The 67,593-nt window shown below is 50.5% G+C and overlaps 2 protein-coding genes across 3 annotated transcripts; one reads left to right on the plus strand and one right to left on the minus strand.

Annotated features, from left to right (window-relative positions):
- Positions 12,466-27,966, plus strand: ABCD4 (ATP binding cassette subfamily D member 4). 2 transcript variants are annotated; one of them, XM_005686074.3, is made up of 19 exons: positions 12,466-12,596; positions 13,806-13,924; positions 14,060-14,187; positions 15,433-15,572; positions 16,829-16,945; positions 17,299-17,424; positions 18,062-18,112; positions 20,353-20,447; positions 20,685-20,806; positions 20,915-21,006; positions 21,189-21,278; positions 23,129-23,337; positions 23,515-23,606; positions 24,290-24,326; positions 24,693-24,742; positions 25,189-25,241; positions 25,559-25,635; positions 26,478-26,593; positions 26,753-27,966. In XM_005686074.3, exons 1-19 carry the CDS (start codon positions 12,559-12,561, stop codon positions 26,819-26,821), a joined length of 1,821 nt encoding a protein of 606 aa, XP_005686131.1. In that variant the 5' UTR covers positions 12,466-12,558; the 3' UTR covers positions 26,822-27,966. The 2 variants fall into 2 exon arrangements, with proteins under 2 accessions (XP_005686131.1, XP_017909465.1); XM_018053976.1 differs by having other exon boundaries at positions 23,213-23,337.
- On the minus strand, positions 41,339-60,558 carry VSX2 (visual system homeobox 2). The gene is made up of 5 exons (XM_018053796.1): positions 60,132-60,558; positions 58,729-58,813; positions 54,741-54,864; positions 42,386-42,566; positions 41,339-41,664 (listed from the first exon to the last, which is right to left on the minus strand). The coding sequence occupies exons 1-5, from the start codon at positions 60,499-60,501 to the stop codon at positions 41,339-41,341; spliced, it is 1,086 nt and encodes a 361-aa protein (XP_017909285.1). The 5' UTR covers positions 60,502-60,558.

The following is a 67,593-nucleotide window of genomic DNA, read 5'->3' on the forward strand; positions in this document are numbered from 1 at the left end:
GCAAAAACAGAGGCAGGCCTGAGTCTCCACAGGGCCTTGCACAGAAGTGAGAAATAACTCTCCTTTGTCCTGGCCTGCCCTACCAAACTACTGTCTGAAACAAAATGTGGGCTTCTGTACCGGCCACCTTGGAGGGCAAGGGGAGCCCAGTGGGGCCCGTCCTGAGGATCAGGAAAGATCAGAAGGATGTCTTGGCCGACTTCAGAGCCAGCTGTGAAAGTTGCTCAGTCGTTGCCGACTCTTTGCAACCCCATGGACTATAGTCCATGGAGTTCTCCAGGCCAGAATACTGGAGTGGGTAGCCTTTCCCTTCGCCAGCTGGTTAACAGGTAAACAGCAGGGATGGGGGGATTGTATAAGAGAGTCGGAGGAAGGAATTGCCCGATTGGTCCTCAGACTCACAGTCAAGGTGAGGGGTGTGAGTTCACATCCGGGCACTACTGCTGACTGTTGGTTGGCAGCTGACCGAGGCCTGGGATGAGCCTGTCCTCTCTGAGAACCTCTTTCCTCATCTGGAAAATAGAGTCCACACTTCTTTCATCTTGAGTTGTTGTGAGAATTAAATGAAGGAACAGAGGCAAAGGCACTTAGCACTATCCCTGGCACATTGTAGATGCTCAATAAATAATAGCTGCATTATCAGTGGATTAGGGAGTCATGCAGGAAAGATAGGGACCAGTATCCTACAGGGAAGTCACCTTGTGGGGCCTGGAATCAGGCTTGCAAGGCCCAGGGAAGCAAATTCCAGCCGCTGCTACTGGGCGGAGGGGATAAACTGTCCGGAGCAAAGGGCTGCACCTTCAGCCCAGGATTCTAGGATGTGGGCCCAGCATGGAGCCCCATCTGTATTTCTGTGGCCCTGGCTGTGTGTTTCACGGGCCAATGCCCTCAACCTCCAGGGAACTGTGAGGAGACCCCTGGGGCCTGGGGGACCCGCGGCCCTGGCCGTGGCCCTGAGGGAGCAGGGGCTGGGGGCTAGGAGGGAGGCTGTAAAAAATGTAAATGGTGTGATGAGGAGTGGCTCCAGCCGTCTGGCACTCCCCGGAGCTGGCAAGGGCCCGGAGAAGGAGCCCCAGGCCCCGGGCGCCTTTTGTCCCAGGGCTTGGCTATGTAAAAGCTGGGGGAAGGGGCAAGAATTCAGGGAACTTGTCCATTCACGGAGCCTCCCTGCCAGCAGGTGCGAGATGGGGGAGGGAGTCGCGGACTCCAGCGGCCTGGAAGGTTTAGAAATGAGAATTTACAACTCAGCATGCAGTGGACGGCAAACAGATTCCTTGGGTTCCAGTCTCTGAGGCTGTGAAACTTCAGGCCAGCCAGACTCCATCCTGCTTAAAATTGAGGCCAGCCACTGGTTCCCTGCCCCCCAGCCGGCCCTTCCAACCTCAAACTCCCAACTCATTCTTTCCCCAAAACCCCACTTTCCAATCTGCTTCACCAGCCCTACTTACAAGGCTGTTAGATTTTCTCAGGTTTTCTGTTTGTTTTTACTTTTCCATTCTTCTCTGGTTGCTTGGGGTTCAGTTTCCCCAAAGCACCGTATTCAAGCATGAGATAGCGCCTGGACCGAAGTCCTAGAAAAACCAGTGTCGGGAGAGGAAGGAAGCCTGGGTCTGAGCCCTGCTCTGCCCTTAGGAGCTGAGTGAACTCCAGGCAAGTTACTAGCCTTTCTGAGCTGCTGTTTTCTATAGTAAAAAGGAATACTGTTTATTTCTGCTTCTCAAGGTTTCTGTACAAATTAAGTGCAGAGTTAATGTTTAGGGAGCTATCAGCACAACGCCTGGCACAGAAAAGGGATTCAATGAATATTAGGCTATTCCCCTTAATAACCGTAGACAAGTAAGGCCAAAACTCCCTGCAATATTGTTTCAATTCATATTCCCTGTTACTAGAGAGATTAATCTTCTTTTTATACATTTATTGACTATTTGCATTTCCTATGTGGATTGTCTGTTATCCATTTTTCTTTTTTGTTGTTGCTGTTTTTGATTTAACAGTTGATGGGAGATCTGTAACAGTTTGATTTAACAGTTGATGGGCATCACTGACTTGATGGACATGAGTTTGAGCAAGCTCCAAGAGTAGTGATGGACAGGGAAGCCTGGCGTGCTGCAGTCCATGGGGTTGCCAAGAGTCGGACACGACTGAGCCACTGAACTGAACTGGGAGATCTTTATGCATTCTGGAATTCTTTGTTATACAATTTGCAATTTTTTTCCTTTTGTCTGTCACCTGCTTTTGGCTTTTAGGTGTCTTTCAACATACAAACTCTTTTTCTACACAGGGTAGAAATCTGCTCTGAGAGGCTGGTTCTCTATAGACTGATTTACTTGGTTTGGGGGCCTCACTAATGCCCTTTGGCCAGTATCCTCCCCAGGGCTTTCTCAGGCCCTCCATTGTCCTCTAAATGGAACGTGAAAACCTGCTTCTTGTGCTGTTTAGGGATCCTGCTGGATCACAGTTCTATCCCAAAATGTGACACTCCGCCTCCTACCGGTTTCTAGAAGAATCACATCTTTCTTTTACTGGTGTGATGATTTGGGGGAACTCCAAATTCTGATAAATCAGTGGCAGGATGAGAATTTGGATCCTCCATTAACCCTCTCTGGGGCCCAGGACTGAATCTAGAAGTCTCCATCCCTCACCATCCCAGCCAGCTGCCCAAATTCACGTTAAGTGACCACTTAACTGATACATTTCTGAGAAGCTGGGCATAAACCTAATTTGATGGATTAGATTTTAATGCACTAAAAGAGAAGGAAATTAATGTTGTGAAGTCAACTAGCTCATATATTGGGCATTTACTATGCGCCATTTGCTGTGTTAAGTACTCTACTCGAAGACCCTATTTAATTTTCTTGACAATAAAGAAAGCTCAGATTTCTCCATTTTATAGATACTGAGACAGCTCAAGAGATTTTTATGCAGCTTGGCCAAGGTCACCAGCTGGAAGGCTGCCAGACTGATGAAATAAACATAGGAGCCTAGTTAAAGTTTAATTTCATATAATTATTTATTTAGAATATTTTTTTTAGTATAGCAAATATCAAATATTTCATGCAATATTTTGTCTGCCAATCCTATCCAGATGGTAAGGGGGCGGGGAATGTGGACTGGAATCCAAGTTGCCTTATTCTCTGGCCTTCCAACTGTAAGACCCCAGAATTCTTCGGAAAGGGAAGAAACCTCCTGTACTGACACTCGGACTCCATCTCAACACGCTACTAGTATGGAAATGGGGGAAGTAAGTCGATCAGTCGTGTCCGACTCTTTGCGACCCCACAGACTATACAGTTCATGGAATTCCCCAGGCCAGAATACCAGGGTGAGTAGCCTTTCCTTTCTCCAGTGGATCTTCCCGACCCAGGAATCGAACGGAAGTCTCCTGCATTGCAGGCAAATTCTTTACCAACTGAGCCACAAGGGAAGCCCCGTATGGAAGAGCAGCCTTCTTAAAAAAGCATCCTCACCCTCAAACCCCCACTCCTCTGACTTTTGAGAAAACTTGTGTACATATCCAGCTTGTAAATTTAGATGCCCACATTCAAATGTCTTATAGCTTCCAATATTCTTAGTAAGTTTTACATTCATTCAGTCAACATCCAATACACCCATTTAACTCCCTGACAAATATTTATTGTTTGGGGGCTTGTCATGCCAACCAGGACGAGAAAAATGAATTAGACAAATTGGACTTAGGCCCTGTCCTTGAGGAGCTCCTGTTTCACTGCAGGAGACTGATAAGTAGACACGATAGGGTGTGATGGTTGGGGTGGGCTATGATAGACTGAGAGTTGCTCCAGAAGCAGAGGGGCTTAGGGGTGCGAACAGCCAGATGCAAAACCCAGGAGATCAGCTTCAGGGTGGATAGTTCTGTTTTCCTCTGGAGGAGGAAACAAAAGATAATAAACTTTAGCCAGTGGTTAAAATCTGCAGCAAAAGATGAATTCAGATGAAGAAGAACATGAGAACTCGGGCTCCAGAGCCAGACATCCTCGTTACATTCAAGTTCTCTGGCTTACTAGCCATGTGAGCATGACCATGTAACCAAACCATCCTCTCCTTGCCCAAGTTTTGACTTCTCTGAAATGGGGGAAACAACATGGTCTATCTCATTGGTTTGATGCACAGGTTAAATTAAATAATCCATATAAAATGCCTAATGCAGCTCCTGAAATGTAGTGAGTATGCAAATGAAGTTAACATCAAGTGTTTTCCCCTTCCACTAGATCTTCCCTTAAGCCTACGAACAAGTTATAATATCTTACTTTGACTCCATATTTTCCTCTAACTACTGGTGTATTATCTGTTCCTTTTTTAGGGCATCACTCTTTGAAAGAATTGCTTGTAACCCCTGCTTCTGTTTTTATTACCTCCTTCTCTTTCCTGAACCCGCTTCATGGAGCCTGTTTTTGTTAAGGTCACTGACAAGCTCCACAATGCAAGCCCAGTGGGCAATTCTCATCTCACTTGCATCCCTTCAGCAGTATTCAATGCAGCTGGTCCAGCCATGCTTCTGGAAGGGCTTGCTTTCCTTGGCTTCCAGGACCCCAGGCTCACCTGGTTCTACCTCCCTCCTGCTCCTTCTCCAACTCAGTGGCTGGCTCTCCCTCTCCCTCTCCAGGTTCCTCAACTGAATGTGGGATTCCCGTCGAGCTCAGTCCTCTGACCTCTTCTCCTTTCAATCTACATTCACTCCTTAGGTGATCTCTTGCAATCTGCTGACTTAAAATCCTGCCTTTCTTCTGATGACCAAACATCTAGAGCTTCCAGTTCAGACATCTTCCCTGAGCTCCAGACTCAAACAGCCGATTGCATAAATAACATAACCATTGAGGACTTCCCTGGGGGGCGCAGTGGATAAGAACCCACCTGCCAATGCAAGAGACCTGAGTTCGATCCCTGGTCTAGGAAGATTCCACCTGCTGCAGGCAGCTAAAGCCCACGTGCCCCAACTACTGAGCCCGAGTGCTACAACTATGGAAGTCCACGCGCCTAGAGCCTGTGACTCCACAACAAGAGACGCCTCCACAGTGAGAAGCCCGAACACCACAACGAAGAGTAGCCCCTGCTCACTGCAACTGAGCCCACGCGTAACAGCGAAGACCCAATACAACCAAAAATAAATAACTTTAACAAATAAAAAATTAAAATATTTTTCTAAAAAATCACCATTGAGTATTCAACAGGCATCTCAGATTTAACCTGTTGATACACAAACTCTTGAATTAACCGCCTGCTCCCCACCCAGAATCTGTTCTTCCCAGAGTTCCCCATCTCAGTAAATGCTACCATCGTTCATTCTGATGAATCACTCAATTCCTCTTTCTCTCATTCCCTACATCCACATTCCCTGTTGGCTTTACTCTCAAAATACATCCGCAATTCAATAGTTGTCACTTTCTCTAAAGAAAGATTTCTCAGCTTCGGCACTGTGGACCTTTTTTTTTCTAAGCATTTATTGATTTATTTGCGCTGAGTCTCAGACGCAGCACTTGGGATCTTTAGTTGTGGTCTTTAGTTGCCTGCGTGTGAACTCTCAGTTGAGGCATGTGGGATCCAGTTCCCCGACCAAGGAATGAGCCCAGGCCCCCCTTCATTGGGAGTGTGGAGTCCTAACCCCTGGACCACCAGGGAAGTCCCACTTTGGACATTTTGGAGCGGGTAATTCTTTGTTGTAGGGAGCTGTCCTGTGCATTATTGTAGGATGCTTACCAACATCCGTAGTGTCCACCCAGTAGAGGCCAGTAGCATCCCCCTGGTAGTGACAACCAAAAATGTCTTGAAATACCAGATTTGCCTCCCAGCTGGCTCCCTACTTCCATTCCATTTCCCTCAGAATCCTCATGGCTCCTTCCCTCATTTCACTCAGGATTGCTCTTTAAACCTGCCAGAGAGGGACTTCCCCGGTGGTCTGGTGAAGACTCCGCATTCCCAAAGCAGGGGTGTGGGTTCAAACCCTGGCTGGGGAACTAACGCAGCATGACCGAGAAAGAAAGAAAGAACCCGCCAGAGAGGGCTTCCTTGACCACTCTTTCCCAAGCAGCACTGCCACCCCAGTCCCTCTCTGTCCTCCCACACTCTGTGTGATGGTCACAGAGACTTGCAGCCCCGAGTTCCTTCCTTAAGGAAGGACTATAACCCCAGCTGCTCTGAGTAGAGTCATCAGACAGCCTTGAGCTATCTATCAGTCCCTTCAAGAATCGGCTCAGCCACAGAGTGGGCTCGCCCAAGGTCGTGACCTTCCCTAGGTAGCCCACATCCAGGAAAGGAATGGGCCCAAGTGGAAAGGAGGTGACACAGATGGGCCCTTTTAGCTCTGGAGCTCCCCGCAGAGTCTGCTGAGCCTGGCATTGGGGCTGCTTCTCAGCTTGATTTCCACCTCTGCCCAATCTTGCTCCCTTCCACTCACTTGCTCAGAGATGATTCTAGAACATTGAGGTGCTAAACATCTCAAGGTGTGCGTCCCAAAGGATTCAACCTGTGACACCTGCTAGAGTTTTCTTAACACTCTGGCATATCTAACATCATTTTTCTTTTCTTTTTTGGTTTATTATATGCATCTGTTTCAGGTCTTCAAGACAGGGGCTTTGAAACGGCTGTATCTCTAGCACGTGAAACAATGCCTGGCACATACAGAGTAGGTGCTCAGTAAATATTCATTGAATGCTGAATGAATTATCATTTTTGTCAGTCTCAGCTCCTCACTCCTTTAAGACTACTCTACACTCAGAGAGTCCTTGAGCGATTTCTAATATGAAAGCTTCGACTTTCTAACAGATGTACAGCTCAGGGGATAAATCTTTCTGAAATGATTTCCTTCTGGAGCGGAGACAGGCCCAGATGGTTTTGGATCTGAAAGATCTACTGCAGGGCTCTGCTTGCTAACAGCTTTATCCCTCCTGCTTTGTCCTCCTTTTGTCTGGGAATACATTTAACAGGCTGGCTCGGGGGGAAGCTGCCATGAGCCTTTGAACCAGCTACACTGAGGGCTGTTTTGACCTGCTCAGCCCATAGGACAAATTACAGATTGAGAGGCTATTTTTGAGTATTTTTACACTGTTTCATCTTTTTCAAGAGTGCCCACATTGCTCAGTAATTTCCCAGGATGGCCATGAGTCCACTTTTCCATCCTAATTTTATATACAGACAAACTGGGGTCTGAAGAGTCACTTCATTCATTCCAGAACTGTTTACTGAACACCCCTGTTCCACGCACTGGGCTGGGTGTTACAGGACATGAAGATGAACAGGCAGGCTGGCAGGGAGACAGGAAGGAAGAACTCTGTTACTGAGTTGTGAACCAGGAACTGGCAGGGTCAGAAGATGAAAGAAGTAGTTTTTTCTGTATTGAGAGACAACCTCTGGGGAGGTTTTACTGTGCCAGTCACATTTTTTAAAAAAAGAACCCACTTTAAACACGCAGGCTCTTTAGTTCAAACTGTCTTTTGTGCTCGTCATTTCTAATATTCCTAATTCCTACAGATTCTAATAATTTTAAATAGGTGTATGCTCATGCACACACAAATATGCTTTTTTTCAAACAAAATATGAAATATGCCATCTTTTAAAATTACTAATATTTTGGCTATATCCAAGAATATTCATTGCAACATTCTATGTAATAGCAAATATCCAGCAATAGGAAATTGGATAAATAATTTCTCTATATAGTGGAATATTATGCAGTGGGAAGAAATGACGGGGGGGGTCTGTGTGGTATGGAAGCATCTCCAAGATATACTGTGAAACCTAAAAAGCAAGCTTCAAAAGGAAAATGTAGGTGTGTGTGTGTGTGTGTGAAAAATAATCACACATATAAGTTTGCCTATGCATGAAACATTTTTGTAAAGATTCCTAGGAAGGTGTGAACAGTCATTTCCTCTGGAGCAGGAAAAGTAAACATATTATTTTTCACAATATGCCCTATCCTGTGTGGACATTTTTTATCATGTGTGTTTTAAATTTTTCAATTAAACCAGAATTAAAAATGAATGAGACAATATAACATGGGCATTTCTCCCACATGGCTATGTAATATAGCATTTAGCTCTGATCACTACCAGGTCCTGTTTAGATACTTGCCCAGAGGTCTCTGATGTCAGAATGGTTATCAGTCCACTTCACAGAGAAGAAAACTGAGGCCACTTGCCCAAGGTCACACAGATAGTAAGTGGTAGAGCAGGGATTTGAAGCCACGTAATCTGGCTCAGAAGTCCGTGTTCTGAACCACTGTGGCCCTGTAGTCTCTCTCATCCTTGTTAAGGGCTGCAAAGTGTATTCCACAAAGTGACTGCGTCATACTTCTTACACCCTTTCCTTCTCTGGGGGGAATTCTGTTTGTTTCTAGGGTTTTGCTGTCACCTTACCACACCGAGGAAACATCTTCCAGACTAACCCTTTGTGCTCCCGTATCCATAGGAGAAGTCCTGGGAGTGAAACCACGTCATCATCTGAGGCTTCGTACTTATTACCAAATTAATTACCTTTTTTTCCCCTTTAACCAATTTGTCTCCCTTTGTCTTTGTATGAGAGAGAAAGCAGCCCCGAGACTGGCAGTCGTCCTAGTAAACAGTGTGAGACAGTGGCCCATGCGCCTTGTGAGGTCAGGGACTGTCTTGCTCAACTTTGTTCAACAAAGATTTACAGTGTCCTTACAGAGTGCTCCTGGACAATGGTGAATGCAGTGGACGTGGTCCCTGTCCTCCTGAAGCTGACAGTCTGTGGAGAGAGGCATTAATGAAGTAAACACACAAAATGAAAATATAATACCAAGCTTCAGTAAGTGCCTTAAGGAGAAAATATGGGTTGTTATGGGAAGGAATAAGAGTCCTTCTTAGAGAAGGCAGTTGGAGAGGACTTTTCTGAGAAGAGACGTTACAGCGGAGACAGAAGGAAGAGAAATTAACAGGAGGGGGACAAGGTTGTCTCTTGGTGCCTTAAAAGTTTGGAGTGGATAGCGAAGCCAGGGGACTAGAGACTTTAGAACCATTGAAGGTTTTTTTTAAATATAAATTTATTTATTTTAATTGGAGGTTAATTACTTTACAATATTGTATTGGTTTATAGATCAATGGAACAAAATAGAAAGCCCAGAGATAAATCCACGCACGTATGGACACCACTGAAGGGTTTTAAGCAAGGTGTTGATCTGTTTTTGGCAGTCTCCCCTGGCTGTCATGTAGGAGCTGGATTAGAACAGCAGCAAGAATTCAACTGGAAAAACCAGTTAGACGTTTCTGCAAACAGGAGAGAGATAAATGTGGTTAGTTTAAGGTGATGGAGGAGATCAGGAGTTTTAGAAGACATATCGATTGACGACAATGTGTGGACCTTATTTGGGTCTTCATTTAAAAAAAAAACAGTAAAAAAAAAAAAGGAAATGTCACAGTTACAATGGGAAATTTTAACAGAGGTATCTGATATTAAAAAATTATTTGTTTCAATTTTAGTTGTTTCATTAGGTTTCCACTACCCTACTTGAATTTAAAGTGCTGGAAATTATTTAAAAGATAATTTTGAAATATAAATAGAAATATTAATGAATGCTGTGATGTTCACAGCATTCTGTAAAGTTTAAAGTAATAAACAGTGTTAAGGGGCCCTGGGACAAACACCAAACCAGAATACTTTTGAGGGTGAAAGGCGACGAGAGCTGTAAACAGGGGTTTTCCTAGTAGGTTGAGGTTGTTTGCCTTGATACTTTGGTTGCCTTATTAATTTTTCAGAAACTATCTCCTGACATGTTTTATTTTCGGAGTAACAAAGACATACTTAGGAAATCACACTTGAGACTAAGTCATGCTCTTGCCACGTCTAGGAATCACTTGGTTTTCTTCTCTCCCCTTTTCTCCATCATGAGTCAGATGGCCCTCTCTATGGCTCTGAGACATTGGTTTTCAGTGCTGGGGGTAGGGGGGTGAGACAAGGCTAGGGTTTTGCTCCTCTCCACCCCCACCGTTCAAGGGACATTTGGCAATGTCTGGAGACAGTCTTGGTTGGCACAACTGGATCTGGGGTAGTGCTGCTGGAATCTAGTGAGTAGAAGTCAGAGATACGGCTCAGCATCCTACCATACACAGGACAGTCTCTCTACTCCGCCAAGAAAGAACTACCAGGCCCCAAAAGTCAATAATGCCAAAGCTGAGAAAACTTGCTGTATGGTTCCTTTGTCACAGCACTTCACAAAGACAGGTGATACTGTCAGCTGGTTGACCTCCCCATCTAGACTGTCAACTCCAAGAAGACAGGTGATACATGTATCTTGTTGAGTGTTTGGAATATAGTTGACACTTAAGGACTGAAGGAAGAGGGGAGGGTACATCTAGATTCAAACTTAGGGCCCTGGGAGATCATGCTGCTCATCACCAGCCAGTTGACAAGCATTTCATTCATTCGACATTTAACAAATATTTATTAAGCACTTACCTCAGCAGTGTTTGAGGTACTGGGAATACATCAATGAGCAAGACAGAGTTCCTGCTCAATGAAATGTATTCTTCTAAAGGAAGACAAACAATAGAGCAAAGAAACAAGATGATTTCAGACAGGGATAACTGTCATGAAGACAATAAAAGTATATTGTAATAGTGAATGTCAGGGCAAGGACAGCATAGAGTGAGCAGCTGACATCCTATTGGACTAATGATGAGAATGAGCCAGTCATGGAAAGCTTTAGGCTAGGGAGAAGAATGATCCAGGCAAAAACCCTGAGACCAAAATTAAGTGGCCAATAAAAAAGACCAAGGTGAGAAGACCTGATCACTTGTGCCATAGAAACATTTGGATTTTATTCTAACTGAAATTGTTAAAAGATGTTGTTAAAAGATAATTCTAGGCAATTCCCTGAAAATCCAGTGGTTAGCGTTCCACACTGTCACTGTGTGAGCACAGGTTCAATTCCTGGTGGAAGAACTAAGATCCCTGAAGTCCTCACTGCACAGCACGGTCAAAAAAAAAAAAGTCATTCTGGTGTCTTTGGGAGAATGTATGAAACACGTATTAAGTGAAGCAAAAGTCACTCAGTCATGTCCGACCCTTTGCAACCCCATGGACTATACAGTCCATGGAATTTTCCAGGCCAGAATACTGGAGAGGCTAGCCTTTCCCCTCTCCAGTGAAACATGTATGACTTCAGTTCAGTCTCTCAGTCGTGTCCAGCTCTTTGAGACCCCATGGACTGTAGCACACCAGGCTTCTCTGTCCATCACCAACTCTGGGAGCTTATTCAGACTCACATCCATTGAGTCGGTGATGCCATCCAACCATCTCATCTTCTGTCATCCCTTTCTCTTCCTGCTTTCAGTCTTTCCCAGCATCAGGGTCTTTTCCAATGAGTCAGTTCTTCATATCAGGTGGCCAAAGTATTGGAGTTTCAGCTTCAGCATCAGTCCTTCCAATGAACATTCAGGACTGATTTCCCTTAGCATTAACTGGTTGGATCTCCTTCTTGGACTCTCAAGAGTCTTCTCCAACACCACAGTTCAAAAGCATCAATTCTTCCATGCTCAGCTTTCTTTACAGTCCAACTCACATCCATACATGACTACCAGAAAAACCATAGCTTTGACTAGACAGACATTGTTGGTAATGTCTCTGCTTTTTAATACGCTAAGTTGGTTATAACTTTTCTTCCAAGGAGCAAGCATCTTTTAATTTCATGGCTGCAGTCACCATCTGGAGTAATTTTGGAGCCCCCCAAAATAAAGTCTGTCACTGTTTCCACTGTTTCCCCATCTATTTGCCATGAAGTGATGGGACCAGATGTCATGATCTTAGTTTTCTGAATGTTGAGTTTTAAGCCAGCTTTTTCACTCTCGTCTTTCACTTTCATCAAGAGGCTTTTTAGGGTGGTATCGCCTTTATATCTGAGGTTATTGATATTTTTCCCGGCAATCTTGATTCTAGCTTGTGCTTCATCCAGCCCAACGTTTCTCATGATGTACTCTGTATATAAGTTAAATAAGCAGGGTGACAATAAACAGCCTTGACCCACTCCTTTCCCGATTTGAAACCAGTCTGTTGTTCCATGTACAGTTCTACCTGTTGCTTCTTGACCTGCATACAGATTTCTCAGGAGGCCGGTCAGGTGGTCTGGTATTTCCATCTCTTGAAGAATTTTCCAGTTTGTGATTCACACAAAGGCTTTGGCGTAATCAATAAAGCAGAAGTAAATGTTTTTCTGGAACTCTTCCTTTTCCGATGATCCAACGGATGTTGACAATTTGATCTCTGGTTCCTGTATAATTCGAGTTAAAAATACTTCGGTCACATTCTCCGCGGCTTCTTGCCTAAGGGGAAACTGTCCATATCCAGGAGAGGGCGCTCTAGGCGCCGGGTCAACAGACAGCGCTCTGGTTCTTTTAGAGAAGTCTGTCGCTTCCGGCAGAGGCTGCGTCGCCCGGCGCCTTCCTCTCTATCCGCCCATCTCTGTGGTAGCCGGGGTCCAGGCCCCGCCCCCAACTGGGGCCCCGCCCCCTTCGGCTGGCAGCGCGCTCTTCGGACTCGGCCCGGAGCTGACCCCGGGGCTGCCCGGCTCCCGCGTCGGTCAGATTCCTGTTCATGGCGATCCCGGGGCCCGCACCCCGGCCTGGCGGCAGGTTAGCAGGGCGGCTGGGGAAGAGGGCCGGGCCTTGGGACGTCTTACTCGGGGCTGTTTGGGGAAAAGGTACAGCTGCTTTCCAACTGCATAACATGCTGTGATTTTTAAAAAACTTTTTATTCAACATTGTGTTTTTGAGATCATGCATGCTATAGTAATCTAGTTTTCACTTCTGAGTGCTAGGTGGTGCTTCGGTCTTGAGACCGCAGTTTACTTATACATTCTCCTAGTGATGGACACTTAGATTGCTTAGATTTTTCTTTGGATTGTTCACCCCAGGGTAGGATGCTTGGTCACACTTAATCCTGCTAAATTTGTTTTCCGGAGTGACCGCACCCAGTGTCCCAACACCACTGCCTAAGGTTCCTGTTTCCCCTCAGCCATCGACCCCCACCCATCCAGGGTTTGGTATTGTTTGGGTTTTCTAATGTGTATCAACTTAATCAGTGTAAGGCGGTATTCCATTGTGTTAACTTTACGCTTTTAAGTATTTGCATTTCCCCTTTTCTTTATGTCCTTTTCCCACTTTTCTGCGGATTTCCTGTCTTCCTAACACAGGAATTTCTTCTATGCATAGATTTTATTACCTTGTTTATTTTCCAGTCTGCAAATTTTATTATCTTATTTTCCGCTCTCCAAGTCTTTGAATCTATGGCACAATGTTGAACAAAAATACTTAATTCTAAGTTAAAGTTGTGAGTTTTCCTGCTTTTTAGTTTTTGATTTGGACCTCTTATTTGAGAATGGATGTAGCGGGTTTCCTTGTCTTGTGGCTAAAATTTCTTTATTAATTTAGCTATAGGTTTTTGGTAAATAACCTTTCATAGTGAAAGTGAAAGTGAAGTCTCTCAGTCGTGTCCAACTCTTTGGGACTCCATGGCCTGTAGCCTACCAGGCTTCTCCATCCATGGGATTTTCTAGGCAAGAATACTGCAGTGGGTTACCATGAACCCGGGTCTCCCGCATTGTAGGCAGACACTTTACCGTTTGAGCCACCAGGGAAGTCCTAACCTTTCATAGCATTTGTCAGTTTAAAGAAATTCCTTTTTAATCCCCTGGTCTGTTCCCAGCCTACCGACTTCAGCATTTGTAAAACATTCTTTTTGTGTGGCCTCAGCCCCAACCCACAACAGGTGTAGATAAGTTTAGTCACTGCTCTCTAAGGCTCCGTTGTCCTCTTAGGTTTCTCTCTGCTTCTCTTCTTCAGACCCAGGTTGGATTTGCAATTTCTCCAGCGGTTCTTGCAGATACAGAAGGTTTTGTTTCCCTCTTGGTCATCACAGAATGCCTTGATGTTCCTGACCCTTTTGTGTGTGGCCCTACTGGGTGAGTGAATGAGCCCAAGCTCGTGGGGTCCTTTTCCTTCTGCGGGGTGTTGATTACACGAAGATACAAGAAGAAGTCTTCTCTGACTTTTCTCCCCCCTCCTTACTGATTCCTGACTCCTCACCCTCCCGCCAGAGCAACTGGTGATCTACCGGGTTGGCTTGATCCCCAGTCAATACTTTGGAGTCCTAGGAAGCAAAGACTTAAATGGATTTAAGACGCTGACGTTCCTGTCTGTTGTGCTCATCGTCCTCAACTCCGTGGTAAGGTCTTCTCCCCACATCTCTCTTCTCCTCCAGCCTAGTATGATGTCTGTCCAGTGCCCGGTGGGACTTAGCCATCAGGAAGCAGAAACCAAGCTGTGCGTGTGTGTTCCCTCTCTCTTCTGGGAACGTGGGGTCAGAACTCTAGGCAGGGCATTGATCTCGCCTGTTGGCCCACCTGAGACCAATGCCACAATTGTTTCAAGCTCTTGGGGCTCGGCCACAGGGTTCTGGTTTAATTCAACATTTAACAGAAAAGATCATTGTCGCTTCTGTTCCCAGAAGTCTTGCCTCAGGGAGCTCAGACCCCCTGAAAACCGGGCCCAGCATCCAGAGCCGCTGCTGTCCTCACGCACTGAGGCTGTGACTGAGCCTGGCACTTGTCACATCACCCAGCCTATGCACCTGCTGCTTCCTCACAGAACGGCCTCCTCTCCCCACCCCTCATTCACTTGCTTAATGCCTGCTGACTTTTCAGGATTCTTCTGCTATCACCTCCCTCAGAACATCCTCAACTTTTCTTTCCTGTTTCCTCCGCCCAACTCCACCCCTTTGAATTACTAATCTTTTTTTTTTTTTTTTTTTGCTGCACCATGAAGCATGTGAGATCTTAGTTCCCTGACCAGGGATCGAACCTGGGGACCCCTGCTTTGGGAACTTAGAGTCTTAGCCATTGGCCCACCAGGGAAGTCCTGTTAATCCTTTTGAGTTTACCTCTGCTCTAACACCCCTGACACCCTTTGGACTGTTTTTTCACTAGACTGTGAACTCACTGTTACCTCCCTCGTGCTTAGCATACAGAGACTCTGTAAATGATGAGAGTCAAGGTTCTGCTAGGACTCAAGCCTAATGCTGTCAGGCTTCACTACCTGTTTTCTTGGGGAAGGCACTTCTCATCACACTTTGGCACTTCTGTTGGGTCTTCTGTAAGTAAGCACCTATGTATATAGAACCCTGTTCCAGGTTTGGGGGGACAGAAAAATAAGAACATAAATGGAAGAGAAAATACTGTCCCCAATCTCCAGAAGCGCGTGGGGGCTGGTCCTTGGTGAAGGATTGAACACATGAGTGAATGAGGAAGGGAGGAATCCCATGACTTGAGGCTTTAAGAGGCCCTAGTGCTGAGTGGACAGCCTTTGGGCTGGGACTGGTTGGCAGAAGCTTTCTGCCAGCCTGAGCTGGGAGCTGACGGTTGCAGGAAGAATTATACATCTCTCCCTTCCCCGTGTCTCCCCCACTGCTCAGCTCAAGAGCTTTGACCAGTTCACCTGCAACCTGCTGTATGTGAGCTGGAGGAAGGACCTCACGGAGCACCTCCACCGCCTCTACTTCCGCGGCCGCGTGTACTACACCCTCAACGTGCTGCGTGATGACGTCGATAACCCGTAGGCGCCCCCTGTCAGTCTTGGCCATCCTCTATGGGGTTCATCCATCTGGGCTGACTCAGCCCAGGAGAGGCCCTGCTGGGACCCCCATGAGGTCATCTGCAGTTATCTGCAAATGTCGTTGCCCGGAGCCATAGGGGGCGGGTGCTCTGCACACCTGAGGACGGAAAGGTGAAAGAAGAGGCCAAGAGCAGCTCCCTTTTGTCCATTTCATATTCTGGGCCTCCAAACAAGGCACTCTCTGAAGACCGAGATAAAAGTCCTTGCTAGAAAAAAGCAAGAAAACCGACGCTCTGATTTTTACCAGTAAAAGACTGCTGCAGTCTAGGACTCAGTCTGGGATGCCAGTCCCCATTCTATCACCTCTCTTAGGTTCACTGAGTCCCAGGTTCCCTTACAGGTGAGGGAACTGAGGCCCAGAGAATGCAAGGGCTTTGCCCAAGCTCATGCCTCTCTGGGAGTTTGGAGTCATTGTGGCCTTGGTGTTGGGATGAGACGTATGGAGTCTCTCTTCACACTCATTTCCTCCGCACTCACCACCCTTCCAAGCTCTTCGTTGCCTGAGGTAACCTTTCCTCAGCTTATGCAGAGCTTTGCAGCAAAGGCTCTTGGAAGGCCCTGATGCTGCTTCTTTATTTATTTATTTATTTGACTCCGTGGGGTCTTAGTTGAGGCATGCGAGCTTAGTCACCCTGTGGTATGTGGGGTTTCAGTTCCCTGACTGCAGATGGAACCAGAGAAACTGGTGGATTCTCAACCACTGGAGCACCAGAGAAGTCCCACCGTGATGCTTCTTGACTTTCTCTTCTAGGCATCATCTCCATGGCTGAACCCATACAGAGCTTCCACAGCCACATAGCTAAAATGGGGGCGGGCTCCGGCTCATGAGGGAGAGGTTGGGAGGAGTGAGATAAGCCGGATAGCTTTCCTGATCATCCAGAAACTTGGGTCACCCACCCTCAAGTTCTTCTTTGGCTCTGCTCGGAGCCAGCTCAGGCCACTCGGGTGCTGGACCTTTCAGTTGCCATTTTTTTTCTGAGGGGTAGACTGAAGTGCCTTAAGAAGCCACTTTCCACAACCCTGTTTGAAGATCCTAAGGGTCTCATTGCGTTTAGGAGACCAGCCCTTGTCTGGGTCCCTCTTCCCATGGAGTCGTTGCAAGGCAAGGTCAGAATAAGAGGTAACCTGGAACTGCCTTAGCTCTCACCCCAGAGCCCAGCTCCCTGGGTCCAGTCACTGTGTGTCATTGGTTCCAGGGACCAGCGTATCAGCCAGGACGTGGAGCGGTTCTGTCGGCAACTCAGCAGCATGGCCAGCAAGCTGATCATCTCTCCCTTCACCCTCGTCTACTACACGTACCAGTGCTTCCGGAGGTGAAGCCTCTCCTCTTGCCGGCATGCCCCCCAGCCTCCCCTGCTTGCTGGTTCCCCAGAGTCCAGCACTCACATGCCAGAGGGGAGTCTGCTCTCCCGGGTCAGGGTCCAGAGAGGTCTTCCCTCCTTCCCACCTGCACCCCAGGAAGTCTACTCATCTTGTGTGTTCGGACCCTGGCCCTCCCTTTGGCCCTGTAGTGTGTCACTGTCCAGGTATACGGTGCCCCCACGTAGGAGCAGAGGCCCCACGGGGCTCTGAGATGGGACGGGCTGCCCAGAACTGGGGCAGGAGTCAGGGCCAAGTCCTGCGGGTATATGTCCCTCTCCACACCCTCCCTCTCTCCGCCTTTCAGCACCAGCTGGCTAGGGCCTGTGAGCATCTTCGGGTATTTCATCCTGGGAACCGTGGTGAACAGAGTGTTGATGAGTCCCATTGTGGCAAAGCTGGTGCAGCAGGAGAAGCTGGAGGGGGATTTCAGGTATGTCTCCCTTGCTCGGGGGTTTCTGGGCTGAGCATAAGGCATAAGGAATGGGATCTGGAAAAAGGCTGCCTGAGTTTAAATCCCAGTTATGCCAGTCACTAGCCGTGCTCTTGGGGGAGGTCTTTAACCTCTAAACTTCCATCTTCTCATCTCTAAAATGGAGATGGTACTGTCCCCGATGGAGAGAATTATAAGGGGAATTAATGAGATGATACATGAGCAGCAGTGAGAACGATGACTGGTTGGCCCTCGTCACCGTCATCCCTTGGCCTTCTCACACGCTTCTGTTCCAGACGCCCTCATTCAAGTCAGCCCGTGGATCTGTGCCCTGCTCTGTGCTTCCTGGCCGCCTCCTTCAGACCCGGCCCTGGGAGAAGGAGGGGCGGTGGCAGTCATGCACCTGTCCTCTCTGGAGCAAGGCGAGGGGCTGCCCTGTCCACTGGGCTCCTGCCACCCCACCCAGGCCTGGGATTTCCCACCCTGTGACAATTCAGGGAAGGGTTGGGCTGAAGCAGCCAGTGTTGAAGGGGACCCGTGTTCCTCTTTGCCTGGAGGTCCTGTTGATCCAGGACTCTGAAAGGAGAGAGCCCAGTCCTGCCCACCGTCAGCACACATTTACCTCTGGTCTGCCCAGGTTCAAGCACATGCAGATCCGGGTGAATGCTGAGCCTGCTGCTTTTTTCAGGTGAGTCCTGGAGATAGTTGCCCATCTGCCTCATCAGAACTGATCGGGGAGATAGATGGCAGAGAAGGCAAGGTGAATCATACCACCCTCCCACCATCGCCAAGGCCAGGGGCCAGGCATCCTCACACTTGGCCGTGACCCTCTCCCCGTGTCTCACGTCTGTCCTCGTCTGCCTCATCCTTCTGTCCGTGGCTTTGCTTCTGGAACAAGTCCTTCCTCCTCGTGGTGTAGCATGGGGCAGAATTTGTTTTAGAGTGAAATGAGTGCCTGCTTCATCCTCTTGCTGATGACTATAAGGCATTGCCTCTGCTTTTCTGTCTGTAAAAAAGTGGCTTTCCACCAGTGCCCGAAGCCCATTGACGTCCACAGCTCATCTTGCATCTCTGTAGCATGGGAGGGAGTGGAGCCTCTCAGATTAGAAGACTCTCTCCCCACAGACTCTGTCCCAACAGCTGTGTTGTGAAATCCCATTCCTTCCCCTGTGGCCACGGCAGGTCCCTGAACTCTGCCTCCTGTAAGGACTCTGGACTTTTGTTTGGATTGATAGTAAGGGCCCAGAGGTTTGTGTTTAAGGAATGGAAGTTTGTCCTTGGATCACATGGATCTAATAGCCCCAGGACTTTGCTCTTATGTCCATCTCTGCTGCAGTTTGTAGCTGCCACCACTTCGGGGGCACCAAGAGTTTCAGGAATCTATGAGAGAGGTTGAGGGGCTTCCCAGGTGATGCTAGTGGTAAAGAGCCCACCTTTCAGTGCAAGAGATGCAAGAGATGTGGGTTCGATCCCTGGGTCGGGAGGATCCCCTGGAGGAGGGCATGGCAACCCACTCCAGTATTCTTGCCTGTAGAATTCCGTGGGCAGGGGAGCCTGGCAGGCTACAGTCCATAGGGTCGCAAAGAGTCGGACACAACTGAAGCAACTTAGCATGCATTCAGCATGCCTAAAAGAGGTTTGTTGTGGGGAGCAGATATAGCTGTAGTTAGTTCAGTCTCTCAGTCATGTCCGACTCCCTGCAACCCCATGAATCGCAGCACACCAGGCCTCCCTGTCCATCACCAACTCCCAGAGTTCACTCAAACTCATGTCCATCGAGTCGATGCTGCCATCCAGCTGTCTCATCCTCTCTCGTCCCCTTCTCCTCCTGCCCCCAATCTCTCCCAGCATCAGAGTCTTTTCCAATGAGTCAACTCTTCGCATGAGGTGGCCAAAGTACTGGAGTTTCAGCTTTAGCATCATTCCTTCCAAAGAACACCCAGGACTGATCTCCTTTAGAATGGACTGGTTGGATTTCCTTGCAGCCTAAGGGACTCTCGAGAGTCTTTTCCAACACCACAGTTCAAAAGCATCAATTCTTCGGCGCTCAGCTTTCTTCACAGTCCAACTCACATCCACATATGACTACTGGAAAAACCATAGCCTTGACTAGACGGACCTTTGTTGGCAAAGGTATAGCTGGGCCTGTGCTAAATTGTTTCTGGATTCTGCAACCTCTGCTCATGAAGCTTTGGGCCCTAGGGCAAGCAGGTTGGTTCTTAGGGCTCTGAGTTTGTCGTCCTGCAGCCTCTCTGTGCTTGATGCTAAATCTGAAACTCCTTCTCTGTCCTCCCCTAACCTTTCTGCTTGGAGAATTTCTGCCCATCCTTGAAGCGTGAAGTCACCGTCTCCTGGGCGCCTTCCCAGACTCCCTTGGTGATCAGGCCTGTTTACTTCCATAGTCCTGCAGACACACGGCTTACGTAACACTTTCCATATGTTCCAGGTGAAGAAGGCATGTATTTGCCTGCCGGGCTGTTTTATCCACCTCTGTCTGGCTGACTAGCACCAAGCCTGCCACCTAGTGTCTGCTCAGTGTATATTTGTTTAATAACAGTTTTTTATCAGGAGCCACTCATATGTCTGGCACCTTAAATTCAGAAATTTTCACATTAGTCTATTACATAGGTATTATAAGCTCCATCTCTTAGATGAGTAAACTGAGACTCAGAGGCTTAATAACCTGTCAGTGTTACCCAGCTAGTCACTGGCCAGAGCCAGAATTTGAACCAGGTCTGCCCACGCTATAGAGTTCCTGTTCTTGGCACAGGCAATACCAGGTTGAATGAATGCAGCAATGGCTGACTGCTAGTGGCCAAAAGGGTCTGCAGGAAAGATCACTTGGGTGGGCCTGGTCCCGAAAGGGGAGTGTGAGGAGTCTGGCAGAGGCTCTCTAGACCCGGTGGACATCCTGGCCTTTCTCATCAGGGCTGGTCACGTGGAGCACATGAGGACAGACCGCAGGCTGCAGCGACTCCTTCAGACCCAGCGGGACCTGATGTCCAAGGAGCTCTGGCTGTGCAGTAGGTGCAGGGAGTCCGGAGGCAGGAACCACGGGGTGGGGATAGTCTATGGCCCCCCCCGCACACAAGCCGCTCCTCCCTCTCTGCACTGATCAGTTTGCCTTTGCTGTGAGTGTCCTCAGGAAAGTGAGAATCCGGGAAATCACTTGAGATGCCACTTGGCCTCCTGTTCCCCTTGGAGCACACACGCTCAATGCCCGGGCCTCTCACCCTGGGTTTCTCTTGTGTCTTCTGCAGTCGGCATCAACATGTTTGACTATCTGGGCAGCATCCTGAGCTACATCGTGATCGCAATCCCCATTTTCAGTGGCGTCTACGGAGACCTGAGCCCCGCAGAGCTCAGCAGCCTAGTCAGCAAGGTGAGCCTCCCTCCTGGGAACGCCCCCCCCAATCCCCGGTCACACTTGCTCCCCTGCCCTTCGGCCTTGGAGTCAAGGCCTGGGCTTTTTGCCCTCTCTCCTACCCAGAACGCCTTTGTGTGCTTGTATCTCATCAACTGCTTCAGCCAGCTCATCGAACTCTCCACCACGCTCTCCGACGTGGCGGGCTACACACACAGGTGAGGCTGCCTCTGGCCCCGCCGGGTCCTGAGCAAGGTGTGTGCCGTTGGGAGAAGTAGCCAAGGGGAAAATAAAAGAGCAGAAAAAACCTCACCAAACACTCGTGGGCATGAGAGGAAGAAAGGAGGAAGGCCTTTACCAGGACCCCTAGACCCTCCTCAGGCTTTCCCTTCTTGCCCAGGATCGGGGAGCTTCAGGAGACCCTGCTGGACATGAACCCAAAGTCACAGGATGGGGAGTTTCTGGATGAGAGCCAGTGGGACTTGGCCAGGTAAGCCCTGGGCCAGCAGCACGGTGATGGACCATGTGGGCCACGGAACCGCCCCGGAGCCTGGCCCTTTCCCAGCTGGGCAGGAGAGTCCGGCGGAGCAAATGAAAGAAACCCGTGTTGTGTGCAGGCACATTGTAAATGTTCACCATCTGTGCTGCTGTTGCAGCATCTGTGTTCATTTACACCATCTTCCCACCCGATGGAAGCAAAGTGCACAAGCCGCCTGGGCCTGAGCTAATGAAACTCCAAATAGAATCCCTCCTCTTCCTTTCCTTCCCCTTCCTCCTACGGAGCCCTGCTGCACCCACCCCTTTCCTTGGGGCCTGTCTGTTCTTTGTCTCTGCACAGGCCCAGAGGTGTCTTCATTCATGTATCCTTGAAGGCTCTGGGATGTTTCTGACCTTTCTGGGCATCGAGGATTTGTCTCGCATCCTCACTTTTCTTGAGCAGATTACCTAACCGCTCTCAGTATCTTCATATCCATAAGGAACATGTTCATGGAACCTTTGTTTTAGGGTTGCTGTGGGGATTGGGTCCCCTAGTTCATAGGAGGTGGTTTGGATGGAGGCCGCAGAGTAAGCTTTGAAAAATGGAAACAAGCTGAATTTCAAGAACTATGCTCAACTCTCTTCTTAGGAGCTAACACCTGAACTGTTGCCTCTGTTAAGGATGAAAACTTTATGCATCTCTGAACCCAGGGACCAGGGTGGGCTACTGGGGCAGGGACTGTAGGAAACTGGAGTTGCTGTTCTGTGGGGAAGATGGGCGTCAACGGAGAGCCAGAAACTCCAGAACGGGTTAGTATTTCCATTCCCCTTCTGACCTTCAATCGCACTGTGATGTTGTGAAAACCTCTTGACATTAGAACTGGACAGATGCAGCTCTGTGCCCCTGAGGCAGTTACTTAGCCACCAGACTCAGTTTCCTTATCTGCCAAGAGGGGATAACTGCTATGGTGCCTGGCTGGTAAGACTGATTAAGATCAGTCAAGGGCAGGACTAGGCCCAGCCTGCCACGGAGCATGTGCCCAGACCACCTCTCTCAGTTTGCCAGGGCTACCATAGGACACCGATAGCTACCCACTGGGTAGCTTAAAGAGTAGAAGTTTATTTCCTCATAGTTCTGGAGGCTGGAAGTCCAAGGTCAAGGTGGCGGCAGCACTGGTTTCTCCCCAGGCCTTGCTCCTTCACTTGCAGGCGGCTGCTTTCTCATGGCGTCCTTCCATGGTGTTTTCTCTGCTGTTCACCCCCTGGTGTGTCTCTCCCTCTTAAAAGGACAGCAGTCCTGCGGGATTAGGGCCCTACCCTCGCAGCCTCATTTGAATGTACTCACCTCTTAGAGCTCAGTTGGTAAAGAATCCGCCTGCAATGCAGGAGACCCTGGTTCAGTTCTTGGGTCAGGAAGATCCACTGGAGGAGGGATAGGCTGCCCACTCCAGTATTCTTGGGCTTCCCTTGTGGCTCAGCTGGTAAAGAATCCGCCTGCAATGCGGAAAACTGAGGTCCGATCCCTGGGTTGGGAAGATCCCCTGGAGAAGGGAAAGGCTACCCACTCCAGTATTCTGGCCTGGAGAATTCCATGGACTGTGTAGTCCATGGGGGTCACAGAGTCGGACACAACTGAGCGACTTTCGCTTTCACCCCTTTCAAGACCCTGTATCCAAATGCAGTCACCTTCTGAGGTACAAGGGTTGGAACTTCAGCATGTGATTTCTGAGGTCACAATGGAGCCCATGGCAGCCCCTGCCCCAGTCCAGAGGTGATTCGCCCCCGAGGAGAAGGGGCTCCCCTACTCCCAGCAGCACTGACAGTACTTATCTTCCCCTCATCGCCTCCCTTCTCGGACCCCAGGGGCCTGGGAGCGCCAGCAACAGAGCCAGCAGATGCAGCTTTCCTCGTCGAGCGGGTCTGCATCTACGCCCCCTCCTCTCACAGACCCTTAATCAAGGACCTGAGTCTGAAGATCTCTGAGGGGCAGAGCCTGCTCATCACAGGCGACACGGGCGCCGGCAAGACCTCCTTGCTCCGGGTTCTGGGCGGCCTCTGGGCCAGCGCACGGGGTGAGGACCAGCCTGCCCCGTCTCTGAGCCAGCCTCGGCCTGGGGGGTTGGGGTGCATGTGTGTGCGTGTGGGTATGTGTGTGCATCTGTCTGTGAGGATCAAGCCTCTTGGAGGAGAGTGAGGAGCAGTTTACCTTTTGGAAGATGCCCAAACAAAGGTTTCTGTGGGCCCTGCAGGCTCAGTGCAGATGCTGGCGGACTTTGGACCCCAAGGGGTGCTGTTCCTGCCCCAAAAGCCTTTCTTCACTGATGGGACCCTTCGGGAGCAGGTCAGCCCGGGGCCCACTCCTCCCACCCCGCCCCCCCAACATGGCCCTGGTAGGGTGACAGGTCTCAGCACTAGAGAGCTGGTACAGCAGGCAGGACATAAATGAACCATGCCCAACATGTGAGGGCAAGGACCCCTAGGTCCAAGCCCACCTGGTAGCATCAACCACAGTTGCTGGCCCAGTGGGGCCGGTCCTGCTGTCCCTGGCCAGGGATTGGAGGTCTGAGCCTGGGGCGAGGCAGGGGGTTGGGGTGGGCATATAAATCAGCAGTGGGAGCTGTTGGCCAGGTATGGGGAACAAGCAGCGTTCACTCTGTAGCAACTTTTAAAACAATGATAACACTACATCAGGTTGCTTTTTCTGGTCCCCACACTCCAGCAGGTCTAAATGGTAGCTGACAGACTGCTCCTGTTTCATATTCACATCTGAGGGTCAGGGCAGCTTCCGGGGGCAGGCTAACCTGTGGGGGCCATAAGCCAAATATCACATGTATTTGTTGAGCCCCTTGGATTCTGGGGCCCTCCCTGCTGTCTGTAAGCCCAGCTCCTCAGCTAGAACGCTTCTTCCTCTCCTCGGGTGAAGAGGAGCCTGGTCTCTGGTGGTTCCTGTTTCCAAGCAAGGGTGGGCTGTGTGCCGTCCCACCTCTCCTTGGCCCTTACCCCAGGCCCCTGTGGTTTTATCAGGTGATATATCCCCTGAAGGAGATCTACCCAGACTCAGGTGAGCTGGGCCCCCTTGGGACATGTCCCCCATCCCACTGTTCCTTCTCTGCCTGTTGGGGGAGGCCCCCCACCAGGCTGCTGGTTTCTGGTTGGGTCTCCTCTATCACCTCCTCTGACTGGTTACTGTTTTAGGGTCTGTACCCTGACCTCATCTTGTTCTGTCTCCCCCCTGCAGAGGAGAGACACCCATGGGAGGGAAGGGATGGATCACATCCTTCCTTGGCCCTTCCCTAGTGTATTAAGTGCTGTAACCTGTCGTTCAGACTCCTGGCCCCATTCTGGTGCCCCACCTCTGCTCGCCCCCTGTCGTGATGCACTCCATCCATTCTGGCGACCCAGAGGCACTGACTTCTGTGTCTTGCAGGTTCTACTGATGATGAGAGGATCATGAGGTTCTTGGAGCTGGCAGGCCTGGTAAGTGAGGGCATGGACCCTGAGGTCCAAGCCCACCTGGTAGCACCGACCACACAGGTGCCAGCCCAGTGAGGCCAGCCCTGCTGTCCTGGCCAGGGTCTGGAGGTCTGAGCCTGGGGCAAGGGAGGGGAGTAGGGGTGGGCATATAAATCAGCAGTGGGAGCTGTTGGCCAGGTATGGGGAACAAGCAGCGTTCACTCTGTAGCAACTTTTAAAACAATGATAACACCATGTCAGGTTGCTTTTTCTGGTCCCCACGCTCCAGCAAGTCTAAACAGTAGCTGATGGACTGCTCCTCTCTGCTTGGGGCAGACTGCTCACCCAGCCCTCACTTGCTACGCTGCTGGGGGTAGATGTATGTGGTGGGACTGAGGCGGTCCTCAGGATGGGAGGAGGCAGGGATGGGCCCTTCCATTTGACCCATCGTTTTCTCTGGTGTGTTACAGTCCAGCTTGGTTGCAAGGACAAAGGGTCTGGACCAGCAGGTCGATTGGAACTGGTAAGGAGGAGGTTGGGGTGCTCCAGAGACAGCTCCCCCAAAGACAGTGACTCCCAGGGGTCCTGGCAAGGGATGAACTGACTCCTGACTCCAAATCCCAGGGCGTTGCTGGCCCAGTAGGGGCCTGGTTCATGTCTTTGCATACAGAGTTTTGGCCTTGTCTCTTGTGGGCAGTGTGGCTCTGGTGGGAAAGTTGTGGGGGTGGTGCTGGGACAGTCTGTCTACAGTGAGAGCCTCTTCCTGCCCAGACCATTCTGTGCAGAAGCCAAACTATATGTTCCTTCCTCCAGCTGGCCTCTCCACTTCCCTTTCTGCAGGTACGATGTCCTGTCCCCGGGAGAGATGCAGAGGCTCTCCTTTGCCCGGCTCTTCTACCTGCAGCCGAAGTACGCAGGTGAGGTTCGCCCTGTAGGCGTGTGTGCCATCCAGGTACCGTGTGCGCTCACGGGTGTAGCAGCGTGTTGTTCAAGTGCACCTGGAGAGTCATGGGTATGGGTAGGAGAGCACACCTGTGCCTGGCCAGGTGTCTCTGTCCCTGCCGAGAGGGACAACAGAACTCTGCCCATGAGGCGGCAGTGCTTGCAATCCTCAGGTATATATATATATAAAACCGCTCAGTCGTGTCTGACTCTTTGTGACCCTTTGGACTGTAGCCCACCAGGCTCCTCTGTCCATGGGATTCTCCAGGCAAGAGTACTGGAGTGAGTTTCCATTTCCTCCTCCCAGGGGATCTTCCCATTCAGAGATCAAACCTGAGTCTCCTGCATCACAGGCAGATTCTTCACCACTGAGCCATCTGGGAAGCCCCCGTATATTAAACTACCGAGTCTTAGGCTTTCAGCCAGTGTGGCAGCTGGAGGCAACCTTGAGAGGGCTTCTGATTTTGATCCTCAGATTCTGCCATCTCCCCAGCTATACCTGGCAGAGGGATGGCAGGTATGAACTTCTCTAGGAACTGACATCCTCGAGGGAACTAGGATTCCTCGGATTGAGAGGTCCAAGGCAGTGGCTGGTATTCGTCTATAGGAAGCTGAAGGATTTTGTCCCGCTGCTGCCAGTGGCTTCCCACATGAAGCCTCACCCTCTGTTCCCTTGGCCCATGGTCTCCCCAAGGCAGGGCTCCTGGAAGGCAGAGCAGTTTTCAGCCTCTGATCAGGCCCCAGCCAGAGGCTGGAGGAGCCGCAGAGGTGGGTAGACCGCAGGCCCCCACATCCTCCTGCTGGGTTCTGTCCCCAGTGCTTGATGAAGCCACCAGTGCCCTGACTGAGGAGGTGGAGAGCGAGCTGTACCGCATCGGCCAGCAGCTGGGCATGACGTTCATCAGCGTGGGCCACCGACGCAGCCTCGAGAAGGTACCCGTGCCCGCAGGATGGCCTGAGGACCAGGAAGAACCCCAAGGCTGGGCCTGACAGGGGGACCGTGGAATGGGGAGTGGGGATGGCAGAGTGGGCAGGGGGTCGATTACAGCCAGGGCAGCCTGATCGCCGTGCGGTGGTGATGGTCTCTTGTAGTTTCACTCCTTGGTTCTGAGACTCTGTGGAGACGGAAGGTGGGAGCTGACTAGGATCAAAGTGGAATGAAGCCAAGGCTGGGCACCAGAAGGAGAGCCAAGCTCAGGAGTTTGGGTTCCCAGGAGAGACCAGGAGGGCTGGCGGGCGAGGAAGGAGCCCCAGGTTTGCCTCGCAGTGTGGGGAACACTGGCGGCAGTGGGCTCAGCCCACGTGTGAACCTCCACACCCCTCATCCTGCCGGCGTGCCTCCTGCTACCTCAGCCACCGCTTTGTACACTTGAAATGCTGATCACTTACGTATAACCTCAGATCATGTTTTCTAAAGAAAACATGGAAGTGTGGGATCTATAAGAGATGAAGTGTCGGGGCTTCCCCTGGTGGCTCAGTGGTAAGGAGTCCGCCTGCTAGTGCAGGAGACATGGGTACAATCCCTGATCTGGGAAGATCCCACATGCCGTGGAACAACTGGGTCTGTGCACCACAGCCATTGAACCTGTGCTCTAGAGCCCGTGCTCCACAGCAGGAGAAGCCAGTGCAATGAGAAGCCCGTGCACGACAGCTAGAGAGTAGCCCCTGATCACAACCAGAGAAAACCCGCATACAACAGTAAAGGCCCAGCACAGCCAAAAATAAAAAATGAATAAATAAAAATTGAAAAACAGAGATGAAGGGTCGAAATGGGAGAGTGTATTGGACTCTGGAGTCAAGAGAGCCAGAAGTCTTTTAGATCACTTCAGTTTTGCCATAGGAGACTTTCCAGCTATATAAATTTTATAACTTTTTAAAAGAAAAGGTAAACCTTTTTTTCAACTTGCAACTTTCCCATTTTCTCTTTCTTCATCATAAGATGATCTTTTTTTTCTTTTTTGTGGCCACACAGTACAGCGTGTGGGATGCAGGATCCATGTGGGATGCAGGATCTTTGTTCCCCATCCAGGGATCAAACCCATGTCCCCTGCAGTAGACGTGCCGGGTCTTAACCACTGGACCACCGAGAGGTCCCTAAGATGATCTTTTTAGTTGACTCTCCAGACTTGTCTTTGAGACCCTGGAGGGCCAGAGCAGGACTCTCCACTGTGCTGAGCCTTCTGCCCCTAGTCATTCACTGGCATCTCCCCAGTTGCCAGTTGTCCCTTAGCCACTAACCTCAAGGGCCCTTCTGCTGTTCTAATCTCAACCCAGATGAAAATAAATTTCTAATATTTTTAAGTTAATTCATTTCCTGAAATGCATTTTTAAAGGAAAGTTTACACTTGATATAAATAGAAAGTAACTAAAAATTAATACAAATGGTGTTATGAAATGACAGCCCAATACTGTGCCTACACATGAGACTTGGTATCTGTACACAGGGAGGTTAAGGGATGTTACCGTGGAGTCAGACACCCTAGCACCCAACTGAGACTCTTCCCCTTAATAGATGTGGGGAAATGGAATAAGAACCTCAAGGCTACAAGGGATGATTTCCTTTGTGTAAGACAAGGTTATTTCATGCCTGTTGATGTCACTGGAAATGATCCCAGATGTGGGGAAACGCTGCCCCGGGTAAAAGGTCATCCCCCCGCCCCCACCCCATGGCTTAGCTGGCACAGAGGCCTGGAGCCTATTCTCAGCTCCACCCCTTGAGGGAACTAAAGCAGTGTGTCCAGGTGCTGAGGGGCTGAGAACTCTGGGGTGGGGACCTGGAGTGCCCAGTCCCCAGTGAAGCCTCCGTAGGAACCTGCAGGATGTCAGTGCCGAGAAAGCCGATGGCAGCCCTTCTCTCGGGGCTGAAAGGGACCGTCAAGGTCAGCGTCTGCTTCAGGAACCTTCCCAGACTTGACTCTCCCAAACCATATCCTGCCGAGTGCTCTTCTGGTCTCTGTTCAGACGCCGCTAGCCTTGGGGGACGTCCATCCTCAGACCCTGCCAACTGAGGAGAGCTCTCCCCTAGGCCAAGGGGAAGCCTGTCTCCCTCAGGAGTGCCCTGACTCCCACCCCTTGGGCATGTTTTAAATTGTGGGGTTTGGGTGTGGGAGGACTCCCTCTCTGGTTTAATTTCTGGACTTTTCTCAATATAGCAGGAGCTCCCCTCGGCCTTTCTGTGACAGCCTTGCCTCACTGATTTACTTCGTCCTCATAAGCTCCAACTCCTAAGTGTTTTTCACAAGTGCTGCTGCTAGCAGATTATTATAGAGACCAAGTTTGTTCCTCTGCCTCAAACATGTTTCCCGTGCTGTCTCTGTTCTTAATACTCAAGTACCCAGTGTTCTCCGGTGCAGAAACTCTGCCAAGAGAAAGCTGTTCTTAGGGGCAAACTGTACGCTTTTCCATCACCCATCTCAGAGATGGTGGCTACAGAGAGTTGTAGATGAATTGATACAAACCTGCATGAGGAAAAGTCAGGTATTGTGTCCTTATGAAGAGGACCAAAGTGTTTAAATGTTTAAAATAAGCCAGGCAGATGATTTCCCAAACTTAGGTCTCATTCTGCCGTCCAAGGGTCTACACAGACCCACGTGGATAATCCATAAAAATGTTATCCTATATACATCACTCTTCTGAAGAGTCCTGGGCCATGGGACAGGGCAGAAAAGCAATCTTTTGTCATCTCCATCAAGTATCTGCTTACCTACCACACCTACTTGTGGACCACCCCAGTCAATTTGGGATGAAGGGTGATAGACCAGTCTCTGCTCTGCCACAGCCCACAGGGAACTGTGTGCTCTATGTTCTGAGGACAATCTCCCAGGAAGCCAAAGAGCAATGCTGGGTGCCCTCTGTAAAAACTGCCTTTCCAGAAACATTGTCTTGTTCCTGACATCCTGTCTAGGTGTTGGAATGATGCGTGGGCCTGGGCTAAAGCTAGGTCAGGAAGGAACTCCTGGAGACACAAGGAGTTGTCAGGAGAACCCATGCCTGAAGAATAAGCTAGCTGAAAGGGAGCCCAGGACTAGGGGGCTGTCGAGACTGTCCTGCCAAGGACGTAGGGAAGTGTGGATAGGGCTCAGTCAGGGGACATGTGCTGGAGAACACTGTCCTTAAACCCCTGGCAGGGTGAGGCTGGGTAACTGGCCAGTGAATTTGCCCATCTGAGGGTAGTTAAGGGTTTTGAAGGTCAGATGCCTCTGGGGGCAGTTTCCATGGAAAAGTCTGAAAACGGGGCAGAGACTTTTACCTAGTGACAGCTCAGACCAGGCCCCAGGCCCAGAACTGCCAGATCCCAAGGGATTAAAGAAGGACATAGACAAGATTCAGTCCTGAACTCGCGAAGGGATTTGTGCAGAGCTTGCGGGAAGCCCAGCTCCTGCCACATTTTCTTAAGAAAACTGTGAGGAAGATGCTTCCTTTCCTTTTTACCCCTGTTGAGGGGTCAGCCCAGAGCCTGAAATAACTTAAGAATCTCCAGTTCAAAGCAGAATTCCTGAGCCCCTGCCCCGCCCCCACCTGCTGCATTCGTCTTGCCCACCTCAGGGGATGGCGCTTCCACTGTCAACCCCCAGCTCAGGCTAGAGACCTGAGACCCTCCAGACCTTACCCATATCCAATCCATCACTATGTCCGTCACTACGTCAGAATACATCTGACGTCCACTCCCGCCCTCAGCATCTCCACTGGGACAACTGTGGCTGCCCCGTCCCTGGTCTCCCTGACACTTCACCCAACCACATCCTCCACAAAGCAGCCTGAGGGACCTTAAAAATGCAGATTAGCTACTCATTACATTAAAGTCCAAAATACTGAGCCTGCAAGGCTGCATTCTCATCCCTGTCCTTGGGAGTCCATTGACCTCTGTGTCAGGGATGGGCCAGGCTGGGCCAAGTTTCTCCTGCTGAGAGCTTTGTTCCCCATGCATTCCTGGAAGCACACAAACTCCCAAGACTGACTGAAGGAGAAGCAAAATCTGAATAGATCTGTAACAAGTGACTGAATCAGTAATCAGAAACCTCCTAGCCAATAATCTGAAGGCCAGTGGCTTCACTAGTAAATTCTACCAAACAGTTAAACAGTGTTTCATATCAGTCCTCAAAATAGTCCAGAAAACAGAAGCAGAAGGACACTTCCTAACTCATTCTATTAGGTCAGTATCCCCCTTCACCAAAGCCATATAAAGACGTTACAAGAAAACTGCAAACAAATATCCTTTATGAATATAGATGTAAAGATTCTCAACAAAATACTAGTGGACAGAATCCAGCCATATATTGAAAGCATTATACATCATGATCAAGAGAGATTTAGCCCAGGCATGGCAGGGTAGTTCATATGAAAATCAATCAATGTAATACACCAGTAGAGTGAAGAGGAAAAACCATATGATCATCTCAATTGGCAATTGGTGCAGGAAAAGCATTTGATAAAATCCAACCCTCTTTTATAACAAAAGCACTCGATAAACAGACTAGAAGGAAAGGAAATTTCTGAAACATGATAAAAGACATATATAAAAACGCTACATCATACTCAGCTGGTGAAAGACTGAAAGCTTTCCCATTAAGAACAGGAACAAGACAAGAATGACTGCTTTTACCACTCTTATTCATCATTGAGGTTCTGGCCGGAGCAGTTAGTCAAGAAAAATAAAAGGCATCAAAGTTAGAAAGCAAGAAATAAAGCTATTTGCAGATGACATGATGGTATATTTAGAAAATCCTAAGGAAAAAAGACTGCACAAAATATATCAAAGTCAACAAGGTTGCAGGATACATATGCAAAAAATCGGTTGTATTTCTGTATACTGGCAATGCACAAAGTGAGAAGGAATTAAGAAAACAATTTTATTTACAGTAACATCACATCAGAAAGAATAAAATTCACCAAGGAGATGCAAGCTTTGTATTCTGAAAATATAAAACAACTGCTGAGGGACTTCCTTGGTGGTACAGAGGTTAATACTCTGCACTTCACTGCAGGGGGCGCAGGTTTGATCCCTGGTCAGAGAACTAAGATCCCGCATGCTGTGAGAAGAAAAACAATTACTGAAAGAAAATAATGGAATGAATTACCCGAATGAACAATTTGGCCAACTCACTGCAATAGACCACCTAAGCCTGGGAAGAAACGCCGGGAAGTTTCTTTGAGAAATTGGAGTATTCTAAAATGACCCTGTGTACTAAGGAATTTAGAAAGCTACACGCATGGCCAGGACAGGATGCGTGTTTAAAATAGACCTGAGAAGACCCTAAGCTTTCACCTCTGGCTGATCACTGGGCATGGTCGAAACAGGAAGTAAAGGTTAAGGCAGAGTTTAAGCTGCTCGCTAAGTGTTACAGGAGTGGACAGCAAAGAGCCAGCCTATAAAGACTGGAAGAGATGAGTTGTTTGTTTTTAGCTTCTGGTAAAAATTGTGAAAATACTAGTCAAACAGAGACTTCAAATGAACACACATGACCTGGGATGACAGTCTTCACAAAAATAGTTGGGGAAAATTATTAAACAGATGACTGCAGTCTTCAATAATCAAAAACAGTAACCTCTGGGAAAGGGAGAGAAACTGATTTCCAGGGTTAGCATATTATAATATGCAAATGCTCAGTTTTCAACAAAGAAACAGGATTTTGACCACTCAAAGCCGAGGAAAATGGGCAGAAACCATCCCCGAGGAAGCCCAAACATTGGACTTTTTAGACAAAGTGTTTAAAGCAACTGTAATATGCTCAGATCGCTACAGGAAACCCTAGAGCCGGTCCTAGCTTTGGCTTTATTTAATGCTAGAGCTGGCAGCTCACACTCTCCATCTGTAACTGGTACTGGAGCTGGAGCTACGGCTGAATGTGGCCCTGCAGCTGGTGTGCGAGCTGGTCCAGGAACTGGTGGGGCCTCTGCACTGACTCTGTCCTGTCGCTGGCCCTAGCTCTGGCTTTGGTGTTAGGGCGGCGGCTGGAGCTGGTCCCTGCTCTGGACTTGCCAAGGGCTCTATTGTTGGCTGTAGCTCTGGAGCTTGGGCTAGAGCTAGTGCTGGTACATGCCACGTATCTTTCCTCCTCCACTGCTCGCTTGATATTTCTGGATAAAGAGGACAGAAATGGAGAGGAGGGTGCCAGTGGTTGGAGGGGATTGACAAGAACCAAATGAAACAAGTGCAAGAAGATAACCCAATGTCAGGATTGGAGGAAGTATCCTAATGGGGAGTCAGGTGGAGCAGGGACCACTTGCAGTGGGGAAGGTTGCACAGAAGCCAAAGGATTGAGAGGTGAACATGTTATTCACATTTTACAGACCTTTACACTTTACACCTGATGTGAAGAGCTGACTCACTGGAAAAGACCCTGATGCTGTAATGATTCAGGGCAGGAGGAGAAGGGAGCCACAGAGGATGAGATGATTGGATGGCATCATTGGCTCAATGGACTTGAGTTTGAGCAAACTCCGGGAGATAGTGAAGCACAGGGAAGCCTGGCGTGCTATAGTCAGTGGGGTTGCAAAGAGGCACGACTGAGTGACTGAAGAACACTTTAAGAGAGAACCTTGTCGTATTGACTTACAGAATGCACAGGCAGATAATATACCATGGGTCAGCAAATGCAAGAACAGAAGATAGAATTTCAAGGAGAAATTGGCACATCCACAACTAGAGTGCAGAGTTTTTAACAAAAAAAAAGGAGTAATATAAAATATTTGGCGATTTCTTTGGTGGTCCAGTGGCTGACTCTGCACTCCTCATTCCGGGGGCCCAGGTTAGATCCCTGGTCAGGAAATTAGATCCCACATGCCACAACTAAAGGTCCCGCAGGCCACCATTAAGACCTGGCACAGCCAAATTTTAAAACATATGTGTCTGAACAGCTCAGCTAATAGTACATAGAACACTACACTCCAAAATGGAAGAAAACATATGTTTTATAATACATGGAATATTTACAAAAATTAGCCACATATTAGCCTAAACCAAGTATCAATATATACCAAAAGATCAACAGAATGAAAATAATGATCTATGATCATAATACAATAAAATTAGAAGTCAATAATTTCTTATCCACAAAAATCCCATATACTTGGAACTTTTTAAACACTTAAAATACTCAGAAGGGAAAAAATGGGATTTAGTAAGTATGCAAGACTGAAAAGAAAAACTCTACATGTAAGCCTTCTGGAATGCCACGTACTAAAATTAAGAAATGTATGACAAAGTATCTTAGGTATTAAGTATGCTGCTGCTGCTGCTAAGTCGCTTCAGTCGTGTCTGACTCTGTGCGACCCCATAGACAGCAGCCCACCAGGCTTCCCCATCCCTGGGATTCTCCAGGCAAGAACACTGGAGTGGGTTGCCATTTCCTTCTCCAGTGCATGAAAGTAAAAAGTGAAAGTGAAGTTGCTCAGTCGTGTCCAACTCTTAGCGACCCCATGGACTGCAGCCTACCAGGCTCCTCCATCCATGGATTTTTCAGGCAAGAGTACTGGAGTGGGGTGCCATTGCCTTCTCTGAGGTATTAAGTATAGTTAAGTGTATTAAGTACATTTTAAGTATTTAATAAAGAAAAAAGTAAAATGAATGAGATACATAACATTGTAAATAAACTAGACTTCAGTTTTAAAAAATGAAAGATGTGTTCAGTTCAAGAAGTTAGCAGAAGGTGGGAAATTTTTTTTTGATAACAGCTAAGACAATAAACCTAACTCAAAAAGAAATAGAGTTTAATGCAAGCCATCTCATCATCTCTTTGGCTCTTCACAGCATTCCTGTTCAGTACTGTCAAGGCTGCAGTTGTGTAGATGGATGTGTACCAAACCTTGAGGAAGTTAGGAAAGTAGCAGAGTTTGGGGACTTCCCCAGTGGTCCAGCAGTTAGGACTCCAAACTCCCCATTCAGGGGCCTGGGTTCCATCCCTGGCCAGGGAACTACTAGATCCTGCCTGCTGCAACTAAGATCCAGAGCAGCCAAATTAAAAAAAGAAGAAGAAGAAGAGCTTCTGCCCCTAGAACCAGGCCTTCCAGATGCACTTTGATGTTCTTCCCATTTTCAGGTTGCACTGTTCTCATCAGGAATTGTCATGCCTGGGTGATGGGGCCTTGTAGTCAGACAGGGATGATCCAAAGATGGAGGGCCATCAATCTGGTCCTGAGTCTGTACCCACCTTTCGCACTGTCCGCCAGCCCCTTCCTGGGCTCTTGCTCTTCCTGAGTGGAAACCATAGGTGGACGGACTCCTGAACAAGTCACTGTGGAAGACAGAGATGTGGAGGAGGAGGGAGGCGCTCTTGCTAAAGGACACATTTGTCCCAGAAGACTCACCTGTATCTATTAATTTTAACCATTTAGCTCAGCACTTGTCTTATTTTCTCATTCATAAAGGTATCCACTTACTTAGTTACTGTGGTGTCATCTCAACTGCAAAGCTTTGTTGGCTGAGCCTGGATTCGGCTTGTTTCTACTTCTGGGCAGATAAAAACTGCTCTGGTCCACCCTCGCTAGGGCTGTGTGGAGGAAATAGAACTTTTCCTCTTTCCCCCTCTCATCTCTCATTGTCCGTCTGCAGTGTGGGAGACCTAGGTTTGATCCCTGGGTTGGGAGGATCCGCTGGAGAAGGGATAGGCTACCTACTCCAGTATTCTTGGGCTTCCCTAGTGGCTCAGCTGGTAAAGAATCCTCCTGCAATGAGGGAGACCTGGGTTCGATCCCTGCTTTGGGAAGATCCCCTGGAGAAGGGAAAGCTACCCACTGCAGTATTCTGGCCTGGAGAATTCCATTTACTGTGGAATATAGACCATGAGTCGGATGCCAAGAGTCGGACACAACTGAGCAACTTTCACTTTCAGCTTGAGGGCACATAGGACAGTTTGTGCCATTCTCCAGTTCCATGGAAGGCCAGCTCCTCCAGACCCCTCCCTGAGATGGACATGTTGGGAGTGGAGCCAGGGAGATGAATCAGAGGGGGCCTTGGCTCAGAGAGGAGTAATCAGGGAGGGGAGGAGGCCATCTACCTCGGAGAAGAGCCAATACTGGGGAGACTGGTCTGAGTGAGAAATTCCTGGAGCAGAGCATGCTGCGCCTGCTTGGCTGTGACTAAGCAGAGACTTCACTGCGTCCTCAGTCAAGGGCAGCCAGGCAGAGGGGGGACACGGGAGACCCAAGGGAGAAACATGTGGCAAGGAAGCACCAGGAGACGGAAGCTGTTGAGGCCAGTGCTCTTGACCCAGTCTCCCCAGAGTGTGATCTTGGGGAGCCTGGAACTGTGACACCGAGTGAGCAGAGCCCCGGGGTCAGAGACAGAGAAAGCAGCAGCCCCACGCTTGTTCTGACCCTCAGGAGCCTTGTTTTTCCCTCTAGAAAACAAACTAGTTTTTTTTTTTTTTAAGCTAATGATTTACACAGCATTTTTAGATGGACAGAGAAACAGTGACGACATACAGAGTTCTCGTGAAGCCTCTCCGTTTTCCTAGGATGCTGAGCATCTCACGTTAGTGTGGTATCTTCACTCCAATTGATGAACCAGCCACACCCGAGGGGAGAAGGCCTTGCAGCTTCAGCGGGGGCAGGAAGAAGACCCCAAGACTCCCAGGGAGCTGGGGGTGCAGGAAGCTGGATGGACTGGGTCCCGGAGATCCCCCCATCATGGCCCCTTTCTTGTAGGACGCAGGACTGGGCCTCGGGAGCACCCCCCTGCCGGCCCCCCTTGCCAGCCAGACTCCTCATCTATCCCTGCCAGCCCTGTTCCCCGGCTCCAGGCTGTGCTCATAAATCAGCCCCTCCTGCCCTTTCATCACCCTGGCTCTGTGCAGGCAGCCGTCTATCTGCAGCCTTTCGGGCCTGCGGAGCCTGGAGTAAGATCTCCCTTCCAGGCTCCACAGGCTTCTCTGGGAGAAGGCCCCCCTGGGGTGCAGTCACACCTCGCAGTGCTGTACTCTAGGTCCTGCACCCTAGGGTCCCGGCTGTTCAGGCCCGTCCTTTGCTGTCCTCTGTTTTCCCTTTGTGGCATCATGGCCTCTCCCCACCTTGATTACCCAGAGCCCTATTTGCATGTCCTTCTGCAGAAAGCTGTGTGCCTCTTCCCAGTGTAAATTCCCTAGGGGGTTGCCCAGGAGGATTTCTGGCAGCTCCCAAGCCTCTGAGGGTCCCACTTGTCCCCGAGATCTAACTGAGGGTGGAGCAGCTGCCAAGCCCCCTCCCCTTGCCCCTTCCAGTTACTGGAGGCTGCTGTGGTGTGACCACCCTTCTCTCCTGCTCATCTGACACCTCTGCCATTGTCCTCGCTTCTAACTTGAAACAGTATGAGTCTGAAGGAGCCAATGTTTTTATTTCAATTTAGAGCACAGGAGAACCCCTCATGAACGAGAACACCTTGACTGATCCCAGCCCTGTGGATGTGATCTTTCACGGTTCCTCATCTCCAGCTTCTGATGCCTTAGGATACTTGCAATTTTGTTTCTTAGTTACTCACTCAGTCGTGTCCGACTCTTTGCGACCCCATGGACAGTAGCCCGCCATAGTCCTCTGTCCTTCTCTAGGCAAGAATATTGGAGTAGTCTTTCCTTTCTCCAGGGGATCTTCCCAACCCAGGGATTGAAGCCTTGTCGCCTACATTGCAGGTGGATTCTCTACCATCTGAGCCATCTTGCTGCTACTGCTGTCGCTTCAGTCGTGTCCGACCCTGTGCGACCCCACAGACGGTAGCCCAGCAGGCTCCCCTGTCCCTGGGATTCTCCAGGCAAGAACACTGGAGTGGGTTGCCATTTCCTTCTCCAGTGCATGAAAGTGAAAAGAGAAAGTGAAGTCGCTCAGTCGTGACCGACTCTTCGAGACCCCATGGACTGCAGCCTACCAGGCTCCTCCATCCATGGGATTTTCCAGGCAAGAGTACTGGAGTGGGGTGCCATCGCCTTCTCCGCTGAGCCACCTTAGGCTCACTCAATTTTTGAATCTCACGTCCCTTCAAATAGGACTGCTGGAACCTCCACCTTATCCCCAGTGCCTTGCCCCGCTGCTTGGTACACAGTTGGTGCTCAGTAAATGTCTTAATATGATTAAATAAATGGGTGAGCTAGAGGAAGAACATTCATTCTTTCATTCAACAATGGGTTAGGTGATACTTTGATGGGTTTGGAGATAAAAGATGAATAAGTGGTGCCCAATGGCTAAGACTCCACATTCCCAACACAGGGGGCCCCGGTTGGATCCCTGGTCATAGAATTATATCCCACGTGCCACAACTGAGACCCAGCACAGCCAAATAAACAAATATTTAAAAACAATGAGTAAGATACCTTTGTTGTAGGGGAAGATACACTTGTAAATAAGAAATTAGATCATGAGTGAGAAATCTCTGCCAGAGACCTGCCATCCAGGCTCAGAACAGATATCAGAAGCCTCATCTTTTGGCCACATAGAAGGCTGATCACCTTGAGAGAGTCGAAGAGCTGGATACTTATTTTGCAGTCAGTGACACCGATTTTCAGATTACTTTAATTCCTGTGAAAATCAACCTATTATTGTGTAAAAGGGCTTCCCTCATAGCGCAGTCGCTAAAGAATCCACCTGCAATTCGGAAGACCTGGGTTCAGTCCTTGGGTTGGGAGCCTCCCCTGGAGAAGGGAAAGGCTATACCCACTCCAGTATTCTGGCCTAGAGAATTCCATGGACTATACAGTCCATGGGGTCACAAAGAGTCAGACACGACTGAGCGACTTTCACTTTTTCACTATTGTATGAAAAGCATGTGTATAAAAAATTATGTGTAAAAAAATTATCTTCTTAATTCTGGTGCTTTGGGGCTTGTCATGGCTTAAACTTTTCACAATAAAAATTTTTTTGAAGCTTTAAAAAACAAATGACAGCACAGTGCATCGAATGCCATAGTGGAGGACTGACTTTTTCAAGTGTTATGTGAGAGAACAGGTAGTAGACTCTGCCTGGAGGGTCTGGAAAGATGAGAAGTGCATCTGCAGGAATGTGGGGGGTGGGCGTCACGAGGGCAGGCTTACCTAGAGTCAGGGTGGCAGTGAGTCTTGAAAGGGAGTGCCTAGGGGAGCCCTGGGTGGGCAGCATTTGAAGCCAGGCTCTTGGCCATTCCCTTCAGCACATGAAAGTCAGAGATCTCCCACGTGTGCCCCCCAGGCTCCAGATTCAGGGTGGGGGGTTGTACCTGGGCCCAGTCGGGTGCAGGGACCGCTCACCCCCTGTCATTCTGGTTTGATGACGGGCTGCCAGGAAAACCTCTTCCGAGGGGGGAGTTGCACATCTGAGCCAATCTGAAACAATCTTATACGATTTCTTGAGCCAAAAGCTCAACTGTAAGCCAAGTCTGCTCCCTCTGGTCTCTCATCCTGTAATTCCACCCAACACATCATCCGGATGAACAGCGGGGCACAGGTGTCTGCAAGCCATCTCAGGCACTCTCCCCCTTGCTGTTTCCCTTGTTTACTCCGCTTCTCCTCTCCAGGGATTTAGCCTACGTTTATCTGACTTTCAGTTGCAGATGCCTCTGCCTTTTCCATTCATTGTTGTTTTAGTGTTTGAGTTGTAGGTGAGATATTCAAGCGCATGTGTGTACACAAAAGGAAAGGTCTCAGTGCTCTTGCAGGCCAAGGTGGGCTGTGGGCCTCACCTGAGATGTGAAGGAACTAGGGCTGTTTGTAAGTAAGGACCAGAGGGAAAGGTCAATGTAATCTGTTGTGTGGGGAACAGGGAAGAGTCATAGGTAATAATTTAGGGGCTCACTGGCTGGGATATTCCAGTTATGCCTGCAATGGAGGAGGGTCCCATATTGCAGTGACAAATGGTGATGTTGGCTTAGTGGAGAAAGGCAGGCCACCGTGCCTCTACAGTAGTAGTAATTTAAAAATAGGAATCTAGTCATTTTGACCTAAACTTGACTTCATCAATTTACTGGGTAGGCTAAAATGTTTGGTCAGGGTTTGAACAAACATTCTGGCCAACCCAATACTTTTTATACCACTCATAAACACAGACACTATGCTCCTCCACAGAGAACTCCTGAATCCCTCCCCTGCTGTTTTTACATCAATTTTATTCTTATTTGTATCTTTACAGAAAATGGCACAGAAATCACAGGTTTGGAATACCTAGAAGTTATTACAGTTCCATGTTTCAAACACGTCAATATCAAGTTTCTTTCTGTTGACTCTATGTACATTATTTACACACCAGGGGCTACCATCTAACTCTTCAAACCAAAGGGAGACAAAGACAAGAAGAACTGGGGGAAAGGTCCATGAACGGAATGAATAAGAAATCAACTTCTGATATGAAATTAAAATCCCAACTCACTGTCTCAGGCCTTTCTCTTGCAAGGGATTCCCTGCAAAGGTGGGTGGGATGATAGAGAAAAATCCATGGGAGAGGGATGTGTCTGGCCTGGGGGTGGAAGGGACCGCTGCAAAGACGCCATCAGTATGGATGAGTCCTCCCATCAGCAGACAGGAAGAAACCCCCGCGTCCCCTCTTCCAACACCATCACTGCTTGACTCTAGAGAACACGCTCCGCGGCTCACATCTGGCCTGAAGGTGTGTGTGCCTATAGTTTGGGTCTAACACTGGCTCCTCCTCTACTCTCCTTTCAGCTTTTCTCAGACCTTCTTGTGATCAACTCATGATGCCTATTTATAGCCCCAGGCCCACTCCAGGAATGACCTGGGTCAAGTTGAGTCAAGATCTGTGGTTTCCTGTGTGTTCATTTCACAGCTGGATTGGGTGGCTCCAAGGCAGGGCACAAGCAAGCCAGTCATTTGCAAGAAGCTCTAGGGGAAGGATGCCTTGCACAGCAAGTCAGGGTCACAGGCAGGGTATCAGAGGTTAGGAGGTTCCAGAACACATACCCCAGGGTCCTGGCTGGAGGATTTGGCTTCCCAAAGGGGCAATAGCTAGAGCACCTGTGAGAGGTGCCCCGTGGCTGCAGGGCCCACCCTGGCCTCACTGCAGGTACTGTACACAGCTCCCCTGCAACCCTGGCATCTTTGCGGGGAGGAACAGTGGGACAGGCTGGGTGTCGAGGGCGGGTGTCCGACGCTGACTCTGAAGGGCATGACGTGAAGGCTGGCTGAGGGGCCCAAGGCCGAGGCTTTCCAAGTATAATCTGGAATCTGGGCCCCAGTGGTGGGGGCGGGCAGAGGTTGTGCCTGGAGGCTGGCAGGACAGGATACCCACACTGTGGAAGGGGGAGCAGAGTTCTGCTGGGGGCCTGAGGTGCTCCGGACACCAGCGTGGAGAGCAGGTTCTCCATCCCTGGGGCCGCAGTGGTAGTATTTGCAGCTGAGGGCTTTGGGTCTGGGCAGAACAGAATCCACCTGTGGGTACAGAGCTGGGAAGGAGGGCGCTTTGGAGCAAGAGACCAGGGGTGGATTCAGACAGTGAGAGTAGCCCAAGAACTGAGTGGAAGCAGCCTGAGGGGGTGGTCTGGGGCAGCAAGAAGGCTTCTGAGTCAGGGATGTGAGGATGAGGAAGGTGCTGGACAGGTCAGAACCAGGTAGGGATGTCTCAGCGTGGCCCAAAGCCTCAGCCACAACGGAGCTCTGCCTGGAGTCACCCCGGGGGGTTGGTGCATGGAGGGCCTGCGGAGCCCGGGCCTCGCCTGGGAGAACACCTCCCAACACCACAGGCCCCCGAGAAGAGCAGAGTCCTGGGGCTCCGGCGTCTGCGCGCACCCTTGGCCTAAGCCACGTCCTCGAGCCGCGCTGGACTCAGCCTCTCCGCCGGCCTGTCTTCGTCCGCGGCCTCCTCTCGCTCCGGCTCCTCGGCGCTGCGGGCCAGGCCGTCAGGGCCGGACACAGTCCCCAGCATCTTGGTGCTGTGCTCCTGCGCTCTGGCTCTGAGCGCGGCGATGCTGTTTTCCCTCAGTTCCTCCTGGGACATGGCAGCGGGGGGCTCGGAACCCCGCTCCTCAGGCTCCGTCTTGTCGAGCTTGGGCAGCGCCTGGCGCTCCGCCTCGGGCTTCCTCCCTGACTCGGCTGCCGCCTCCAGCGACTTTTTGTGCATCCCTAAAAAGAATTGTTGGTATTCGGGTTTAGAAAAGCGCCTGGGAAAGCCATCTTGAACTGAAAAAACGGCAAAGATAGAGAGAGGCCAGCATTAAGGACGAGCAGAAAGCCTTACTACACACACCAATGTCACGTGCGTCCCGGGGGGTGGGGGCAGAGGCTGCGGCGGACCACCAGGCCCGGCAGAGGGCTCCTCCAGGCCATGTCCCTGGGCTCCTGGCCCCCACCCCGGGGATCCTGTCTGTCCCTTCACCAGCACAGCACTTGCTTCCCCCGCCCTCCCTCTGGGATACCAGATCTCCGAACCCCAGACAAACTGGCAGGTGGGGAGATTTAGGGGGAAGAAGTCCTTTGGGCAAAGCCAGAATGGTGGCCAAAGGGACCTCGGGGCCCCCAAGAGGGGCTATTTCATTCACCACAGCCCCAGCTCTGGCAAGGGAATAGGATACATCCCCTGGGGCAACAGCCACCCCCTCCTCACAGAGCGACAGAACCCACAGAATGAGAGTCCTAGGCACCGAGGGGCAGACACCCAGCCCTGGGTGCAGCCTGCCCTCGAAGGCCCCCGCCAAGGGAGACTGGGAGGCCAGCTTCCTGGGGCCTCTCTCCCCCCAGGCTGCTGTGGCCACCAGGCATTCCTGCCCCAGGGCTCTGTCCCGTCCTCGGGAGCCCGCTCCCCTCGCCCCAGGGGCAGGACCCCAGGGAGGGTGTGGGCTCTTACCCAGCAGCCACGGGGCGCAGGAGTCCATGATGCCGTCCTTGGCGGACTTGAGGATGGACTCCGGCAGGGGAATGGAGTGGCGCACCATGGCCCCGTAGAGTCCATACTCGGCCATGACGCTGCTTCGGCCCCAGCACTTTTCCCGCTTCCTCCACTTGGCTCTGCGGTTCTGGAACCAGACCTGCTAGTGCAGAGGAACAGGTCAGGGGCGTCCTCTATGAGGCAGAGGCCAGCACCCCACACACACACCCACACCCGTGTCTGCCTGGAGTTAAGGGCCACACCTCTTTGATTGCCAGTGGCCCCATTACCTGGTGACTTTGGTTTCTCCAAGTAAGGGCATCCTTACTTAAGCTCACCCACCCCTCGGTACCCCTGGGGTTCCTCTTGGTTCAGGGTGTTCAGAGTGAGATACAAGTTCTGCGAGAATATGATGGGCAAAATGATTTTTTTTTTTTTCAATCAAAGCAGTTTAGGGTGATGCAATAGGATGCCTCCTGGACTGGGTCTTGCAGCTGGGCAGTTCCCATGTGGTCCTCAGTTTGCCGCTGAGAAACCTGAGCCTCAGAGCTCTCATGCAAGGGTTCACACCTCCAGCATCCCTGTCTGACTTGCAGAGGGACAGAGTCCTTTTCAGGGTATGAATTAGCAGTGCCTTTGGTTCAGGCTCTTCCTACACACCAGAACTCCAGAGGCCAGGGCAGTCCCAGGCAGGCAAGGTTGAGTGTGGACTCAGGCAGCAGAAGGCATTTCATCCAGGTGTCAGGAAGCCTCAACCTACCCAGAGCCCCAGGCAGGGGATCCTCCCAGGGGGCCTGAGTCAGCCTCCCTTCTCTGCCCTGTCCTGGTCAATCCCTGTGGGGCCTCCGCTCACCCACTTTCCACAGGTTTGGACTTTAACCCTGAGTGATCGTTGGAGGAGCTGGGCAGCCATACCTCAGTCAGGGAGGGAAGATAAAATTCTTTGGTGTTTAGAGTAGAGCAGGTAAAGGTGGGGACCTAGAAGACCGCGGTGAGAGACAACCGCTAGCGGTCGCTTCTCTGGCCCCGAAGTTGCCTGCTGCAGGGTGGGAATGAGCATGGGGTTCGCTGGATCTATCAGCGACACCCCATCCGGGTTTTTGGAGGCGATCCCCAGGTCCCGGCCATGCTTGGAGGAGGGAGAAATGTCTTGGTCCCCCCAAGCAGCTTTCCTGAGGTTTCCGGCAGCTGACAGGCGTCAGGGCCAGGGCCAGCTGCACTGTCCCTCAAGCTGGTGAAGAGCCCATGGGAGACGGGTGCACGAGGGAAGCGCCTGGGGTCCCGGTGGCCCCCTCGTGTTCCCCTCACAGCCGCTCCACAGGCTCTGACTCCTGGGGGATGGTGGTGGTGGTGAGACGCCCAAGCACCCCAGAAGTAGAGGGTGGGGTGGGGGGAAGGGGAGGGCAGAGGCGGGTTCGGAAAAATCTATTAGTTTCCTGGGCGATTTCCATTCCCTCGCCTGGACCAGGTCCCCGCCCCTCCCTCTGGGCCCCCGCCCCGCCCCCCGCCCCCGGGCGGCGGAGGTTTCAGCTTTTGATGAAAAATTGCTCCAGCTCTATTCAGGAGGCGGCAAAAGAAGAGTCACCCCCAGGGGCAGCCCTGGGCTGATTGAAAAATAAGTTAATTTCTGTTTGAATCGATGGGCCTCAGGCACTGAAATATCACGGGAAATTAAAGCGGCTGCTCTCCCGGGATCCGCGGCATTGACCCGCACTAATTAATGCTGGGGAGGCAGCGCGAACCGCGCCGCGAGCCGCTCCCCCTCCCCGGGGGACCCCAAACACTCCTCATTTAACTAATTAGACGGGGAAAATTGGGTGTTAATTTGTTTAGGATTTTTTCCCCCTCCCCTTCCTCCCGGCAGCTCCCTTCCGGGCTCCCTCTCCACGCGCGGGGGCGCGGGAAATGAATGCGGGGCTCGCCGGCAGATGGCTGCCCCGGTCACTCTGCAATCTTCTCCGACTTGATTGCTTGATTAGGTCGTTAGCACATTAAAAAAAAAAAATTGCTTGCCGTCTGGCGCTGGCGTGATGAGTGGGACGCGCGGCAGCGCCTGGGTAATTTATCTTTTTATACGGCGAAGAATTTGATTTCAATCTGCAGATATATGAGGCGCCTTTGACACCTGTTTAACATCGCGCCTCTGACAGCTTAACCCTTTGCTGCCTCGGCCGCGGGGAGGCCTGGGCGCGGGGGTAAGGGGTGAGGGGAGGCGCGAAATCCGTGCGCCCCTGCGGTTCCCGCCGCCGCCGCCGCCGCCAGGTGGCGGAGTGAGCGCCCCGGCAGCTTCCGGAGGGCCGGGGTCTGCGGCGGAGCGTGTCGGGCCTCATCCAGCAAGGATGGCGCCCCGGCCGCATAGCCGCGCACTGGCGCGGCCGGTCCTCATAGGGCTCCGCGGTCACCGGCGCTTTACGGAAAGACCGCATGATCAGTGCCCACCTTTACACTGACCCTGATTGTGTGAACCCTGTTTGGGCATTTACTCATTTGTAAATAACTAGGAACTTCTAAAAATGGGAGCGATGAGGCCTCAGACTGCCCCTCGGTCCCTCCAACCCCACACTGACCGGCGCCCGCGCCTGTTAGAAAACGACCACTCCTGAGTCCCCCGGGTGGCGTCGCCCCCAGTGAGCGGCACGTTTGCCACCACTGGGTTTGGCACCTCCTGGAAAGCTGTGGAACCAACGCAAGGCCTTCCCCGGCACCCCGGTCTGGACTCGGACCGCACTGAGTGAACCCGGTCAAGGAATGGGTCTATGTCACCGGAAGGCTAGTAGACGGCTGCGCTCTGGACGATAAGGAGCGCAGAGCGGTGCGCAATGGAGTTCGGAGGAACTCGGCCCTCCGCCTGGCCTGGCTCTGCGTTGTGTATACATCTGTCCCCAGCGGCCCTGCCTGTCCAGCAGGCCCTCAGCAATACCCAAGGCCTGAGGTTTGTCTGAGACCTCTGTCCTCTGTCCTGTCCCCTCTTCCCCCTTAGCGCTTGGTGGTCCTCTGCAGGTACCCACGTATCTTAAGCTACATTTTCACACAGGGGAAGCATCTAAAAGGGATAAGCCACAGAAAGGTGTATGTGGCTTCTGGTTTTATCCACCTGACAGAGAAGACGGCAAAGCATGAACCTCTTAGTGATGGAATTCCAATGTGGAATTCCGAGTCTGACCACAGAAGGTTGAGAAGACTATCTTGATGAATCTTAAGTAAGCCCTCTGCCTCCTGGGCAGGAGATGACCTTCCTGCTTGAATACAGTGCATTACAGAACAACAAGGCCACTGGAACCCACGGGGGTGGGGGGTGGGGGGTGGGGGCCAGACTCCAGAATGTTTTGGATTTTAGAAAAAATATGAGGTGCATATACTACATGTTCTGTAACATTCAGTAGCAGCAGCACCTCCCCATAGTCAAATCCATCAGTTCTGATTTCTGCAGCAAAACCTACACATATGCATGAGGGACGAATAAAGAGCATGAAGTCCCATCTGGTTTTTGCCAAGAATGAGTTTTGATACAAACTGATGGAAGAAGAGCGTTTCAGCACGGTTTAGAATCAGGTATCCTGAAGAAGGGATTGTGGAGGAAGCAAAGGCAGAGATGCTCATTAACCACCCCCCCACCCCCCACCCGCCCCTGCCTGGAAAGATGCATTGCCCTGGCTTCCCCAGGATCCCATGAGCTTGAGAGTGGGGGCAGGGCTCTCAGATGGAAACAGCATCTTTACCGGAACACCAAAGAAGAGGGTGCTGACTTGGGGTTTAGATCATTTCTGAGATCTGTAAACAGAACCATTTTCCCCAGTCTCCTGATCTGAACAAATGAATAACTAGTCTGCGGATCAGATTTTGTCCACAGACAGTCCCAGAGGGGTTGGCGCCAGCTGGTCGTTCAATCCAGGAGTCATTCGGACCCTTGGTTATGGGTTCCTGAAACGCCTGGCTCTCTTTGAATACCAGATGCTGCTCCAATTTATGGAAGAAACCTGGACAGCCAAAACAATTTCTCTTTAGGACAGTTGGCAGAGAAGCTGCGGCATTGGTGCCTTGGAGGGAAGTGGACAAGGAATTAGAATTAACCCTAACCACTCTTCATATTTGCCTTTCTCTTCCTTTCCAGGAAGCAACCAGTATGTATGCAGAACTTAAACATTTGCCAGACGCATTGAAAGTTAGTCCTGAGCTGGAATTACCAACTGTGCCCAAAATTGCTAAGTCATCTTGGACAAGTTACTTGCCTTCTCTCAGTTTCAGTCTCTTCAAGCATAAAATAAGAGTATCTACTTTTCTGGGTTGTTTCGGGGATTAATGAAATAAGTGAGGGGTGCCTAAAATCAGTGTTTGTCCCACAGAAGGTGCTCAATAGATGCTTAGTTCAGTTGTTCAGTTGTGTCCAACTCTTTGCGACCCCATGGACTGCAGCACGCCGGGCCTTCCTGTCCATCACCAACTCCTGGAGCTTGCTCAGACTCATGTCTATCGAGTTGGTGATGCCATCCAACCATCTCATCCTCATCTCAACTCATCCTAGCATCAACAGATGCTACTTATTATTACTTCTGGTTTCCCTGATAGCTCAGTTGGTAAAGAATCCACCTGCAATGCAGGAGACCCCAGTTCGATTCCTGGGTCGGGAAGGTCCCCTGGAGAAGGGAAAGGCTACCCACTCCAGTATTCTTGGGCTTCTCTTATGGCTAAGCTGATAAAGAATTCACCTGCAAAGCAGGAGACCTGGGTTTGATCCCTGGGTTGGGAAGATCCCCTGGAGAAGGGAAAGGCTACCCACTCCAGTATTCTGGCCTGGAGAATTCCGTGGACTGTATAGTCCATGAGGTTGAAAAGAGTCAGACAGGACTGAGCGACTTTCACTTTCATTATTATTTCAGTGGAGGCGCAGAAAGTCAGTGGGAGTCTGTGCAGGGAGCAGGTTCATTAGTGGCATTACTTGTTCCTCTGGCCTCTTCCAAGACAGGCCCTGCAGCAAGGCTGGACTAACTAATAACAACAACCACCCCAGGAGGTGTGGTGGGGGGGACAGAATTAACGTCCAGGCTGTAAGATTTTAATACAGATAGTCTCTAGTTTCCCCTCTAGGGGCTTCCCTGGTGGCTCAGACAGTGAAGAATCTGCCTGCAATGCAGGAGACACAGGTTCGATCCCTGTGTTGGGAAGGTCCCCTGGAGAAGGAAACGGCAACCCACTCTGCTATTCTTGCCTGGAGAATTCCATGGACAGAGGAGACTAGTAGGTACAGTCCATGGGGTCATAAAGAGTCAGACACGACTGAGTGACTAACACTAGACTAGACTTTCCCTCTAGGGGCCAAACAGATGCCCCCTGCAACACCCTCCGCATTTGTAATGTATCCCAGACCCCTGAGGCTCAAATGTAAGAGACCACTTACGCAGACGGCTATGAGAGGGAGCTTGAAGGCCTGGACTGGAGAATTCTGTTCTGCCTCCAGCTGCCTTTGTGAACTTGGGCCTGTTCTTAACCTTTCTGAGCTTCTGATTCTTTGTCTGCCCTATGATACCACTTCCTTGCAAGTATGTTGTAAAAATTCAATAGAATAGTGCATGGGAAACACCCAGCATGTTGTAAGAACTGGAAAACATTGGCCTGGTGCTGGATGAATTCTACGGAATGACCAAATGCTCAGTGACAGTCTTCACAATAAAGCCAGGTCCTCTCATCTCCCACCTTTGAGATTCCTTCATTTAGGCCCTGTTTCCTGCTTGGTCCCTTAGCTCTGGCAAACCCACAGTCCTCCTTCAATTCCTCTCTTACTTTCCAGACTGCACACTGTCTAGAAGCCACTACTCCATGCCCAAGGCAGTCAGGTCGAACTCTTCAGGAGGACCGGCGTGCAGACCCTGGCAAGGATCAAAGCCCTGCCTTCCTCTTCCAGGCCTCTGAGTGCCTGAGAAGGGGCTCACAAGGGACATCAAGGGTCACCAACGTGGGAGTCCCAGGCAAGGGAGAGTGGGGAAGGTCTTCCAGCTCAAGGAAGAGCCTGGGTTTCCTGGTGTGCTTCCTCTCACAGATGGTGCCCTGGTAGCACTCAGAGAGCCCAGCTAGGAGGCCTCTGGCTGTCAACAGCTGGTGCCTCCACACCCAGCAGAGAGGGGCCCAAGAGCTCGTGCCTTCATGGACGGACCGGATCCATAAAAGGGCTTCTTGCCAGGGGGATGCTCTTCTGGTTCAGGGCACCCTTCAAGCCGGCCAGGCTGTCAGCCCTCTGTCCCCTTTGTGGGTAACCAGGGAATCTCTTGTCCTTGCAAGCTCCCAGCCTTCTAGCCCCACATGATAACATGCCCAGGCTTCCTTCCCTCTGAGGTCTCTCCATGGTCACCCCCTAAAGGAGACACCATGCATAATAGATATTCTGCACATTCTGGCCCCCTGGCTACCCCAGAGCCCTGCCCTCCCGTCTAGCCCCAGGCTATCAGGCCCTGCTTCTTTGGCCCTGTGGCAGTTTTCAACACATTCACCTACCTTTCCTCCTCTCCTCTGACTGGAAGCTGATTAATCTGAGCTAGTTGCTGGCGTGATTTAATGACCTTGCACTCCACGCGCACTCAGCATTTCTGACAACATATTTCAGCACACCCTTTCCAGTCCCAGCTTCAGGCTCAGAGAAGCTTGGCGTTTCTGTAACCTCTGATGTCCACTAGAGGGCAGCTTGGCCTATATTTCCTGGCAGGCCCAGGGAGCATCCTTCCCTGAATTCCTGGACTGGTCATTCCACTGTGTCACACAATACTCCACTTTTTTCCACTCATATTAACTCACTTAAAGCAGAGACACTTTTCCTGAGCCTCTGACCCAGCATTTTTACACTGGTTACATACAGTCACCTGGAGAGCTTTAAAAACAAACAGGGCTTCCCTGGTGGTCCAGTGGTTAAGAATCCACCTGCCAATGCAGGAGACACGGGTTCAATCCCTGGCCCCGGAAGATCTCACATGCTGCGGAGCAACTAAGCCTGTGCACCACAGCTACTGACCCATGTGCTGCAAGAACTGAAACCCTTGCGCCCTAGAGCCTGGATTCCACAACAAGAGAAGCCCCCTGCAATGGGAAACCTGCTCATAGCAGCTAAAGACTAACCCCTGGGGCAGGGGGATGGGGTGGGAGATGGGAGAGAAGTTCAAGAGGGAGGGGATATATGTATACCTATGGCTGATTCATCTTGATGTATGGCAGAAACCAACACAATACTGTAAAGCACTTACCCTCCAATTAAAAATAAACACATTTTTTAAAAGGAAAAAATAATACAATAGTCTAGAAATCTTGAAGTTATATTTTCAATTTTAGTTTCTCAAAATAAAGGCATTCAAGAAATTTGAGAAAGAAAAAAAAAAAGAGTAGCCACCGCTTGTCACAACTAGAGAAAGCCCTTGTGCAGCGATGAAGACCCAGTGTACCCAAAAATTAAAAAAAAAAAAATAGATGCCATAGCCACACACCAAACCAGTTAAATCAGTATTGCTAAGTGTGGGAGGCTGGCACAAGTAATTTTATTTTACTTTAAATATTTATTTATTTATTTGGCTGCACCAGGTTCTTAGTGGCAGCATGTGGGATCTAGCTCTCTGACCAGGAATCGCACCTGGGCCTCCTGCTTTGGGAGAACAGAGTCTTAGCCACTGGACCATCAAGGAAGTCTGTGGCATGAGTAATTTTTAAAAGCTGCCCTGGGACTTCCCGGGTGGCCCAATGGTTAAGAATCTGCCTTCCAATGCAAGGGATGATTGGGGAACTAAAATCCCACATGCCTCAGGGTAAGCCCTAGAAGAGCCTGCATGCTCAGTCACTTCGGTCATATCCAACTCGTTGCAACCCCATGGACTGTAGCCCACCAGGCTCCTCTGTCCATGGGATTCTCCAGGCATGAATACTGGAGTGGGTTGTCATGCCCTCCTCCCAGGGATCTTCCTCACCCAGGAACTGAACCTGAGTCTCCTGCATCCCCTGCATTGCTGGAAGATTCTTTAATGCTGAGCCACCAGGGAAGCCCTGAAGGGCCTGCATGCCTCAATAAAAACCCAGTGCAGCCAAAAGTTTTTTTTTTAAGTATAAATAAAGTAAAAAAAAGCAATCAATCAGTTGAAAGCTGCCCTGTGTTTCTAATCCATTTCCCAGGCTGAAACACACTGCAGTCTTTTCCCATCCATGTGGTTATCTATTAACTTCTGGGATGTAATCCTCTAAAACTTTGTTCCCCACCCTTGGTCAGGGACCACGTTAAAAGAGACAGAATGGAACAGCGCTAGTCAGAGAATCCAAACCTCATCCTTCCAAACATACCAGGTTGCTAAGAGTGGAGGTGAGATGGCTCTGTTCACTTGCACGTCTGTAATATAGGCATTCTAAATAAGTATAACTTCTGTCAGAAAACATATAGTAACACATAAGTGAACATATCAAAATTGAGAATGAATGGCCCACAGAGGAAATAAACTCAGTCTGGAAACCATTTCCTCTTCCCCAGGGCTGACATCTGGTGGGGGCTTCCAGAATGCCACATCCTAGCACTTCTCAGAGACACAGAAAGGACTTTGCATCTGGCTCTGATATGAAGTCCATCCTAAAGGAAATCAGTCCTGAATATTCACTGGAAGTAATGATGCTAAGCTGCAACTCCAATACTTTGGCCACCTGATGCGAAGAACTGACTCATTGGAGAACACCCTGATGCTGGGAAAGATTGAGGGAGGAGGAGAAGGGGACGATAGAGGATGAGGTGGTTGGACGGCATCACTGACTCAATGGACATGAGTTTGAGCAAGCTCCAGGAGTTGGTGATGGACAGGGAAGCCTGGCATGCTGCGGTCCATGGGATTGCAAAGAGTCGGACACGACTGAGTGACTGAACGGAACTGAACTGATATGAAGACTAGAAATCTCTTCTTCCCCTAACAGTGCAACTTATCCCTTCACCCCAACTTAGAGAGATGTAGAGGGGGGAAGTGCTTGCCCTCAAAGCATAAAGATCGAGGAAATCAGACACTATTAAGGGGGCTGACCCCTCATCACTGCAATTGGCATTAATTATTCCAGTTTCTGTAGATAAGTCCTCCCTTTACCTTTATTTGCTCTCTTGAGATAGTACTTGAGTGGTACTGGGTTTGAATCCCAGTCTACCACTTACTTCACCTCTCAGCCCCTCAGTTACCTCATCCAGAAAGTGGGGATAAGAATAGCATCTAACTCATCTAATTGTGAAGAAGAGATGAAAAAAGGCCTGGAAAGCGGCTAAGCATAGCACATATCTGACTTTTCACATCTATACTGGGTTCTTATTAGATAGTAGGTCTCAGACACATCCAGGGGCTTCCTTGGGTAGGTTCCACCAATGGCAGCCCAGAGTCAGAATGGGAGAGGAGACACTGAGGAGACAGCTCTCTGGGAGGGATTCCCCCTCTTCCTTTTACAGATGAGAGATGGGAAGTGACTTGGCTTCTGCCATACCTGGTCAGTGTCAGAGCCAGAACTAAGATCTGGATCCTTAATATCCAGTCCCTTAACCTTTTCCCGAATGTCAAACAATGAAACACCATAGAAACTGAAGGAATGGTGTACAGTAACTTCCAGGAGCCCATGCTCATCTTAAAATCATGTCAGCAGCAGTTGCGCTATGATAAGTCGTTGTTTGTTTGAAGCATTTGTCCACCTGCTGACCTCTAATAACTTCCCCCTTCTTTTCATGGCAAAAGGAGAAGGTGGCAGAGGATTAGATAGTTAGATAGCACCACCGACTCAATGGACATGAATTTGAGCAAACTCCAAGAGATAGTAGAGGACAGAGGATCCTGGCACGCTACAGTCCATGGGGTCACAAAAGATTCGGACATGACTAAACAGCAACAGTAGAGTGCATCCACTGGTGGAATGGTCAGCCCCAGGTGGACACCCAGGCCCCATGCTGGGCCCTCTGCTAAACACAACACATGCTGCTGACATGCCCATTTTACAGATGAGCAATGGAGGCTCAGGCTGGTGAAGTGTGACCTGTCCACAGCCATTCAAATAACTGGTACCTGGTGAGGCCAGGATGGTATAACTCTGGAGTGCGTGTCCCTAACCACTGCACCACCTTGCCTCTCCTGGGCACGTCCTGTACTTAGAACATCAGTCACTCAGGAATTGCTCTGCGGGTTGGAGCTTTGATAGATAGTTGTCACTAATAGATGTGAAGTCCTTTCCCAGGCCGCTTGGTAAAACATTTGGTTGGGCATGCATGCTAAGTCATTTCAATTGTGTCTGACTCTTTGCGACTCTATGGACTGTAGCCCACCAGGCTCCTCTGCCCATGGGATTCTCCAGGCAAGAATACTGGAGTGGGTTGCCATGCCCTTCTCCAGGGGATCTTCCCGACCCAGGAATCAAACCTGTATCGTGTCTCTTAGTCTCCTGCTTTGGGAGGCAGGTTCTTTTACCACTAATGCCACCTGGGAAGCCTCAAAATATTTGGCGATTGGGCCTTTTGATAACTCGCACCCTCTGGGGGCAGCATGTAGCTAAAGAACTAGACAGTGCTGGAAGAGTTACAGAGACCCTTGCCTTGGTTCACCAATAGCCACAGATTCCACAGTCAATCCTTGCAGTCCAGGAAATTAAGGTACTCCACACCCTTGCTCCTCCATGCTGGTGCTGGTGATTTCAGACACCAACCTGTAGGCAACCCCTCAGACAATTTTAAGAAGTCTAGAGTCTGCGGGCTGAGCGTTTATAGCAATGCAGTTACAGCTGAGGGCAAGCTCTCCTTACAGCCTTCGGACTCTCCCACCCACCACTACCACCACCATGGCCAGATTTTAGGGCAACCCACTGCAGGAGACGAGCTGTTCCACTCTACTGGTTAATAGTGCAAATGTGCAACCAACCAAATGGGAAGTCTGGCAACCTCACCAACCCTGGCTGCTTGTAAGGACCAGCTTTACCCTAATAAAGGCCAGGTAGGGGTTACCACCACATATGAATTGGATTGGGTCTTGGCTTACACACACACACACACCTACACACACACAGAGGATTCAAAATCAACATCCAGCCTTTCCCCATTGTAACTTAGTTGGGTGGGGATGATGGATCCAGGCCACCATGGATAATGCACCAAACAGATAATCTGCTTATGAATAATTGAGCTTATTGTTAGTGTCACCGTCTAAAGCCATTGGCTGAAATTCCCAACAGACTTCCAGGGGAGAGGAAGGCTCTTCTGGAAAAGCAGCTCTCGCCTCATTCCCCATTCTCTGGTTCTCCAGTAAGGGAGTGCAAAGAACCTACACACCTTATTTGGTTCCTTCGCTGGACTTGTCCCCTCCCCGCTCCTCCCCCTGCCCCCAAACACACATCACACCTGGAGACACAAAGGAGGAGGAAATTTGGAGCAGAAGGGTTTCAGGAAGTCTGGACCCTCCCTGCCTTTCCCAGCCTTGGCAGGTCAACTACTCCGGGCCACTCAGGTGTCCCGACAGAAGCAGCTCTGATTCAAGGTCTTGAATCAGCTATGGCAACCTCAAATCTTCTGGAAATGTTTTTCCACCCCAGCCACCCTTCCTCCTCATGGAGGCCCTGTCTGGAGAATCATCAGACTTCATTTCCTCCTGGAGGAATGATTAAGCAACCCATTTCTGTCCACCAAGGGGAGTCCTGGACTTGGGAGGATCCTGCTGTTGCTGAAAGGAGGCCTGGTGCCCAGCACAGCTGAGGACAGCCCCAACCAGTCAGGGCTGGCTCTCCACAAAACTCTCCAGTAAGGAGGTGAGGGGAATGACTTAATGAGCACCTCCTGGGCTGGTCCAGGAGACTCCAGGAGCAGGAACCCTGGGCAGGACCAGCTGCTGGGTTGTGAGAAGTAAGGAGCCTCAGGTGGATGGAGGTGGTGGGGAGTAGGTAGGAAGGGAGGGGGCAAGGTCTTCCTCATGGGGGAGGCAGCTCCCCTCCACCCCCAGGCACCTAGGCCTTGAAGCAGACATTTACCGCCTGGGAGACACTTGCCGCACCAGAGACCCTGCTCAGAATCCTAGACCCACCCCGAACTCCGTCTGCAACCACAGGTGCCCCTCACGGCCTGCCATACTCCTCAGGAAGACCACAGTCTGCAGCCACAGGCCACGTCTTGTCTGCCAAGTCTCCTGTCCCTCCAGCAGCCCCCATCTCACGTGGTAGGTATTCAGCTAATATCTGCTTAAAAGAACTATTCCATGAGGAGGTGGTTACAGACAAGCACACACTGGAGCAGGAGGGAGAGAGAGGGATGTGTGGGACCCTGGGGCAGCCGATGTCCCTGAGGGTGAAGAAAATGTGAGAGAGGGACTCAGGGCTGTTTTACCTGTATCCTGTCTTCGGGCAGCTCCGTTTTCATGGCCAGCATCTCCCGGGCATAGACGTCAGGGTAGTGGGCTTCATTGAATGCCTTCTCCAGCTCTTCTAGCTGGTAGGAGGTAAAGATTGTCCTGAGGGGAGCAAACCCAGAGAGTCAAACCCAGCAAACCCCGAAAATGGAAAGAGTTTGTCCCAGAGAGGACAGAATAGCCCTCTCCTACGGCTCCTGCTGCTGCTACGTCGCTTCAGGCGTGTCTGACTCTGTGCGACCCCATAGGCGGCAGCCCACCAGGCTCCCCCGTCCCTGGGATTCTCCAGGCAAGAACACTGGAGTGGGTTGCCATCTCCTCCTCCAAACCCAGCCTGGGCCAGTACAATCAAATACAATCCCTCTCTCTGCCCCCATCCCCAGACACCCTCTGGACTCTTCTTCATTCCAGTTTGAGGGCCCACACTGCCTTCTAGTGGTTAGGCATTATTTCAGCCCTTGGGGACATTTCATACTGGGAATCTTCCTGAAAGTGCTTTGGGGGAAGGATGTTAAGACACAAGTTTTAGGAAACTGCAGAAAGGCCCTATTCCTCCTCCCAGGCACTGAACAAAGGGCTCACCAGGTAAATAAGTGCCTCAGTCCCAGGCAGGACCTGCCTCCCCGGGCTCCCCTCACAGACAGGAGAGTTGATCTTTTAAAATGTACTTAAGAGTTCAAAAACTCACTGGAAGGTCAAATGCAGCTGCCGCCCCAGGGTTTCTACTGTGGGGAACTAACCGCACCTCCCAGCCCCTCACCCTACCCTGCTCACTGGCTCCAGAGAGCTGCCCTCAGAGTCTTGGAGGCAGGGAGGGAGGGAAGGGGGGGTGCTCTGTCCTTTCTGGTGCCCCGAAGGCAAGGGCCACCTTCCCACCATCCCACCACACCCAGGTTCAGCCACTCACCCGGCGGGAGCCCCATTTAGGGGCAGTTAATTCAGGTCATCCCAAGAGAGCCTACCTACACAGCCCCCAACCCCCGCAGAGCAGTTTACATTGACCTATTTTGAGTTATTAACATAAACTGCTTTAAGAGTCCAGTAAAAGCTACATCCTCTCCGCTAGCAAATGGATATGCTCCAGCACACACAGTTTTCCACCTCTGATATTTAGGGGGTTCGTAATCCCCCTTTCTCAAATAAATACACTACACACCCCCTTACCAACATAAATTCTTCTCTTCAAACCTGAATTTCACCAAGTTCTAGGCGACCTTTATCCTGTACCTTCCTCAACAAGCTGGGGTGTAATACGGTCCAGATTTTACAGACTCAGCTTCTACAATGGTTGAAGTAGAGCCTCTGGGATTTGAACCCTGGGGCCAGTATGAGGGGAGGTTAAAATCTCTCCCTGCAGCCCCTGATGTCACCCAGCCTGAGGAAAAAGTACGGATGGAAACCCCAGGTATTCCTGCTGCCGGTGTCGGCTTTGGCAACCTGGAGGATGATACAGGGGAGGTGTGAGAGAGAAAGATTCTGCTTTTTATGGAAAATGACTGGTTTGATTCTAAATCGTTGCTCCTATTCTCTTGGGGGGAATGGAATGCTTATGTATACAGAAAGTTAATTCTTCAGAATTTTGAAGATCTGCTGCTTTCTACTTCTCTCCTGCCACTTACTGAAAGGGCCCCTGAACAGACAGTCAAAATAAACAATCAAAACGTGTACGTCTTCTTCAAAACGTGTACGTCTTCTTCAAAACTAGGAAAAATGAGACCCAAAGCTATTGTGGCCTGGCCAAAGCCAAAGAAGAGAGATGAGGGCAGATCATTCAGCAGTTCGAGTGCCAGACTCTGCTTGGGAGAACTCTTATTAAAAAAAAGAAAGAAAGGAATTAAGAAACGGAATGAAACGATGCCTCAGATCCCCAGACCTGCCTGGAAAATCCCATGAACAGAAGAATCTGGTGGACTCGGTCCATGGGGGTCGCAAAGAGTCAGACACGGCTGAAGTAACCCACCAGGCCCTTCAGTTTCCCATCGTAACCAGTCTATCGGAGCTGAGCCTCACAGGTAAAGAGAAGAAAATCGGAGAGACTCCATCCCCACTCCCCTCTCTAACTCCTCCAAGACCCCTATGTTTCTGGGAGGTTAAGGGATCTTCATCTCTTATCACCAGATTCCAAGGTTTCTTACCTGAACTCCCTAAATGAGAGATGCTCAGATTTCTTTTTACTAATTAAAAATGGCACCAGCCATTCTCCTGTCTCCAATAACCTGTTCCCCTCACACATTAGAAATAGCCTGAAACCTAGTACAGTTGACCAGCTGTCCTGTCTCCTAGGGGACCTGAAGCACCCAAAGTTTTCCCCAGGGGAGAGGGTATCAAGTGAGGACAGAAGGTCGAGAACCTTAGGATGGACTTTGGACTGTGTGTCAGCCAGCTCCAAGTGCCACACAAGGAGATGCCCCTGTGCAGAAACGCTGTCCTTGCTCTCCTTGCTCGGGGAATCCCTCCCCCAACCCAATTCGGGCAGCAGCACAGAACCCGGTCAGCCGGACTCCCACCTGCCCTCTGGCAGCCCAAAGGCAAACAGGATTACCAACGCAACCCCCCACCCCCACCCCAACCTGCTAGCCTGGGACCAGCCTGAGTTGGGTGCATAGGAGGTGTTTTAATGAATATTTGTTGAACTGATGAATATTAAAAAATGACCCAGAATCAGGACTAAAAACAACATTTCCGTTCACAATAAAACACAACAAAACAAAACCAAACAGCTGTCTGAAGGGAACAAACTGAGGTCACCAAGAAATCGAGCCAAAGTTCACCCGCGTTCAAGAGGAAACCTGTAGGGGTCTGAGAAGTCAGGAAGAACCGATTTAAAATGTGGGGTCATTTCCGGGGGTGAAGGAAGAGAGAAACGCAGACAAGCACCCAGAGACAGTGTGCAAAGAAGATGAGAACAAACTGGGGAGAAGAGGATGAGGTGGGTGGGGAGAAGGAGAACGCCCCAGGGGTAAATGTCCGCAGGGCGGGAGGGAACCCTGGAGGGGGAGCCCACCCGCACAGGGACAGAGAGAGAAGCGGGAAAACAGGGCCAGGGCGAGCGCAGGGTAGCGCCTGCAAGCAGCACCGGCAGAAAGTCTGGTCAATTTTTGTTTATCACTTCTTTATTTCTTGAAACCCTCCTGATAAATTTATACAAGGAATTGGTAGCGGAGGTGCCGGCCACGAAGAGAACGTGGGTCTCGGGCAGGGACATTACTTTGCAGGACTGAATTTTAACTTTGTGCAAGTGATGTCTGTGTTTAAAATATTTAAAGGAAAACAAAGCCAAATAACCTCTTTTTCGTCTATATGCTGCAATGCAGCCCATTCCACTCCAGCCAGGGCTGACGGGGGCATCCAGTCCACTCACTCCTTCCTCCCCATTTTACAGACAAGGAAACTGAGGCTTACGGATCACAGAGGAGCAGAGGCCGAAAGCAAATTTGCCATCCATGCGGATATCACGCTCAAGATTTGGCCAGCGATGGGAGCAGAAAGACAGGGGGTTGGTGGCGCTGACAGCGACAGCGGGCAGGAACGGGGGACCGAGCAGGGGGCAGAGGAACCGGCTGGGGCGGGAGGCGAGAGCCGACCTGCCCGCCCAGTGATGTGCGCGACTCTACCAATGTGCCGAGGCGGGGATGACATATGGGTGTCTCCAGCCCCTCTCTGGGTAGGGTTTGGCCCTATTTGAGGCCTCTCCTTTCTCCCGGAGAAGCAGGAGAAAGCCTGAAACGTGCGGTTTCCTCGGCGGCCTCTCCTAATCCTCACCCGGCATGGCCGGACGCCAGGGCCCCGGGAGGATGTCCCCAAACCACGCCTGGTCTCCCAGTCCGACCTCCCCGTCCCGGCACAGCCGCGGACCTCGGATCTACAGCCGGCAAGATTCGGGTCCGAGGGACCCGATCCTCCGAACTGGGGACAGCAGGGGATGGGTGAGCACGAAGGTGACAGAAAGCGCTGCAGGGGCCTTACCTGTGTCGCCGCTTCTTCCGTTTCTTGGTCTGGTTCAAAGCCGATTTGGACATTTTCCGGTCGCTGGAGGAAACATCTTCAGAATCTGAAAAGCGGGCGGAGGTACAGGCGGCAGAATGGAGGGGGGGCGCGCACGGCAACCCCCGGGCGCGTCGGGCTCCCGAAGCCCAGCGAGGGGCCCACTCCCGGCGGCCTCGGGGAGCCGCCCGGCCTGCTCGGTCTCCCCAGGAAGCCCTCGGCGAGGGCGACCCCATCCCTAAGCCGAGGCTGTTTCTACCCAGGCCGGCGCCGGAATCCGGAGGTGGTGGACGGATTTCGTTGTAAGAGAAGCAAAGGCCCAGACACGCCTGGGACGCGGACGGCGGGGGAGCGAGACAGCCTTCCGGGTCGCAGGGTCCCCCTCCGGCGGTGCTCGGAGCTCGGCGCCCTCCCTTGCGCTTGCAGACCCGGCGCCGGGCGCAGAAGGTGGCCCCCCATCCCCTCGGAGCGGAGCCCGGGGCGCGGAGAGCTGGACTCCGGAAAGAGAGAGGGGCTTCCCGGGCACAGCCCCCTTTCCACTGCCCGCACCGTGCGGCCCTGCTCGGATCTGGAGAGACTGCGGCGCGCCACTTTTCGTTGCCCCTCCAGATATTAATAAAAATAAACAAATAAAACGAGAGCGGAAAATCAGGGGAATCGAAGAGCGCGAACCAGAGGCAGAGGGCCGAGCCGACGGAGAGGTGCGGCCGGGAAAGCGGCCCGGAGGTTCGGTGGCCCCCTAGCCCGCGAGGGTCGGGATCCCGGATAAGGTGACGCTCAGGTGGGATCGCGGATGCCGACTGCTTGGGCTGCCGCGGTGGCCCGGTGGTCCTGAAGCTCGCGAGGCGAAAAATCAAACGCAGCTGACCAGTGCGGGGTGGGTGGGTCGGGGGTTGGAACGGAGAGAAGGAAGAAGGACAAGACAACTTTGGACATCAGGGCTGGGGCCCGAAGCTGACATCGGCTTCCCCGGGCGCTGACGCCCGGAACGGAATCGGGCTGTAGGAGCGTGGTTCCTCTGAGAGGCCGCAGCCCAAGTGGAGCAGAGAAGGGGGACCCCCGGCCTGCCCCACGGGCTCCGACACCCTAAGCCCCTTTTCCAGTGGGGCCCCAACTGGGCGCTGCCGCAGAACCGGGTTCAACGCGCAGACAGGACAGCTCGGCTTCTGGAAACGCGGGGGCCCAAAGCCGGCCACCGCGGGGAGCATCTTCCCGGCCCCCTGGCCAAGGGCGCGTCGGCCCCAGGTCCGCGCTGCGACCCTTCGGCCTGCCACCAACTTCTGCACCCGGAGGAGCAGGCCTGGCGATGCAAGCCAGAGCCGACGGCGTGGGGTTCCCGCTTCTCACCCCAGTCGGGCAAGCCACACATCCTCACCCTCACCTACCCGAACTGGCCGTCTGGCTGGTGTCCAGCGGCCCCGACGCTCTGCCCAGCGGCTGTAAGTGGACGCTCTGCGGGTCGGACAGCACTTCCAGGAAGGTGGGCTGTGCGTAGAAGCCGGGGAGCCCCCCGGGCCCCAGTAGCCCCATGCCGCCCACTCCTGCGGGACTGAGCACGGAGCGCGCAGCCAGCAAGTGCCCGGGGGCCAGACCCTCGAGGGTAGCACGCGGGTGGGAGCTGGGGGGCTCCTTGTTCAAGCCCAGGATCTCCTGAATGCCAAACCCGGTGCACCTGCCCGGGGCGCCCCCCGAGGTACTCTTGGCCACTGTCTCGGCTTTGGGCTTGCTCAGCGCTTCTCCCGCTTTCCCGGTCATCTCTCAGCTCTTTGGAGGGGCCGAGGCCGCAAGCCTTGTGCTCCCCCCACCCCCCCGGCTGGCTCCCCGCTTCACGAAGTTGGTCCCAGGTGCCCCCTGCGATGTCTAATGCTCTGGAGCCCCAAGGAGATTCCCCTTTTATCCAACCAGGCGACAGCCCAAGTGGGGTCAGAGCTGAGCAGCCAATCACCGGGGCCAAGAGCGATTAGGAATTCCAAAAAGCTGGCAGCTCCCTCCCCAGGCAGCGCTGAGGGGCCAGGGCGCTGGGGGCCGGGGCACCGGGTGGGCTCTGTAGGACACCCATGGGCAGGGGCCCCCAGAGACTGAGATGAGGCAACAAGATTCAGGGCAGTCCCAGGAGGTGGATGGCTGGGGATTCTGGGCAGAGCCAGCTTGGACTGTCCCTGGGTTAGGGTGGGAGGATGGGATGAGGGCAGATGCTAGAGACTGGGAGCCCTGCTCCCTCCCTCCCTCAACTCCCATTCAGGTTTGGCAGGGTCAAAGAAGCCCAGATATGGGACCCCTGGGGAAAAGGAAGAGCAAGGAAGGCCAAGAGTCCTGGGCCAGCTGTGTGGTGACAATGGGGAGAAGGAAGGGCCTGGGGTTTGAAGTGGGAGATGTGGGGATCTCCAAAGCACGGGATACAATGCCTAGTTCAGAAGAGCTACTCAGTAAATATCCCCCAATGAATGAATGAATAAAGGGGTCAGGTGCAGGCATCCCTGGAGGTAAAGAGGAGTGGTGGTGACTTCTCCTGGAGAACACTGGATATCTGAACATTTTCCTAGAATAAAGCAAGAAGTTCGCCCAAAAGATTTGCTCTTCTATCCATTCCCTTAACTAATAAGTATTGAGCCCTTACCAGCTCTGAGCTAGGAGCTAGGGGTTCCCAGTCAATCAGGTGGCCAAGTCAGAGGGTCTGCTATACCTCAGAGTTCACTGAGCAAACAAATGAAGAGGAGAGCATTGTTGATGTGGAGGGAAGGAGGAGGGTGTGAGGGGCAACCAAAAGGTGAGCTTCTGTTCCCAGTCTACAGGGGATCCCTTGCCTAACTCCTGTGTTGGAAGCTGCAGAAATGCACCCAACTGGGCCAGTTGAAAGGGAACTGGTCCATGAGAGGCAGCAGGATACTGCTTTAGGCAGGCAGGCCCCTCACCCAGAGAAATAAGAAATGCCTGAATTCCAAAGGTGGGCAGTGGAGCTACTGATTCCTTGCTTTCAGGGAGGAGGGCTCCTTTGGGTCCAAGTGTTAAGTGAAGGTGATTCTACACACACACACGCACACGCATGCATGCACCGTGGACCCCGGAGTGCCTGCACTCCATCTCCTCAGCTAATGCTTCTGTGAGCTTTTTGCGGCTGAGGACTGTCTGTCCACCTTGGTATTTAATACTTGCCTCTCCACTGTGCCTAGCATAGCATATAGTAGGCTTTTAATAAGGGCTTCTTGACTTGAAAGCACTCTACAAGGGGAAATAAAGATGGGGTCAGTTGCTTTGGGCAGACCCTAGAAAACAAGGCTGGTGAGAAATTCCATTCAGGATTTCTGGGCTAGTCAACAGCAAACTTCCAAATAGACTGAAATCCCATCACTCTCCCAGCCTACCGCCAGAGTATCCAGTGCCCTCTGGTCACCATGAGGCCAATCTGAGAAGTAAGAGGAAACCTTATAGGATATGGAAGCTGAGGCCTTGCTAACAGGGCTGTTGGAAGGTGGGTCTTCATCTCCTCTGGCCTGGTCCACATAGGAGCCAGAACTAGGCAGGGACATCCCTCATTGCAGGGGTTGTCTGGGAAATAGGCACTGTTCACTCTAATGACTGCCTCCTTATCCCATAATAATGCCTTGCTTACTGTGCACCCATGTTCCTGAGTCCATTTACACAGCATGTTATCAGGTCTTCACAAGAACCCAATTAGCATCTTGGTTTCACATTTTGAAGCTGTCATAGCTATTCTTACTTGCAAGGTGTAGACTCAGGGATATGCAGTCTCAAAGGCATCCTTCACCTTTATTCTATGGAGTTGGATTCCTTGTGGTACCAGTCACACAGACAACCATGTGAATGGTGCCCCCTGGAGCTGTGCAAAGCAGTGGCTCTGCTTCCAGATAAGAATTTCTATCCTCATTTCTTGAATGTGAAAACTTAAGTTTCCAGGAAGGTTAGGTGACTTGTCCCAAGCTCCCTAGCTTGGGAGCAAGTAAGTAGCAGAGGCCAGACTCAACATCAAATGAATCTAGTGTCAAAAGCTGTTTTCTTTTGACTCCATCCCTCTCTTGGCCTCCTTTCTATGCCAGCCTACCCTGGGAGGATAAATGGGAATGTTTCATAAATGGCAGTTGTCATATCCCTGACTTATCACAGGACATCCACGATGAGCCAGATGCCAGCCAATGGGCAAGGACATGAGTGATGGAAAACAAGCATGTGAGTGATGGAAACTCGGCTCTTGCCAAGAGATGAGAATGAAAAATCTCTTGACCAAACCTTGTGTCTGAAGCTGCTAGTTCCCACTCTCAGTGAGATGGTCTCCATCCCACCCTAGGAGGCTGGGAACAAGGACAACCCCAGGCCCTCTGAGAGGCACACTTGCTAGAAGCTGCAGTGAAGGGAGGACCCAGGTCAGCCTGCAGCCAGCCCCCCCGCCCTTGGAACTGGATTCTGGGAGGACTCCTGGTTGGAGTGTCTCTGAGCTGCCCTACTGAGGCTAGACCCAGACTGAGACCATTTGTGGACTCTGACGTGGGGGAAAGCTACAGGGAAAGGCAGGCCCCCGGGGCTTGGGCTGGAGGAATAAATGCCTTTCAGAGATGTTTAGCTTAGTCACCCTGCATCCACATCCTGGATCTGTTACCTAATAACTCTGTGACTTTGAGCCAATCATGTAACTTCCTTCTTGGCTTCAATTGCTTTACCTATAAAATAGCCAGACAGTGGACCTGTGAGCATCTTCTGACTCCTTGAGTTAGCATAGGGGTCAAGGGCATGGACTCTAGAGCCAGATTTCCTGGATTCAGACTCCAGCTCTATCACTTACTTGATGACCTTGGGAAATCTACCCAGCTTCTGTCTTCCTCCTGTGCCTCAGTTTCCTCGTCCATAAAATGGGGATAATAGTAGTACCTACCCCTTAAAACTGTCATGAAGATTAGAAATGTACAGTGCTAAGAATAGTGAGTAAGGTAATACCATGAATATAAAAAATAAGGCTACAATAGAAGGTTCCTGGAAGTATTGATTGTTATTATCATCTTGCAGGAAGATTCCAAGATGACAATATGGCAGGGAGTAAGACAGACCTAGCCCTAGCCTCATGGAGTTTGAGTCCACGATTGAAGGAGCTGCTGTTTTCAAAGCGTTTAACATGGTGTCTGGCCCTGGGGACTCCATACATAATGATTCTTATCACTATTATTAATGGGTGTCTGACCCCTTATGGCATTTAATCCACTCAACTTCTCAAGTTCTTTCCCCCTTGTTGCAAATATAAGGGAGATTAGGTTGAGAGACGATGCCATCTCCCTCCTTTGCTGTGATGCTGGTCGTTTTTAGCACCAGCTGCAGCCAAGTCATTGTCCCCTGCTAGCTGCTTCCCTGAGTCACTGCCCAGCCGTCAGCAACAATTTTTGTATGGAGGAGGGTGGAAAATACAAGGAAGAGAAAGGATCTGTATTTGAATCAATAATCCCATTATGAATCTGTCACCCATGAATGTGTTTCACTTTTTTTAATGCTCTTGTGTATTTCGCGCTTACCCCTGAGAGTAAACCTTGTCTTTTGTTGTGCTGGACAGTCGTCCTGAGAGTGTCCTGACAGCATCCCTGAGCTCCAGCTCTCTCGTCCTCCTGTCATCAGACATTGGACCAGATATCCCATCCCCTCTGGTTAGTAAGGGGCTAATGCTAGGAGGAAAAACAGGAGCGATTTTGATTCACGTTGAAGTTATACACAATGAACTTTTATTAAGTTCTGGGCTTTTTCACACTGCCTCAACAAATCCTCCCAACTATCCTGAAAGATGTGTATCAATTTTCAATGAGGAAGCAACCTCAGTGAGACCAGGTGAACTCCCCAGGAATTTGCAGCTGCCAAGGGCTAATCAGAGTCCAAATCCACTGTATTCTTGTTTTCTTAAAGATGGAACCAGAGCCTCAAGCAGAGGAAAGGACCTTTGGTATAGGGAGGCAAATGGTGCCCCAGCAATGCTTTGAGCCACCATTCTGCCCCTATCCCAGAGAGAAAAGGAAGGGATACCCTCAAGGGGTTAAGAAGGGCTACTGAGGTCAAGGCTGGTGAATCCCCAGAACCTTGGTCTATCAAGAGCATCTTACCTCAAACACTTGGGCCGGATTCCTTCCCTTAGTTCTCCATGATATAATCTATACCTTTTGGATTTTTCTTGGAAGGTTATGAGTTATTGTGAGGTTTACATGAAACTTCTACAAAATCCTGTAATAGTCATTTACAATTTTGTGGGCCGCCCACCATCTGAACTTGATCCATATTTGGGAGAATTCCCCAACTTATGAGTCCTAGTGGAAGATAGAGCCCCAGTTCTGCAACAAAACTGGAAATGCCAGATACTTGCCTTCCAGCTTCCCTTGCAGCTAGAACATGGCCATGTCACCTGGGCTGTACCAGTCAGAAGCAAACACCCTGGACTTTGAATCCAAAGCCCATGACACAAAGAAGCAAAAACTGTGTGAGAATCTCCGCTGGTAGCAATGAGGTTGCAGCAAGACTTGAGCTGCCGAGTGACGGGTTTGCAGCAGATCCTTGCTCAGGGTTGGTGGCAGCAGCAGTGGGAGGTCCAGCAACTCAGGATCCAGTAAGCAGTGCAGTAACTGCAGTGGCTTCTACACCAGACCAGTGCTGTGACAGGCTTTGGGGCATTGATTATAGATTCCAAGCCTCCTGGAGGAATTTTGAACTACTCAATATCATTCTGGTAAATTCCTTTTTGGGTCAAATCAGACAGAGTTGTTTATAAACCTGAAACCAAGCTATTAAAATTGTGGGTTTAGGACCTAACCCCAACACAGTCCTATCTGGGAACCTTAATTTCCCTTAACAATATAATTTGGGTCAAATTTGAGCTAAGAAATATGACCAGAAATCTTAAGATGTTTTGTATATACCTTTTTTGCTTTTTCTGCCTTTCTTCCAGCTTCCTCTCTGGAATACAGACATGACGGCTAGTGCTTCAGTGATTGCTGTGGGCTGTGAGGTGACCCTGAGGATGGAAGGCAACATTAGGAAAGTGGAGTGAATAATAGCAGTCTGTGTACCTGAAGACTGAGGAGCTACCATATCAGCCCTGTTCTGTCCCCAACAAGCTTTTTTTACAAAGAGAGAAAAATTTCCATCTCCCTCTACCCACCAGTGTCTGAGTCACTGGTGGGGGGGGGGGGTCTCTGTTACTAGAGGCTGGAAGTGATTCTTCACTGATATCACAGAGAAGAATTTGAAATCAAATATTTTGACCTGGGTTGGGGGGTAATTCACAGCAGAGATCTGGTTTATCTCCAAGTCCTGACAGATAAAAACCTCTCTTGGATCTGTCTCTCCTCTCCAACCTCATAGAGGCTGATGTTCTTTTGATCCTCTTCTGTGCAATCTAAAATGCCTTCTTGAGTGGTAGACCCTAGAATCGCTTTTGTAGTGGTTGAGGTAGCCCCTTACTTTTTTGTTCTGGTGCTTTCCCAGCATGCTATTTGCAGGTAGATCTGCAAACAAGGCTCCACTCTTGCCTCCAGGACTTACTGTGTGCTATGGGGTGAGCTTTTAGCATCTCTGTGCTTCAGTTCCTTTACCTGTAAAATGGAGATGGTCATGCTTGAACTGGCTTTCTTGGAGAGCTCTTGGAGGAAAATACGCATGAAAGTATTTAGAAGCTGGTGAAGGATCACACAGAAGTCTGGTAATCTTTTTTCTGGTTACAAATGATGGCCCAGAATATATTGACCATCTCATTTGCAAGCTTGCATTCTTTTTTCTACTTTATACTTGTCCACAGTTGCAACTCACCTGCCCACCTTCCTCATTTTTCAGTCTTTTCAGATCTGCCCTAGATTTATATCTGTTTTTTATATTTTACTGTGCATCATTCATAGATAGCTAGCATTTATTTATTGAGATTTACAACCACCTCTGGCGATCTCTGTTAACATTTATCGAGTGCTCAGCACTGTACATGGATTATCTTAGCAATACTCAGAAAAAAGCTATGAGATGGGTGTTTCTGTTTTTTCTTTTTTTTACCGATGAGGAAACTGAGTCATCGTATGGTTACGGTCAGGCAGCTAGTGAATTGTGTAGTCAGTATTTGAATCCAGGTGAATTAAGTCTTGTGGCAATAAGGATATATCAGTTCAATTACTCTAAGAAAACAGAAGCTGAGACTGGGTTAGGAATGCAACGGTTTATTGGGGATGGAGGTGAGGGTAACACCTGTGAAAGGTATAGGAGAGGGGGAGCAGGACTGGACAGGAAGAGTCTCAAACCACAGTGAAGATCTGACAAAGTCTCAGACAATCTAACAGGGAGCTCCAGAGCAAAGACTGCTCCTTAAAGGAGCCTTGAGTTGGGCAGAAATGGTTAGACCCTAGGACCTATGTTCAGCATGCCCAGTCACTCAAACACTGCAGTGAGCGATTATAACTAGTATTTCTGGATCATGTACTTGAATGTTACTAAGAGAGTAGATCTTAAATACTCTCATCACAAAAAAGTAACTGGTAACCATGTGATGGGATGGAGGTGGCAGTGAATGTTATGGTGGTAATCATTTTGCAGATTATAAATGTATTGAATTAACATGCTATGCACCTTAAACTCACACAGTGTTATGTGTCAATTATATCTCAATAAAGCTGGCAGGGAAAAAGAGCAGCACTGCAGCAGATCTGAAACAGGCTACAGCTGGTGACTGTCTGCTAACCACGCTCCTACCTCTCCACAGCAAGTTCTTTCTTGAAGGGGGATCGGAGCAGGGCAGCTCCATGGCTTCTACAAATAAGGTGTAACAACAGCTCGGACGGCTTATCGTTTGCTCTGCGTCCTGGGGTCCAGGCACAGCTAGGCTTGGCT

This window comes from Capra hircus, chromosome 10 (assembly GCF_001704415.2).
Source record: "Capra hircus breed San Clemente chromosome 10, ASM170441v1, whole genome shotgun sequence".
NCBI lineage: Eukaryota > Metazoa > Chordata > Mammalia > Artiodactyla > Bovidae > Capra > Capra hircus.

What these genes read in the sequence shown, in the direction of transcription:
- VSX2 (XM_018053796.1), bottom strand. Translation starts at nt 60,501, where the DNA reads ATGACCGGGAAAGCGGGAGAAGCGCTGAGCAAGCCCAAAGCCGAGACA. An exon ending in CGGAAGAAGCGGCGACACAG is followed by an intron (nt 54,865 to 58,728) that starts GTAAGGCCCCTG and finishes TGCTCCCCTCAG; the next exon opens with GACAATCTTTACCTCCTACC. An exon ending in CTGCGCCCCGTGGCTGCTGG is followed by an intron (nt 41,665 to 42,385) that starts GTAAGAGCCCAC and finishes AATTCTTTTTAG; the next exon opens with GGATGCACAAAAAGTCGCTG.
- ABCD4 (XM_005686074.3), top strand. Translation starts at nt 12,559, where the DNA reads ATGGCGATCCCGGGGCCCGCACCCCGGCCTGGCGGCAG. An exon ending in CGTGATGACGTCGATAACCC is followed by an intron (nt 15,573 to 16,828) that starts GTAGGCGCCCCC and finishes CATTGGTTCCAG; the next exon opens with GGACCAGCGTATCAGCCAGG. An exon ending in GTGGCGGGCTACACACACAG is followed by an intron (nt 21,007 to 21,188) that starts GTGAGGCTGCCT and finishes CTTCTTGCCCAG; the next exon opens with GATCGGGGAGCTTCAGGAGA.